This window comes from Spea bombifrons, chromosome 6 (genome assembly GCF_027358695.1).
Source record: "Spea bombifrons isolate aSpeBom1 chromosome 6, aSpeBom1.2.pri, whole genome shotgun sequence".
NCBI classification, from domain to species: Eukaryota; Metazoa; Chordata; class Amphibia; order Anura; family Pelobatidae; genus Spea; species Spea bombifrons.
The window spans coordinates 25,245,524-25,317,612 of NC_071092.1; the positions used below are offsets into that span (position 1 = coordinate 25,245,524).

Here is a 72,089-nt window from a genome sequence, read left to right on the forward strand (position 1 = left end):
GCATGCAACCAACATCATTATCAACAGATTTATAGTGGAGGAGTGGCATTTGTTTGCAGAAAAGTCCCCACTCTGGACAATTGGACACATCTACAGGAGGAAGAAGAGATTCCTCGGAGCTACTACAGAAACAGAAGACCCAAACCATAAGGACAATGCAATGGTTACTACCAGGTATAAAAGTTTAATGTTTATAGAAAAAATGGGGTTGTTAGAGAGATGTAATTGCCACTTTGCTAATGCAGATTCTTTCGGTTGTTTGAGAAAGGTTAATTCAAAGCATATGGCTGGCATGACAAATAAGACCAAAAACAAAAAAGGCACACAACTGAAATATCCATCCCGAATAAAAAGCATTCATACACATGACCCTCTTTATTTTTGTAAATATAGTCTTATATGAATATAGTCTACAGTATATTGTTATTCCTTCTGCTATCAATAATACATCAACAAAAAAATCCAGTTTGTATTATTGGAAATCCATATGCAACAAAAAACCACAGCAGACAAGGGGTTTCATTTAATGGACCTAACTAAATCTAGTCTAAGTCAGGAAATACAGAATTTACACAGTATGTACAGAGAAATTCAGTTCCCCTGACTAAAAACTATTTTCAGAAAAAATCCTGCGAAATCAGTAAGTAAAATACAAAATGATATTGGAGCGCGCAATTGACACAGCAAGTGCCAATTACAGCCAAATAGGATGGGGAACTTTTAACAATCTTTCCAAATAAGCTATATAAACACATGCAAAGCAGTGAATGAAAGTAGCTTGAGCTACAACACAGGGCTAAGAAGTGGAGGATATTTAGAGAGAGAAAGAGGCAGAGACAGTTGACACTGGAGGTATTTTACAGTGGGTATAGGAGGAGAGCAATGCAGTATAAATGCACAGTGTAAATCAAGCCTTTATATTTGTGGCAAAGCAAGGCAACCCCTTTGCATAACCTTGAATGCCTCTACAGCGCCTGGAGAAGAATCCTGTAGAAGTTGTTGCTCTTTACGTTCACTGTTTGGTCCCAGTTTCCTTTCTAACTTTTCTTGGCTTTCATGACTTCCTGGAAAAAAACAATAATCCCCTATCTGTCTCAACACGAGAGGCCTTTTGTCATCTGGGTTTATTACAATTAAATGTTCATCTACAGGAACCTGGATTTCAGAAGACTGAGGCACAGGGAAGTAAGTATTACACTTGTTACCTATCGTTTTCATAATCTTTGTTTGGGATAGCTGAGGAGGGACCTGTGCTCCCATGCCCATCACATAACCCGTTTGCTCCCTGGGATGCAGAGACTTGCTACATATAGTCACCTGCTCAGGAACACCAAATATCTCAGTTTGGAATCTGGGAAGACTAAAATACCCTGTGTTCTTTATGCTTCTTTTCCCCAAATTTAATAAAGATTGAACAGGAGAAGAGAGGAGGCATGGGTCATTGTAGCACTGGGCGTGCTGTTCAGCAGAAGCGGCTAGAGGTTCCCTAAGGTCAATATTTGTCTTAAAAGTTTCCGGCAGTGCTTCTCTGGAGTAGGGAATCTGCACATTCCTCTGTGTTGGAGGGACAGCTGCATACGGTCCAAGTAGGCAGTCACTTGATTTTGGTGCCTTCTCATCAACAGATTCTTCTATTTCTCCAGGTAATCGGTCCAAATGTGCACTAAATAAAAAAAGAGACAAAACAAAAAGCAAAATAAGGTATCCTTTTGTATTCATTTATATTTAAATCAAAGAAGTATGGAAATTTGTAATATTAGTATTAGCTGGGGATTTTCCTTTAGGGAATTGGAAAAAGATTCCTGGTGCAACATTTAATTTGTACATCTGTCCTTGTGTGCTTCCCTATATCCTTCACGTGTTATTTATTGGTCTTGTCAATATTCCCCAAGAATATTGCCATTGCCCCCCAAATTAAACCTTTATTGATGAATTTATCCCTCAGAGTAAGGAAGGTAACAGCAGCAGTATGGCATTGCGCAAGCACTAGCAGAAAGACAATTCCAGCCACATGGTATGTGATCATGTTGCGCTGCTGCATGCAGTTGGTGGTATTTCTGACTTTGAGCAAGAAGGCTTCTGCCTACTGACTTATTTGGTGGCTACAAAGATTATGCAATGGCAGAGCTGGCTCTACTGGACACGAATTCAACTGAAAGGCCACTTGGACACAAACCATATGTACAACCCCCTGCCTAACAACTATTAATAATTATTAACAGCACAAATGTAGTTTAAAATTAGCCTTTGCTGGAAGTGTATTACTGAAACACAACTCAGGTACGGTATTTGGAGAAATAGCTTATAATTTGAAAATGAAAATGTGCCCTAAAATAATAAATTATTAAATAGCCTCAACTTGGGAGATTGGTTGACAGCACTACAGTCAGGCTTACACTGAGTCTAAGTCTAAGACTGTCTGACAGTTGCCTATCTAACACTAACTGGCATTGAGGTGATCTAACTCTGATGTGTTTCTGGCTACTACTGAGTTAAAAAGGCACCTGCATGCTTAGATGACTGTGATTGGCCCTTGCCCATGTAAATGCACATTCACTAGTCTAAAATATGTAAAGGAAAAAAAAAACACAGGCTGTTGGAACCATCAATCACAGCTATAATCAACGATTGTTTTGGCTACTTCTATCTATCAATCACTTATTCTGTACCCTCCTAAACACAGTACCTACGTGAGATGGGTTATAATGGAGCCAAAATGGATAAACGAATAAACAAATTTATAACGGACATTCAGAGGTTTAAAATTTATTGCGGGTCCCTCCTCTTTTAGGATTTGTACGAGCGCAAGAATTGTTAAAATTGTTAAAACAAAGTTTGTTAAAATGTAGTTTGGAAAGATTTGAGTGCATAAGTTTATTGCATGTAACAATTGGGCCAATTTTGATACTATTTTAAAAGAAGGTCTTAATCACTGGCAGTGCAATTGCTTGTATTGTCTGATTTAGGGTCTGTATCAGTTCTGCTGTATTAACCCCTTAAGGACAATGGGCGGCCCCTAAACCCATTGAAAACAATGCATTTTGAGCCCGTACATGTACGGGCTTTGTCATTAAGGGGTTAAAATTATTCTGCTGCTTTTATGACTAGTAATAATAACATTCTTAATGATAATTTGGTGAAACAGTAATAAAGAGTAACAATAATTATGTGGTACAGGGTAAAGTCACCAACGGGCTCTGATGATCCTGGCAGCAGAGTAATGTTTTAATTGGTAATATGGTACTTAGAAACCTGTTTGCAATAATGATTTTACATAGTATTTACGCACCAGGTGCCTTGATTAAAATAACATTGCATTTGGTAATAAGGCACCCACCAGGCTGGTTATATTAATAACCTGTAACATGCTGTATGAAGTTTAGAGGTCTGCTTACAGTAATATCCTTAATAATGTAGTACACCGTAATACGGCATCATGGAGTTGCAATAACTTTAATACTCTGAGACAGGTTAATAAGGCAACCAGAAGCCTGGTTATAGTTAATAATCTCACACAAGCATGGGCGTAGGAACCCCTAAAAATCTGGGGGGGATAGCATTTTTTCTGGTACGGTATACCTGACCATTTCACCAACAGGGACTTTATGACATCACATTATAAATACATAGACATTAATATGAAGTTGGTCCCCCTTTGCCGCTATAACGGCTTTCACTCATCTGGGAACGATTTCCACAAGATTTTGGAGAGTTTCTGTGGGGAATTTTTGCAGCCATGCCTTTATGGACCTTGTTTTGTACACTGGGGCAGTCATGATGGAATAGAAAAGGACCTTCCCCAAAACCGTTCCCACAAAGTTAGAAGCATAGTGCTGTCCAAAAAGGTATATCACCTACAGCTCATAAAACGTTCTACTGGATGAATGGGAGAAAATTCCCACAGAAACAGAAAAATCTTACAACCACAGATGGACCCCACTGGACACGGCCACAGAGACTACTATGATGTATTGAAGGATCCATCTAAGACTCCTAACACGTCATGCACACAGGAACATATCCACACACTTAAACACTTGAATAACATACACACGCACACAATAATACACCCCAAAACATTCCCACCCTAATATACCTAGACACATGCCCACCATAACACACCTGGAAACATACTATCATACCCATAAAAACAGATGTGCACAATAACAAACCCACAAACATACGCTATCACACCCAGACACGCAAACACATCCTTCACTTACTCTGCCTACCCCTAGATTAACTCGTGGTGCTTTGTATTAGTGATGCCCTAGACCAAGTAGCACCCCGAAATATTCTCTTGTGTCCGAATGCTGTGACATACAGTGACACACATACTCATTTTAACCAGAAATAGGCCTGGATTTAACCCTAGGTGCCCCTGAGTTAAACATGTGTTACAGGGAATCATAATCTTCCCTTTAAGTACGACATGCCTGCTCATACACACATATACACTATCCAAAAACACACACATACACTGCAATTGCCTGCACATACACACTTGCCAGTACTCACACATATGCACTACCCTTATACACGCCTGCCCAAACATACATAAACTGCTCACACACACACACGCCTCCCCATAAATATACACTGCCTTTGCACATACTTACACAGACGTATACACTATAAGACAAATACACTCCTTATATACACACACATATACACTGCCCATACAGACGTACACATATACACTGCCCATACACACGTACACATATACACTGCCCATACACACGTACACATATACACTGCCCATACACACGTACACATATACACTGCCCATACACACACATACACATATACACTGCCCATACACACGTACACTGCCCATACACATATACACTGCCCACACACACGTACACATATACACTGCCCATACACATATACACTGCCCATACACATATACACTGCCCATACACACGTACACATATACACTGCCCATACACATATACACTGTCCACACACACGTACACATATACACTGCCCATACACATATACACTGTCCACACACACGTACACATATACACTGCCCATACACACGTACACATATACACTGCCCATACACATATACACTGCCCATACACACGTACACATATACACTGCCCATACACATATACACTGTCCACACACATATACACTGCCCATACACACGTACACATATACACTGCCCATACACATATACACTGTCCACACACACGTACACATATACACTGCCCATACACACGTACACACGTACACATATACACTGCCCATACACATATACACTGCCCATACACACGTACACATATACACTGCCCGTACACATATACACTGCCCGTACACATATACACTGCCCATACACATATACACTGCCCATACACATATACACTGCCCATACACACGTACACATATACACTGCCCATACACATATACACTGTTTTGCACATCAGACTGCCCCCTCGTTTTGCACATCAGACCCCCCCCTCGTTTTGCACATCAGACCCCCCCTCGTTTTGCACATCAGACCCCCCCTCGTTTTGCACATCAGACCCCCCCCTCGTTTTGCACATCAGACCCCCCCCTCGTTTTGCACATCAGACCCCCCCCCTCGTTTTGCACATCAGACCCCCCCCCCTCGTTTTGCACATCAGACCCCCCCCCCTCGTTTTGCACATCAGACCCCCCCCCCTCGTTTTGCACATCAGACCCCCCCCCTCGTTTTGCACATCAGACCCCCCCCCCTCGTTTTGCACATCTCTTACCTTTCTCTTCTTCTCTTCTGCTTTCTGCTTGCTCTTCCTCCTCCCCTTCTGGTGGTTTGCCGCTCTAGTGCAGTGCAGCTGCGCAGAGCTGTTTCTGCTGAGCGCCGGGGCTGGGATATAAACGTCATATCCCATCGCCCGGCACTCAGTGACAGACAGCACACCGGTAAGTGTTGGACTGGTTAGGGAAATCCCCAACCAGTCCTGCACGCTGCAGCTGCTGATCGGGCAGCTGTGCACCGAAGGCACTGGGGGGGATTGCTCTATTATCGGTCCCCCCCGCATGATTTCCTGGGGGGGATCTGTCCCCCCCGTCCCCCCCGGTTCCTACGCCCGTGCACACAAGTTAATAAAGGCACTCAAGAGACTCAATGAATTGCTTAACCTTTTCATTAAGATTCTTTTATCTGACATGCAGGTATTTCAGATTGCTAATATGAAAAAGAAAAGTACACTGATAAAAATCCATTAAACCTGCTTTTAACATATATTATAATTTTTAATATGAATTAAGTGTCGGGCAAAACTAAAAGCAATAGATTCTTCCTGTGCTAGCAAGAACCTCTGGGTTCAGGTGATGCTAATTAAGCTTTACAAGAAATAAGGCATTAAAGATGTAGATTACAGGTGTAATGCATTGACAGCATATAAAGCACTATAAAATCTAGTTCTTATAATTATGATGATTTTGTCCCCAGACCTTTAAAATGATAATCCAGAAATTGGGTGCCATCTATTTTACTACTACATGCACTGCAAATGTTTTTTTTTTGTAATACGTAGCACTGGGTGGTCTCTCAAGTACTCAAGTTTAGCTTTATGCCTATATTATGCATGTTTAAATTTCCTCACTGCATTAACCTTTACCACTTATGCTGGGAGGCTCTACTTATCTACCACTCTGTCAGTAAAGTAAAACATCCTTATATCACCTGTAAGCCTTTGATCTCTAGTTCAAACATCCAAACCCAAACAATACAATTTATGTATGAGTCTTCTATGAGGGACAGTGTCCAATGTCATACTCACCCCTCATGGATACAAACAGAAGATTGCATTTCCAATGCATGATTATTGCTTGTGTATGTGGGGATGATCCAACTCTGGTGTCCCTTTATAAACAGAATAAAATATCAGAAGATAAATGACGAATCAACATGCAGCACTGCATGGGAGCCGAGTGCTGTTCGGTAATTTATGAATTTTGCCAGCAATTTTAAGTGTGCTCCAAGTTAACCTCAAAAGAATCGAAAGATAAAAAGGTTTAGTGAATAAACCCACACATTTGTCTTTTAAAAAAAACTCACCAGGTTGCTTAGTAGCTTACTCTTACTAGGATTTGGTAAAGCGTTCTCCCAGCGCTTCTTGAGTCTAGTAAATAGAAAGATAGACTGTCAAGAAAATACAAAGGTGTGTAATGAAGGCTGTATAGCTGCGACTAGCTAAACATTTGCGTTAATACCTATGACTTTTAATCACATGTAGAGTTTTATGCCTTGAAGATTTTTCACAAGGATAGCCACATAAGAATACAAAGTGTAATGTGTATGTGTTGCCAGATAATAGAAGGGAAAGTATTACTCCTTTAAACAGTAAAGTATTCACATAACAAAAACCTGTTTATTATAATAGTGTCTGATCTCAGCCATGACTTTATACTATAGATTATTATTATTATCTTTTATTTATATGGCGCCAACGGTTTACGCACCGCTTAACTTTGATCACTTCCGTCAAATAAGGCTAAATATAAAATTGTAAAATAACCACCCTTCCCCCTACCTTTGGTTACTCTACATTGTGTTAATGGCAAGTACAATAATACTGAAATCTAGTGTGTTGGGATAAGGCAAGAATATCGCACAAAACCTTATATATGTGAGGAAAAAGTCCCTACATAGGAAGAACGCATATTAAAGTAAAATTTTAAAAAAATAAGTTACAAAATAAGTTTCCTAACGTAGAAGCTGTGTAGCTGCCCTCCTCCAGCATGGTCCAATAATTCAATGGGCGCTGACGGTAAGTATTTCACATGCAGGGAGATGTGTTTGGCCGAACAGATATCCCATGCAGAAACTAGCTAGGGGTAGGGATATGGGCAAATTCATTTAAGGGGATTAGAATCCCCTCATGCATTTGCAAAAGGGAGACCATGTAAATTTTAAGGGACCTCTCAGCTATCATCAGGGGCGTAACTAGAAACCACCGAGCCCTGATGTGAAAATCCACCCTGGGCCCCCAACTTCAACAGTTAGTCTGTGCCCTCTTTGCCCTTTGCCACACCTCCTTCCAACATAAAACATATGTAAACACACAAATTATACACACTTACTCATACTCACACACGCAAAGTACACATTCATGCTCACACACAATTACACATCCATGTTCACACACACTAACACAATTACATATCCATGCTCACACATACACACAATTACACTTCCATGCTCACACACTAACACAATTACACATTCATGCTCTCACACACAAGTACACATCTATTGTTAGGATCAACTGTGAGGATATCAGGATGCAGGAAATCACCAGCAATATGAATTAGTTACTTTATTGGCAAAAGCAAGTAGACAAACGTTCAGGAAAGTAGTCAGCAATGCAGGGGTTAATGAGGAGAAACAAAGACCAAAAATACTTTCAGCAGTGAGGATGTTAAAGAGGAAGTCTAAAGACCACTATTACTTGCCACTGAAATAGTCTTGATAAGGAAGGTAGTGATCAGGATCACAGAAACATCAGACTTCTGCGATTTCAACAAAATAACTGAGCACTGAGTAAAGTCCTGCTTGTCCCTTTTATACAGTGCTTGATTATTAATCCGCCTCCTTGTGTGTCTCTGCTGCAAACCCTGTAAAAGGGTGGAGTAAGTACATGCATGTCCCATAGTTCTGGTGATGATCCCAATCTGTTTGGTTTCGGGCCTAATGTTCCAGGGAACCACAGAGGTGCCTGCTGCAGACTGGGTTAGTGGGTACTCGGGGGATTAGCTCCGTGGATACCCCTGACATCTATGCTCACACAAACAAATACACATCCATGCTGGCACACACAAAAGTACACATCCATGCTGACACACACAAAAGTACACATCCATGCTGGCACACACAAAAGTACACATCCATGCTCACACACACAAGTACACATTCATGCTCACACACACACAAGTACACATTTATGCTCACACACACAAGTACACATTTATGCTCACATACACAAGTACACTTTTATGCTCACACACACAAGTACACATTTATGCTCACACACACAATTACACATCTATGTTCACACATACACACAATCACAGATCCATGCTCACACACACAAAGTAACACAATTACGCATCCCTGCTCACATACACAATTAGACATCCATGCTCACACACACACACACAAGTATACATTCATGCACACACACAATTACACACCCATGCTCATACACACACATAATTACACACCCATGCTCTCACACACGTACACACCCATGCTCTCACACACACACAATACACATACATGCTCTCACACACACAAGTACACATCAATGCTTATATGACGTCACATGACGTCAAAATTGTTTAGCAAGGGGCCTTCTGACCTGGATCGGTGCAATACATGTCAGAAGGGCCCTTTCTAAGCAATTTTTAATGGTACAAGGAGACAGGAAGAAGGGGTTGCATGGGTCCCTAGGCCCCCTAGAGGCACAAGCCCGGTCGCAACTGCGACCGCTGTGACCCCTATAGTTATGCCAGTGGCTATCATTAAGCATTAAAGTGCATATGATGCCCAGTGGTCCCAACTGCAATTGAGCCTGCCTCTCTAGGGGACTCAGGTGATCTCTGCAACCACTTGTTCCTGTCTCTCTCCATACTGTTTCAAGATTGTTCAGAAAGGGTCTTTCTGAGCTGGACCGCATCGTATATGCATGTCTGTGTGTAAGCGGTTTTTGCACCAGGGTCCTGTGGTTTCTAGTTATGCCCCTGGCGATAGCTGTACTGTTTCTTTAACATATAGCCACTCCTACTTGCCGGCCAAGGTGCCTGAAAAACCACCATGATATGATATTTACATGATATGTGTTTTTATGAACTTGAGGCCAAAACTGTACTCCGTATCCAATATATGGTTTACCAATACCAATGTAAACAAGCAATATTACATTCTTATACACATTCCCATTTGTAATAAAGGATAACAGCTTTCTTGTCTTTGCAGAAACTGCCTGGGATGCACTACTAGAAAGTGTAGTTGACAAGTACTGCCATTCCATTAACTATCATGCTTTTTTCCTAATGTTATTTTTTTTATGTTGAAATATTATGGCAATCTGCCAATTGTAGCTGATCATCCACATCATCCACATAAGAATACCGTCAAACCACATGTACTATTGCTGTTAATGTGTATTTTGTTTTAATTTACCTGCTGACAAACGTAGACAGGAACCGCACACAAATTAGGAGGACTATCACACTTACAGGTACAATTAGAAATACGATCTTGTCATTTGCTGCTGGGGGAGAAAAGAATAATATAAGTTAACCTGACTTTGTTATAGGTAGGCCAGGATTAAGGAAAACATAACTGTAGATTTATGAAAGTAAAAGTCTTTCTTAGAGCCATGTTGGATTAAAGAGGCAATCTTCTGCGAAGGACCTATGGGAAGATGGTGGACTCTTCTATGTTCAACAGCACTCATTACATGTCCTTGTATACTCAGTGGTTGCCTTGCTATTGTCCTTTTCTATACCCATCTTGAGCCTCAGCAGACTCCAAATAAGTTTTATTGAATCTCTTTAGATGCTTTTATAGGTGTCCAGGTTACAATTTAACCCAGACTAATAATAACAATAAAAATAAGAAGAAAAGTAAATCTGTATGATTTAGCCAGAATGCTGAGCCCCAGGGCTGCTGCTAGATATAGAGATTAGATTGTATGCTCACTGTTTATTCACAGTTTTAACGATAAAACAAAGTTGGGAAGGGGAAGTTGTCAGAGGCAATATAGAAAAGTGAGATTAAGTAAAAGAAAAAATAAATAAATACGTTCTGTTGAAGAAATTAGTGATAGGTGGCATGATGTTGAAATGTGTGTGTGTGTGTGTGTGTATGTGTATATATATATATATATATATATATATATATATATATGTATATAATATAGAAAATTAAAAATGGGATGTAATAGTAAGGTGGGCAGTACTACTCACTTTTTCTGGTTTTCCAGGATGCCCTATAGCTCCAGTCACTCCAAGGACCACTGAAGTATGGCTGACTGTGGTCAGGCCTTGTACGAACTTTTACTGCATAGTTACTAGATGCCTGGAGTGCAGAACTCAGTATATAATACTCAGGAATATTACCAGAGACATTAAACAGCAGGTGAGGAGGACATTCTGTGTCACCCTATAATGTATAACAAGAATTAGAAAAAAACACCATATTAAATGTTGGAGATTATGATTTCTAAAATGAAAACTGGTCTTTTTTTTAGCGGGGAAAGTGGGAAGGGACTGCAAAGGTTCATGTTCCTGTGAAGCACAAAATAAACAAGTAAGAAAATATCGACCTGCCAAGCCAGGGACTAAAAATATATGGACCTGCCAAGCCAGGGACTATGTATGCACATTGTGTCAGTTCTTGCAATACTGATTATGCCTATGTTGTGTTTCAATAACACACACTACTAACAAAGCCTCATATTTTGTAGAGCACAAAATAAGTAAATAAAAAATAGTTTACATATTAAGCAAGCCAGGGCAGCAGGACTGTTACTGAGTTGTGCATGAGTAGTAGACTTATATGTCGGGACACCCTGTACCCCGACGGGGTACTTCCGCCAAGCTGCGCTTCCTTCTGCTGGGACACTGCAGCTTTGCTGCTTTAGCTAGCCGTAGCTTAGAGTATTCAGCACATGTACTGTCCTGAAAAGGACAGTGAGTTATTACAGCAGCCCACCCTAAGCGTTAGACAGCACCAATGTTGAAGTGAAAACAGGACTGGAGTTTTATTGAAAACACACCAGTATTTAAACATTACACACAATAGTCATAGCAAAAACAGAACTAGGCTGGCCCCTATGCCCTTCCAGAATCCCAAGGCACAGAGGCTTCTGTGACAATTTACACAACCAGCAAAGCCTCTCATTATTGTTAAGCACAAAATAAATTAGTGTCATTAATACATATTACCGTAATATAGGTAGGCAGACTAAAGCAGTGGGTTGTGCATGTGCTACATGTCCAAGTGGTCCTTCAGTTGAACCCTTGTCTACAGCCATCAAAGAAGCAAGTTTTTGTACAGTTCTGTTTTTGTACAGAGTTGTGTTTTAGTAATACGCTTACACTACCAGCAAAGTTGTCCTTCACTTTTACTGTTGTGTCCAACAGATCCAGCTTTGAATAAAGCCACTTAATTAAACACTACTACTTTCCCTGGTCTATACCACCATACTAAAGTGTGAGATTGTTGTGAGAGGGTGGGAGATGGGCACACTGCAAGGTAGGTGCAGGTTGTGTCGAAAGGAAGTGAGCCATGGCAGCTGGACAGACTGTCCGCTTCGCCTCTGATCATATGGAGCGCAGTTAGCACACAGCACGCCTTTCTTTCTCTGAAAGCACACTGATGGCAGCCCAAATTGTTTGAGGAAGGTGCTACTGCAGCTGCTGTAGGCACATAGGTTGACAGGAGGGGCTATAGGTCTTTTCTACTATATGCAGAGGTTATGGGTGAGCAGCACACATCAGATCACGTTTTGGCAGCTCTTATAAAGATACCATGTGCAGTGGTAGAAACAGGACTGATGGTGACTGATGAGGCAGCAAACATGGTTAAAGCAATTAAAGACAGGGACTTTGTGGGTTTGCCTTGCATGGCACAAATACTACATTGCCTTCTTTTGGATCAGAAGCAGGAAGGATAAGAAGAAGGGTTGAACTTGATGGTCTCTTTTAAATCTAAATTACTACTTGTGTTGTTGTATGTTACTACTACTACTACTATTACTATCTTGTGGTAAGTGCAGCTATTCCACCTGAGGGCACCCAATTAAAGTTGCTGCAATATTTCAACGCAACATGAAGGCAAGCCAGATGAGCAATGAGCAGGAGAAGACGGGACTATACCAGCACCATCTACCTCAGAATATAGTACTTCACTGAAACTCCATCCTAGATATGATGGAGTAGATCCTAGAGCATCAGGACAGTTACTTCATGTCCTCTTAGCAGAAGATTGGGGTGTCCAGCCCATTAGGCAGAGGGGGATGGGCAATAATGGGGCAGGTAACAACCAGGAATGTAAATCAAAACACTGCCAGTTTGGGCCAGGTCATCACTATGTTTACCCACTTGATGCAAAAAAAGCACAAATTCCTGGAATACAATGAGGTCTGGAACACACACATATATGTCCAAACACTTACACATACATGGTTACACACACATTTAAAAATCCATGCTCACACACCAATATGCACATCCATGCTCACACACATACACATCCGTGCTCACACACATACACATCCGTGCTCACACACATACACATCCGTGCTCACACACACACATCCGTGCTCACACACACACACATCCGTGCTCATACACAAACACACATGCACATACATGCTTAGACACAAACATACATACATGCATGCTCACCAACACTTATGTACTTTCCCTCCTTCCCCACTTACCCTTTCCCTACTTCCCTCACTCACCCCTCCCCCACAGCTCAACAGTAGATTTTCTTCTCTGCTCGCAGAGTGTGTGAGCCGCCATCTATGATTTCAACAGCTGGTCCTTAGCCCTAATAGAGACTCTATTAGGTACAATAGAGGTATGTGTATCATACAAGGTATGCGCTGACAGACCCCTGGTTATTCTTATGTACCTGTTTCCAGTAACATAACTGGTAAGCCAGTTGGATGTTGTGCAAAGCCGGAACTGGAGGGTTCCAATGTACCATGTAACCATTGTCTGACCTCTCTTCTACTTTGATATTTGTAGGGGGCTGAGTCTGAACTAAGAGAAAAATTTAAAAATTACCAGCAAGCTAACAAACTTATGTGTTTTATATTAAAAAAAGAGTGTAACAAAAAATGTTAAGTATGACTGCCTAACTGAGGTCACACACACAATGGACAAAAGTAATTGAATGGCAATCTTGTACTGGCTAGAATCATTAAATGAGAAAATTATGTTACTTTTTATGTCATTTTTCATACTGCAATCTGTCCAAGGATTGCTATTCAGTTATTTGTAATAAATTTACCTCTACGTTCAAATCTATCCAAAGATTTAACACGCTATCTTGCCTTCCTTTTTAAGGACAACCTGTAAGCCCCTCTCTTAAACAAAATATAAAACAAATGGAGGAATAAGTATGTGGATAAAATTAAGGAGAATTTTGTTATAAGCCTCTGGTTACTGATGGAAAATGAACGGAAATTACTCTCTCAATATAGTGTTATTCATATTTCAAACATTTTGTCCTTAAGTCGCTGTACCCATAGATCTCATGATACTCCATGATACTGTATTTGCTTGAATATAAGACAAGTTTTTTTTAGAAAAATACCACTCATTTTAGATTCGAGGTTGTCTTATAATCTGACCTCAAATAGTTGTCTGGCAGCCAGCAGACAACCTCTGCTAAAGCCCGGCACTTCTGCCGGGGCTTCTATGACGGAGTGCCAGCATGACATGACCTTCCAATGCTCCATGTCCAATGCGGAAGTGCCAGGCAGAAGTGGAGGTTGAGCGCAGATGTTCACCAGCTGCCAGAGAGAAGGATCACCCGCAGCACTGCAGAGGACCTGGATCCTCCTCTCTGGCACCTGGTGAACGTCTGCGCGATGCCCACAGATAACCTCCGCCGCTAACCGGCACTTCTGCTGGGGCTTCTATAACTGAGCGCCGGCGTGACATGACTATCCGGTGCTCAGTCATAGAAGCCCCGGAGGAAATCCCCGGCAGCAGCAGAGGTTGTCTACGCGCACCGCGTTGCCCAAACTAGACACCAAGGAATCTAGTGCACAGGGGGACAAGTCTAGGGATGCATTGTTAAGGGCATATAGGGGTATAAGGCATATCTGGGGGGAAGAGTGGCATATAGGTGGGTATAAGGCATATCTGGGGGGGCAGAGTGGCATATAGGTAGGTATTAGGCATATCTGTAGGGCAGAGTGGCAAGCCTGGAGGCAGATTGGCAAATAAAAGGAAATAAAAACAAGAAACTTTTTTCTTATAGGGTAGCCAGGCTTATATTCAGGCTTTTTTATTTTTTCTTAAATTAACATTGAAATTTTGTTGGGTTGTCTTATAATCAGGGTCATCTTATAATCAAGCAAACACGGTATATTTTACAATATTAAATTACATATTGTCATTTGAACAGGGTATGGCTCAGCATCCTAAAGATCTGTGTTATCTCTGTGAAAAGGTTATACTGAGTAGACAGATGAAACGGATGGACTTTTGAAAAGTGTAAACGTGAAGCACTTACTGTTCTTACATGGTGTGAACGTCTTTACAGCCTCATGGGGTCTGACTTGGATGTTAAAGGAATTGTATGCCTGGTTTGGGGGTATCTCCAAAGTACAGCTATAGAGTACATAGGAGGTTCCAGCCACAGAAGTACTCTTTTGAGGGATGCATTTCTTCTCCCTTCAGGTTAAGATGTTGTTGGAATAGTTATATTAGCACATTGGGGTATATGTGTGAGAAGTCATTGAATATGCAAGTAGATATACAGTATGTCATTGCTATTATCTTACTAATAGACTTGTGCATTCGTCTTCGGGCGAACATGAAAACGAGCACGAAGAGGCCGTTTTTTTGTTCGTTCCGAAGGAACGTAGAACAGAATACAGTGCCGGCAAACCGTAGGCGAAGACGAAGACTCACAATCACGAAGAATCGAAGATTCTTCGTGATCGTCTTCGTTTTTGCCGCGCAACCGCCAAAATTTCAAACAGGAGTGAGCTGATCCTCGTCTGTCCAATCAGCTCACTCTTGTGACGTAACGCTAAGGGTCTCGTCCAATGCCTGTGCTGCTGTTTTTTGAATTCTGAAGGCGCCTTTATAAGACCAGAGCTTGCCTGAGAGATCCATTCATTTTTCGCTGTGACTGCTTTGGCAACACTGCTGTGCTGCATCCGAGCGTTACAGAGAGAGATTGTTCTGTTCTGTGTGAGACTGGTAAGCCTTAGCCTGCCATTTCTCACTGTGTACTTCATCCTCACTTCAGTGCTACTTAATTAATATATTTAATAATAATAATTTGATTAATTTAATTTTTTTAAAATTAATTTGTCATCAACTTTAGTGTAAGTGCTGTTGAGTTGACAGTGCACCCAGTGCCTCAGTGGCACTGGGGTGCCCTTGCCCTGGGCTGGCACTAGTGCCTATTGCCTGTCCTGCTTAAATAAATTAAATAGAATTTATAAATTACAATTTAATAGAATCTATAATTTAATAGTTCATTATAATATTATATATATATATATATTTGTCAGTCATATATATATATATACTATAGTATACTAGTGTAGAGTGTACTGTAGACATTCATCTACTAGTGTCTAATTTAAAATCAGTAATATTAATTAATATAATTAATAATTGAATTCATTATAAAATATATATATTTGTCAGTTATAGTTAGTAATAGTATACTAGTGTAGAGTGTACTGTAGACATTCAGAACATCTACTAGTGTCTAATCTAAAATCAGTAATATCAATAATTCTCTAATTCTTTCTTATCTTAATAGTTAATTAAATTAGCTATAAATAAAAGTAATAATATTAATTAATTACTACTAGCGTATAGTTCAGCTAATCTTATTAGTACTGGTGCTGCAGCTCTATAGTTTGTGCTTTGTTTTAGCAACAGTAAGAGACCAAGTCAATTTTTCTTAATTAATCTTTCATTTTATTTCATTTGTTTTGCTCACCTCAGTCCATCAGTGAAGTGAACTTGTTGGGCTAGTGAGTGCAGCCGCATAAGTGCTGTGTTTTTTTTTGATCAGCAAGCAGTGACGTTAACTGTTTTGCAAAGATTTTCTCATTTATTTTACATTTTATTTCAATTTTATTAAAAGTACCCTTAGTGTTTTGCTCACCTCAGTCCATCAGTGAAGTGAACTTGTTGGGCTAGTGAGTGCAGCAAGCAGTGAAGATAACTGTTTTGCTGTGACATTTTATTTTATTTCTAATTCTTTTCAAGAAAAATTGACTGTGACGAGCTGTACTAAGCAAAGCTTCAAGCTACTAGCTGTAGTACTAAAATAATTCTAATCTTCTTTAATCTTAATCTATAATATATTATAAATAATAATATTCTAATTCATAATCTATAATATAAGTAATTCTAATTCTAAATTCTAATTCATAATCTATATTCTTCTATCTATAATACATAATATATAAGTAAATTAGTTCTAATCTATTAATATTATATAACTTAATATTAATTAATAAATCATATACTGAATCTGATTTAACCTCACTTTAGCTTAGTGGGTTTGAGAGCGTCTGCCTAGAGGTAGACTTATAGTAAGGAAATATAGCTTTAGGCTAGCATAGTAGTAGGCTAAGCTCTTAGGCCCGTGTAAATTCAAATTAAAAATAAAATACTGCTAGTTATTAAATAGTTAATCTTGAGTTAATAATTTAAATAACTTTAGGATTTTGGCAGATTGCACACAGCACAGTGCAGTAGTGCATAGTTTTACTTTTTAAGCAGTAGCACTGAAGAGAACTTCCTCTAATTTTTTTGTCTTTAATTCGTTTTTCCTTTTTTTTATTTTTATTTTTTTATTTTTTTTTTATAGTTTTTTAAACACTACACTACACTACACTACACTACACTACACACACAACACAAAATTTGAAATGGATCCTCCTTTTGGGACTAAGGAGGGACAAGCTCCATCTACCACCACCACCACCACCACCAGCACCACCACCAGCACCACCACCAGTTCTAAGATGCAGCCTTTGCGTCAGTCTAGTCGGCCAAGTAGGCCAAGCTCTCGCTTATCATTTGGGGAAGCATTGCTTGAAGGATCATCAAGTAAAGGAAAGGCACCAAAAGCAGGCAGTAGTAGTGCGGCTAGGCCCACAAGCTCTATGGTTTTTTACGGAAAGCCTAAAGCACCAGAAGCACGTTCAAAGTTAAAGGGTAGCACAAGTAGTACCAGCCCAGTGACTAAAAAGAAGTGCCTTTTGCCCCAAGCAGCATCTTCCCCATCCACCAGCAGCATGCAAGGTACCAAGCAGAGCCAAATTAGCAGCAAGACTCAGAGGGGTCCCAAACCAAAGCGATCTCATTCCTTTGTAGGGAAAACCACCACCACCACCCCCACCTCTACCGCCTCTACCACCACTAGTGCTGCGCCTACTGTTCCCACTGGTACCGCCACGCCATGTCCTCCTAGTACCTCTAGCAAGCCACCAAGTCCTTACAAAATTTTTGTAAAGACAGTTAGAGAGAGGGCTACACATAGTGGAACTCCACCTAGCGAGGTAGCAGAGGAGCCTGAGACTGAGAGGCCAAGTGCAGAGTCTATTCTTCCTGCTCGCACTACTACTAGTCACGAGTCTCACGACGATATCAGTCTTAGCTCCAGCCTAGCAGGAATTCCATTCGATCTGGCTAATGAAGAGCTAGACTATGAGCCAGAGGAAGTAGAGGAGATGAGTGGTCAGGAATCAGATTCCTCAGGGAGCAGTGTCCAAATGACTAGTGCACAATTTTCCCCTGAGCCTCCACCTTCTCCGCTACGATCATCACCATCACCACCACCAGCAGCAGCAGCAAAACCTAGCAAATCTAAAGCAATTAGCAGTCCCACTATGGCCAGTACTGTTACCACCAGTCCCACCACCACTAGTTCTGCCTCTGTTCATCCACCCCGAGCAGTAAGAGCAGCACCCAAGGCACACTCCAAGGCTATGCGCGCCCCAATTTGGGAGCACTTTGAAAATGTTGAAGAAGGGCGCTATGGAAAGTGCAAACATTGTGGGAAGCTAATAAGCAGAGGGAAAGTGTCTGGCCATTTTACCAGTGCTAGCATGAAGCATCACCTCAGCACTCAACACAACGCTGTGCTATTGGGGAAAGATGCAGAGGTAAAACTTAGTGCAGGCAGCATAGCTGGTGGCCGTGGAAAAACCCCAACAGCTTCTTCTTCTGAGCCAATAGCAGCAGCAGCAGCAGCAGCAGCAGCAACTAGTGCTGGCAGCCAGAGACCAAGGCAGGTTGGAGCACTGCATGCCCAGCCCACCCTGGAAGAATTTGGGGCATTCCACTCCAAGAGAACGATGCCCAAACAGCAGGCCAATAAAGTAACGCGACTTATTGGTCAGTTCATTGCTGTTGGAGGGGCATCCTTCTCCATGATTGAAGGGGAGCCTTTCAAACAATTGATGGCGGCTGTGGCTCCACAATACACAGTTCCGTCACGTTCCACTTTCAGCAGGAACATTGTCCCCTCGCTGTATCGGTCCTGTGTTGCAGCAGTGAAAGAGGAGCTTTCCAAGGCTGCTGGTCAGTGTGTTCATTTCACTACAGATTTGTGGAGTGCACCTAGCGCCCAGCATGCCTTTCTTTCTTTGACAGCACACTGGTGGCAGCCCGGTGTGTCTAAGGAAGTTGCTGCAGCAGGCTACCGATCATTCCTTCTCCATGCAGAAGTGATGGATGAAAAGCACACTTCCCAAAATATTCTGCATGCGATTAGGAAAATGTTTAGCCTTTGGGTGGGAGCAGAGGCGGGCACCAATGTTGAAGTTGGTTTTGTGGTAACTGACGGAGGTGCCAATATGGTGAAAGCGCTGCGAGATGGTCATATTGTTGGTGTGCGCTGTGCAGCCCACATCATCCATCTTGTAGTGAAGGCAGCAATGTCAGAAGGAACTAATGTGGCAGCAGTAGTTCTGTCCCGCTGCAGAAAGATCGCTGGGCACTTTCACCATAGTGTTAAGGCTAGCCAACTTTTGAGGGAAGAGCAAGAGAGGTCAGGTCTTCCCGTACACTGCCTACGTCAGGATGTCAGTACACGGTGGAACTCCACGTTAGACATGCTAGAGAGGATTTTGGAGCAGCAGAGGGCAATCCATAATCTTGCCTCAGAGCACAATATAGGGATTACCTCTCCATTGAATAGGGAGGATTGGACAGTGATCGCCCAGCTAGTGGCAGTCCTTAAACCATTCAGGGATGCCACAGAAAATTTAAGCTCAAACACTGCCAGTCTGGCCCAGGTAATCCCAGTGTTCTCCCATCTAGGCAGCAAGATGGATGTGTTCCTTGGAAACCGTGAGGCTGTTCAAGGTGGCACTCTACATCCTGACGTAGCAGCCATAGTCAGGAAGCTGAAGGATCTGCTAAAAGTACACCTTCGCAAGCGAATGGAAGAGAGTCCCGAAATGATGCTAGCGTGCCTTTGTGATCCAAGAATTAAGGGAAAGCTAGCTTTGAAATTCAATGTTCTCAGTAGCTACCGGGAGCAATTGGTCAACAAGGTGCGTGACTGGCAGCGTAAAATGGGAATGCTGTCCGAGGAGGGTGAGGTGCAGGAGGAGGAAGAGATGATGTGGTCTGCTACCCCTAGCAGCAGCATCAGCAGCAGTGCCACAAGCAGCACAACACAGCTGAGTGGAGCAGCTGCGTTTTGGGAAGAGGCACTTGGCAGTATAGTTGGACCATCTGACAGAGCTAGCAGCAGAAAGGAGAGTAGTGCTGCTGAAATGGTCAAACTTTACCTCTGTGAAGTTCCTTCTGCTCCTAATGTTGATCCTCTTAGCTACTGGGATGAAAAGAAGAGTGTGTGGCCTGCACTCTCATGGGTTGCGCAGCAGCTTCTATCATGTCCGCCAACCACTGTTCAAAGTGAGCGCGTGTTTTCTATGACTGGAAACATACTGAGTCCACAGCGCTCACGCATGGCACCTCATCTCATGGAGCAGATTGCCTTTCTTAAATTCAATCTGCCCAAATTGGGTTACCCAGCTCTTAGCTTGGAAAGTTAAATTTTTTCTCTCTAATGTTTAAGGTAGTTTCTCCCCCTGGTTGCACTTGCTGCGGTGTGGCAATGCCTGCTACCTCCGCTGGTGTAGCCAATTTACGCTAGGGCCTAGTGTCTGAGCTCTGTAAGTCCGCTCCCAAACGCCTAGGACTGACAGTCTTTGGATGCTTTGCCCTGGGGTGAAACAGGTGAGTGGGTCGTCAATTGCCCACTCATTCACCTTTTTCCGTTTCCAACGCTGCTGCTGGTGGTGGTGCCAGTATCTTTTGCCAGTTCGCTTCCTGGCTGAAATCATGCCTCAGATGTCCCTAATGGAAAGGGTAGTTTCTCCCCCCTGGTTGCACTTGCTGCGGTGTGGCAACGCCTGCTACCTCCGCCGGTGTAGCTAGCTTATGCTAGGGCCTTGTGTCTGAGTTCTGTAGGTCTGCTCCCAAACGCCAAGGACTGACAGTGCTTGGATGCTTTGCCCTGGGGTGAAACAGGTGAGCGGGTCGTCAATTGCCCACTCATTCGCCTTTCCCAATTCTGCTGCTGCTGGTGGTGGTGCCAGTGTCTCTCTTCAATGCCAGTTCGCTTCCTGGCTAGTGTCATGCCTCGAATGTCCCTGATGGTGAGGGTAGTTTCTCCCCCCTGGTTGCACTTGCTGCGGTGTGGCAACGCCTGCTACCTCCGCCAATGTAGCCAGCTTACGCTAGGGCCTTGTGTCTGAGCTCTGGAAGTCCGCTCCCAAATGCCAAGGACTGACAGTGTTTGGATGCTTTGCCCTGGGGTGAAACAGGTGAGCGGGTCGTCAATTGCCCACTCATTCGCCTTTCCCAATTCTGCTGCTGCTGGTGGTGGTGCCAGTGTCTCTCTTCAATGCCAGTTCGCTTCCTGGCTAGTGTCATGCCTCGAATGTCCCTGATGGTGAGGGTAGTTTCTCCCCCCTGGTTGCACTTGCTGCGGTGTGGCAACGCCTGCTACCTCCGCCGGTGTAGCCAGCTTACGCTAGGGCCTTGTGTCTGAGTTCTGGAAGTCCGCTCCCAAACGCCAAGGACTGACAGTCTTTGGATGCTTTGCCCTGGGGTGAAACAGGTGAGCGGGTCGTCAATTGCCCACTCATTCGCCTTTTCCAATTCTGCTGCTGCTGCTGCTGCTGGTGGTGGTGCCAGTGTCTCTTCGATGCCAGTTCGCTTCCTGGCTAGTGTCATGCCTCAAATGTCCCTTATGGTAAGGGCAGTTTCTCCCCCCTGGTTGCACTTGCTGCGGTGTGGCAACGCCTGCTACCTCCGCCAATGTAGCCAGCTTACGCTAGGGCCTTGTGTCTGAGTTCTGGAAGTCCGCTCCCAAACGCCAAGGACTGACAGTGTTTGGATGCTTTGCCCTGGGGTGAAACAGGTGAGCGGGTCGTCAATTGCCCACTCATTCGCCTTTTCCAATGCTGCTGCTGGTGGTGGTGCCAGTGTCTCTTCTCTGCCAGTTCGCTTCCTGGCTAGTGTCATGCCTCAAATGTCCCTTATGGTAAGGGCAGTTTCTCCCCCCTGGTTGCACTTGCTGCGGTGTGGCAACGCCTGCTACCTCCGCCAATGTAGCCAGCTTACGCTAGGGCCTTGTGTCTGAGCTCTGGAAGTCCGCTCCCAAACGCCAAGGACTGACAGTCTTTGGATGCTTTGCCCTGGGGTGAAACAGGTGAGCGGGTTGTCAATTGCCCACTCATTTGCCTTTTCCAATGCTGCTGCTGCTGCTGCTGCTGCTGCTGCTGGTGGTGCCAGCATCTCTTCTCTGCCAGTTCGCTTCCTGGCTAGTGTCATGCCTTAATTGTCCCTTATGGTAAGGGCAGTTTCTCCCCCCTGGCTGCCTCTGTTTGCGGTGTGGCAACGCCTGCTACCTCCGCCGGAGTGGCCAGCTTACGCTAGGGCCTTGTGTCTGAGCTCTGGAAGTCCGCTCCCAAACGCCAAGGACTGACAGTGTTTGGATGCTTTGCCCTGGGGTGAAACAGGTGAGTGGGTCGCCAATTGCCCACTCATTCGCCTTTTCAATGCTGCTGCTGGTGGTGGTGCCAGCATCTCTTCTCTGCCAGTTCGCTTCCTGGCTAGAGTCATGCCCAAAATGTCCCTAGTGGTAAGGGCAGTTTCTCCCCTCTGGCTGCGTCTGTCTGCGGTGTGGCAACGCCTGCTACCTCCGCCGGAGTGGCCAGCTTACGCTAGGGCCTAGTGTCTGAGCTCTGGAAGTCTGCTGCCAAACGTCTAAGACTGACAGTGTTTGGGTGCTTTGCCCTGGGGTGAAACAGGTGAGTGGGTCGCCAATTGCCCACTCATTCGCCTTTCCCAATTCTGCTGCTGCTGCTGCTGCTGGTGGTGCCAGTGTCTCTTCGATGCCAGTTCGCTTCCTGGCTAGTGTCATGAATCAAATGTCCCTAATGGTAAGGGCAGTTTCTCCCCCCTGGCTGCCTCTGTCTGCGGTGTGGCAACGCCTGCTACCTCCGCCGGAGTGGCCAGCTTACGCTAGGGCCTAGTGTCTGAGCTCTGGAAGTCTGCTGCCAAACGTCTAAGACTGACAGTGTTTGGGTGCTTTGCCCTGGGGTGAAACAGGTGAGTGGGTCGCCAATTGCCCACTCATTCGCCTTTCCCAATTCTGCTGCTGCTGCTGCTGCTGGTGGTGCCAGTGTCTCTTCGATGCCAGTTCGCTTCCTGGCTAGTGTCATGAATCAAATGTCCCTAATGGTAAGGGCAGTTTCTCCCCCCTGGCTGCCTCTGTCTGCGGTGTGGCAACGCCTGCTACCTCCGCCGGAGTGGCCAGCTTACGCTAGGGCCTAGTGTCTGAGCTCTGGAAGTCTGCTGCCAAACGTCTAAGACTGACAGTGTTTGGGTGCTTTGCCCTGGGGTGAAACAGGTGAGTGGGTCGCCAATTGCCCACTCATTCGCCTTTCCCAATTCTGCTGCTGCTGCTGCTGCTGGTGGTGGTGCCAGTGTCTCTTCGATGCCAGTTCGCTTCCTGGCTAGTGTCATGAATCAAATGTCCCTAATGGTAAGGGCAGTTTCTCCCCCCTGGCTGCCTCTGTCTGCGGTGTGGCAACGCCTGCTACCTCCGCCGGAGTGGCCAGCTTACGCTAGGGCCTAGTGTCTGAGCTCTGGAAGTCTGCTGCCAAACGTCTAAGACTGACAGTGTTTGGGTGCTTTGCCCTGGGGTGAAACAGGTGAGTGGGTCGCCAATTGCCCACTCATTCGCCTTTCCCAATTCTGCTGCTGCTGCTGCTGCTGGTGGTGGTGCCAGTGTCTCTTCTCTGCCAGTTCGCTTCCTGGCTAGTGTCATGAATCAAATGTCCCTAATGGTAAGGGCAGTTTCTCCCCCCTGGCTGCCTCTGTCTGCGGTGTGGCAACGCCTGCTACCTCCGCCGGAGTGGCCAGCTTACGCTAGGGCCTTGTGTCTGAGCTCTGGAAGTCTGCTGCCAAACGTTTAAGACTGACAGTGTTTGGGTGCTTTGCCCTGGGGTGAAACAGGTGAGTGGGTCGCCAATTGCCCACTCATTCGCCTTTCCCAATTCTGCTGCTGCTGCTGCTGCTGGTGGTGGTGCCAGTGTCTCTTCGATGCCAGTTCGCTTCCTGGCTAGTGTCATGAATCAAATGTCCCTAATGGTAAGGGCAGTTTCTCCCCCCTGGCTGCCTCTGTCTGCGGTGTGGCAACGCCTGCTACCTCCGCCGGAGTGGCCAGCTTACGCTAGGGCCTAGTGTCTGAGCTCTGGAAGTCTGCTGCCAAACGTCTAAGACTGACAGTGTTTGGGTGCTTTGCCCTGGGGTGAAACAGGTGAGTGGGTCGCCAATTGCCCACTCATTCGCCTTTCCAATTTTTCAATGCTGCTGGTGGTGGTGGTGGTGGTGGTGGTGCCAGCATCTCTTCTCTGCCAGTTCGCTTCCTGGCTAGAGTCATGCCCAAAATGTCCCTAATTGTAAGGGCAGTTTCTCCCCCCTGGCTGCCTCTGTCTGCGGTGTGGCAACGCCTGCTACCTCCGCCGGAGTGGCCAGCTTACGCTAGGGCCTTGTGTCTGAGCTCTGGAAGTCTGCTGCCAAACGTCTAAGACTGACAGTGTTTGGGTGCTTTGCCCTGGGGTGAAACAGGTGAGTGGGTCGCCAATTGCCCACTCATTCGCCTTTCCCAATTCTGCTGCTGCTGCTGGTGGTGGTGCCAGTGTCTCTTCTCTGCCAGTTCGCTTCCTGGCTAGTGTCATGAATCAAATGTCCCTAATGGTAAGGGCAGTTTCTCCCCCCTGGCTGCCTCTGTCTGCGGTGTGGCAACGCCTGCTACCTCCGCCGGAGTGGCCAGCTTACGCTAGGGCCTTGTGTCTGAGCTCTGGAAGTCTGCTGCCAAACGTTTAAGACTGACAGTGTTTGGGTGCTTTGCCCTGGGGTGAAACAGGTGAGTGGGTCGCCAATTGCCCACTCATTCGCCTTTCCCAATTCTGCTGCTGCTGCTGCTGCTGGTGGTGGTGCCAGTGTCTCTTCGATGCCAGTTCGCTTCCTGGCTAGTGTCATGAATCAAATGTCCCTAATGGTAAGGGCAGTTTCTCCCCCCTGGCTGCCTCTGTCTGCGGTGTGGCAACGCCTGCTACCTCCGCCGGAGTGGCCAGCTTACGCTAGGGCCTTGTGTCTGAGCTCTGGAAGTCTGCTGCCAAACGTTTAAGACTGACAGTGTTTGGGTGCTTTGCCCTGGGGTGAAACAGGTGAGTGGGTCGCCAATTGCCCACTCATTCGCCTTTTCAGTTTTCAATGCTGCTGCTGGTGGTGGTGCCAGCATCTCTTCTCTGCCAGTTCGCTTCCTGGCTAGAGTCATGCCCAAAATGTCCCTAATGGTAAGGGCAGTTTCTCCCCCCTGGCTGCCTCTGTTTGCGGTGTGGCAACGCCTGCTACCTCCGCCGGAGTGGCCAGCTTACGCTAGGGCCTTGTGTCTGAGCTCTGGAAGTCTGCTGCCAAACGTCTAAGACTGACAGTGTTTGGGTGCTTTGCCCTGGGGTGAAACAGGTGAGTGGGTCGCCAATTGCCCACTCATTCGCCTTTCCCATTTTTCAATGCTGCTGCTGGTGGTGGTGCCAGCATCTCTTCTCTGCCAGTTCGCTTCCTGGCTAGAGTCATGCCCAAAATGTCCCTAATGGTAAGGGCAGTTTCTCCCCCCTGGCTGCCTCTGTTTGCGGTGTGGCAACGCCTGCTACCTCCGCCGGAGTGGCCAGCTTACGCTAGGGCCTTGTGTCTGAGCTCTGGAAGTCTGCTGCCAAACGTCTAAGACTGACAGTGTTTGGGTGCTTTGCCCTGGGGTGAAACAGGTGAGCGGGTCGCCAATTGCCCACTCATTTGCCTTTCCCATTTCCTTTTCCATTTCATTATTTTCCTTCTGATACACAACCAACCAAACATAACACACACAATAACACATATAACACATATAACACACAGTGACATCACACATAACACACATACACACACACTTACAATGCACAAAACACAAGGACCTTTTCCTTGTTATTTGCCCTGGCCTTCACTCACTAATAGCATTACATTAACACTATAACTCACACTTCACCCTATAACATTTTTCCATCCACATACCTGCCAACAGACCCAACTTTTTCAGGGACAGTCCTGCTTTTTTCCAGTCCTGTCCCATCTAATTTAGCTAAACTAGGTATGCAAAATGCAAATACACATAGGTAGGTATAGCTCGGTAGGTAACGCTACTATAAACATTTAATAAATATAATCAAGTACTAAATAATAAATCTAACTTTAAAATACATTTAAATAAACCCCTATTTTTTTTTTAAAAAAAACATTAAAATTAAATTATTATTATTTAGACATAATCCATCTTTAACCAAACCAGTGCACTGCTACTAATCTTAAACATAACCGTACATTAACCCTAAGCTATTTTTTAGTTCTTGTCCAACATTTTTCCATCAGCATACCTGCCAACACACCCAAGATTTTGGTGGACAGTCCTGCTATTTTCCAGTCCTGTCCAATAAGTAAGTTGGGTTGTTGCAAAGTATGCCATTGTAAATAGGTAGCAAATGTTAGGCATGTAAAGTGGTCCAAAATCAATTTAAAAATGTAAAATATTCCCTATTCTTTTATTAAACATCTATGGACAGTACACCTCGGTATGTGTGTGCAACTCTATTGGTCGTTTCGGCAGGGGGCTCGCCTGCCATCAACGAATGAAGTGCATTCTGCAGTTCTGCAATTCACTCGTTGATGCCAGACCAGCCCCCTGCCGAAACGACCAATAGAGCTGCACACACGTACCTTCACGGCAGCTGCTGCTGCTGTGATGTGTTATTAACCCCGTATTAACCCCTGCTAGGCAACCAGGAAGAAAACGAAGATTAAACGAGCACGAAGAATGTCCGCGAATATTCGCCCGAAGAGAAGACAGGAACGGGCGAATATTCGCGGAATACGAAGATTTTTTTTTCCCCGAAGACGAGCACGAAGACGAACACGAAGAGCCCCCTGGTGCCCAAGTCTACTTACTAATATTTGGGCAGGTATTAAGACTTGGAGTATAAACTGCATGTACGCATTTGCAATATCATATGTTTATAAGATATGTTTTACAGGATACATAACAAATATGAATTTTAAAAAAAAATCATTAGCTCTGCCCTGTTAATAGTGTATTTTGCTTCAATGGATCAGTGAATTCTTTCACCACTGCCATGGAAAACTGCTTGACACCTCTAAGTCAATTATAGGTTTCCATTGAGGTTGAAAGGTTAACATGGGTAGTCGTATATAACAACCATAATCCAAAATAATTCATATCAGGTAGTCCAATAATATTGCAGTCCAAAAACAATGGGTCTACATAGACTATCCTACCTACATTTCAGGCACAAGAGAATAACTTTTTAATGTTTCTGAATAAATCAAATACCTGTAGAGTCACTGGTTATTGTGTAGTTTTTGTACTTGATTGAGGCTAATTTCTCAAAACTGTGTTAGCAGTTGTGCATATGCCACCACCAACCTAACTCTTTTTGACAGACTTATGAAATAACTCACCTTGCAGAGTAGGTGGTGTTAAGGAGTCCAGCGGTCTTACTGTCAGCCTCCTTGGGGTATTCAATATAATAGAGGGCATAAGACACAGATTGTGTGACCTCTTCCATTACCTCCCAACTGCATCTCATCTCAGTCACGCCATTGTACTCACAAAGCAAGTTTTGGGGGCCTGCCTTGTCGCCTGTGAAAAAATAAGTATTGCAATATCTCCAGTACTCTCTCAAGAAACATTTTGCACATTCTATAAATTGTATTTTAGGTCATCCTATACCCCTAAATACATATTCTGTTTACATAGTACCTTTAGGAATGTCCCAGGTCAGCTCTCTGCTCCACATGCTCCATAAGCCCTTGTGGTGTTGCCCATCATGATATATAGCCCGTACTCGAAATATGTAGGAACTTCCAGGAACTAACAGCTGGGGCTCTAAACTGACTTCCACCTCGTCTACAACATAAAGTGAAGCTGCATCCTTGAACATAAAATGAGAAGAGACTCAACATGTGGACCAGAATGTAATGTTAATTTACCTCTAAACACCCCCTATAGGAAGTTGCTGAGTAATTTTATAATTTTGGAGTCACCAGACCCCTGTACTCCCACCAGTGTTCCTGTGGGAAGGCCTCAAGAAAGCAATTTAGTCATGCATTTAGTCACAGTGAGAAAGTGCTGAAAAATCCTTTCAAATTAGAACATTTTATTGTTTGCGCCTGGATTCCTTAATGTTTTTAAGGGTCCACATGCAAAACAGAGGCTTTAGCCTGTCTTATATCAGGCTACAGGCAACGAGAGAAAACACAGAGCCTACGCATTTGAATTAAAAGAATACTTTGAGTTAACAGCAGTGTATGCAAAGCTAATGTTGGTAATTATTGAATGGTTGGGTGTGAAACATCTGGTTGATTGTCATGTATCCTTAAAAATTCCAGGGGCTTTGTTTCCAACAGCAATGTAGTTCACTTATCCAAAGTGAAATTATTACTAATGGACAGGTAGATTTTCACTGGAGTTAAAGTGGTAAAAAATTACAGGAAACTGCGATACCATCTGACGTCTCTTAAATATGCTTAATTGTCCTAAATAGCTCTAAATTTCTGTCAGCATTACAGAGACATAGCAGTGGCATGGCCTTTATTATTATTATTTTTGTTATTATTATTTTAATATAACTTGTATACTCCTCTCATTGTAATAGCGCTATAGAGTGTACTGGTACTTTATAAATGTAATATGAAATGTAATCTCTACTCCTGCCTATGATTAATTTCATATTTTCAAGTATCTCGTGGTCAGGTTATTGCTCTTTGCCATCATTATTCCTCCACAAATGTCTGGATTAATTGAAGACAGTATTTATGATGTCCTATTTTGTTATTTATTAGTAACTGTACCTCCCACTTTTCCCAGCCATGTCTATAGTATGATATCTGGTAAAGCAGAGACCAAGGAGTGTGCAGGTGAACTGGACTCTTCCAACCCAGAGTGACAGACCCATTATTAGATAGATGGAGCTTCAGTCCTTCCGGTGGTAAAGTCCTCACTGCAGAAATTACATTAGAGTATGCCAAATTAACAACATTATAAATGAGTGCCAAAAAACGAAATAAGTATTTAGAATATCTGCTTAGCTGTTAACAGGTTTCCATATTGCAGACTTTTGGGTCTTTTACCAACTTTAATAAATCATCAGATGTTTACAGTCACATTTTAACATAAAGTAATCTATTTATATCATGTTATGGTCTAATGTATTAGTGGTTTATATAATGAACTTTGCAGTCAAAGCTTGCTTAGCCCTTACTCGTTTCTTTAAATGTATTACTATTATTTAAAATGGTAAACTAGTGGTGGTATCACATTTACTAGTTACCAGGGTTGAACATACCGTATTTGCTCGATTATAAGACGACCCCGATTATAAGACGACCCCCCAAAATCAAAATATTAATTTAGGAAAAAAACAAAAAGCCTGAATATAAGACGACCCTATAGGAAAAAAGTTTTACCAGTAAATATTAATTCATGTAAATTATTTTTTCATGTTTAATAAAAGCTATGATTGAGAAAAATATATTTTTTAAATTTCCTTTTATTTGCCAACCTGCCCCCCCCAGTTATGCCACTCTGCCCCCAGAAATGCTTTATACCCCCCTATTTGCCACTCTGCCCCATGATATGCCTTATACCCCTATATGCCACTCTGGCATATAGGGGGTTAAAAGGCATATCATGGGGCTGAGTGGCATATAGGGGGTTAAAATGCATTTCTGGAGGTATATAGGCATATCATGGGGCTGAGTGGCATATAGGGGGTTAAAATGCATTTCTGGAGGTCCAGAAATGCATTTTAACCCCCTATATGCCACTCAGCCCCATGATATGCCTTTTAACCCAGCATGTACTGGCTGCCTTGGCTTGATAGGAGTGTGATTGCTGTTAGCAGTTTGATATATATATCAAGCTCCTATCAAGCCAAGGCAGCCAGTACATGCTGGAACCTGGGGATGATAGTAGTGGGATTACAGCCTCCCTATGCCATGCTACAACCCCCACCCCCCTTACACATCCATGCTATCACACACAAACACATTTAAATACTCATTCATTCCATTAATCACACATACTTCACACATTAAACACACATTAATCACACATACTTACCCAAAAACCCTCCCCCACCCCCTTACCTGAACTGCAGATCTCTCACTCGAAGACTTCTGCAGGGGACCGGCTGTAGAGCAACTTCTCTGGCCCCGCCCCCAGAGGAGGGAGGGGGAGATAGAGCTCTGTGAGGACGCTGCAAGCTTCCTGTCCTCCTGCTTCTAACAGAAGAGACGCTGCTCGCGACCGGTAAGCAGCATGGCCCCAGCAGACATTTTTTGGGGGGTCTGAGAAGACGACCCCGATTATAAGACGAGGGGTATTTTTCAGAGCATTTGCTCTGGAAAAAACCTCGTCTTATAATCGAGCAAATACGGTATGTTCGTTATCAGAAATCACATTAGGCCTGCAAAGTTTTTGCACTTAAGGCAGATGACCTCACAACATATAGAGCTTTCAGATAAATACCGTACTTACCTGCGTATTACACTCAGCGGCGTATAACACGCACCCTCGCCGGAACCGGAAGTGCGGGAGACGCGGCTGCAGATCGTGCAGCACAGAAAGTTATCGGCGTATAACACGCAGGTAGGGTTTAAACTTATTTTTTTAGATATAAAAGTGCGTGTTATACGCCGATAAATACGGTACACCTTTTGTAGAAATTGTGTTTGTCACATACATTTTCTGTAATTTAATGAGAATAAAATATCATATACTTAGTAGCAAAAAGCTTGATGGATTTCATTTCTATATGTGATGCTTTGATACCTTTTCAATTTCTGAATATGTTATGTCTTACCTTACATTGTACAATGGTGCTAACTTGACCTCCCTGACCACTCACCCGTGTTGGCAGGAATGATGTTGGCTTCTGTCTGTATGACTCTTTCTGGTAGGAAGGAGAAACTGTCTGTCATGTGGATGGAGAACGTTGTATTCAACCGGCAACTCCGTCTCAGGTTAGGGCCCCCATCGTGTTTGGTATACAAGATGTCACATTTCGTAACATTTCTACTGGTACAGAGGACCTTGGATCAATTGCTAATATACATTGTTTAAAGCTCTTATTTTCTCTTACTATCTATCTATTGGAGTGAGTAATGTCTGAGTGGGTTAAGTGTGGGTATTAGGTGGCTGGACAACCAGAGAAAATCTTCCTATAAATAAAGTTTCATGTTCTGAAATCCTGGATTGTCATTTCATTTGAGACTTCTTATCATACACCAGAGATATTATTCAAATCTGGGCTGCCTGGTGTTCTGTTTTACATTTATGCATAATGGCAACTCCTCATTTATGGTGTTGTTACTCTTCAACTTCTGTTTTAAGATTCTGTTTACCTCTTGTTCAGTCCCTGAAGACCTGTGTACATGCATACCTTTTCACACTGCTCCAGTGGTAAAGGCTCATGGGAAATATGGTGTGAGCAGCTGAGCTTTCATTCCACTGACAGCTCCAATGTGTTCTGAAGTCATTGACACAGTCAAGAGAGTCCAGCAAGGCAGAGCCTGTGGAAGCAGAGTAATAAATTAAGAAATAATCCAGTATAACACTTGAGAATTCTATCCTAGCAATATTTCATTTCTTATACCATTTAATATGTATCTCCAACTTGTAATACTAAATTTCCACTGTCATAACATTTTATTTTTGTTTGTTTTTTTTTAGAGCCTGTCAATGGGTGCAGGCCTTTCTCACTGAAAACAATAAATAAGACTTACTGCAACATTACATTGAGTGTGTTATCAGATTCTCCTATAGTCTTGGCACTAATTGGACACGCTACCATCATACATTATACATGCTTATGAAAAGGATGGCAGACAGAAACCAAAAGTTGCATGACATTGTATTTATACTACCATGCACCAGTGCATTGTATCCCAGGTTGACTATAGTTATTATTTTTTTATTAATATAAGGCTGTCATACTCTGCAGCACTGCACAATTCATAGAGAGCCGGGAGCTCTTCACAAATGGGATTAGCTTTAATCTAGCCATATAGGAGCATGAACTGTCACCACAAATTGGGAAATTTTGCTCATCATTTTGTATTCAAACCAATGACATTTGGTAACTTTCATATTTTAAATATATCAATGCTGAAGACAGCAATTCAACCCCTTATCGGGAAGTTTTAAGTGGTATGAGTCTAGAGACTAATTCCTACCCATACACAACGAGTGTTGGTTGGTTGCACACTTTACCTGGTTGGGTGGTGTAATTGTACCATTACATATGCCATCTGCCTTCATTGCACACACAAATCTGTATATGGCAATGTTTTTAGCAATACCAGACATAGACATGACAGGGGGTAAGATTGTCATGTCTAAGCTTGTAACACAGGGAAGTCACCTTGACTTGGATAACAAACTGGATGCCTTCCCCATACACATAATACATCATACACCCATTGCCTTACCGCAGTGAAAAAAAAATCCACCGGGTGGCCACATGACACTCTGACCCTATAAACATGTTCTAAAGCCGTCCATACTATATAGGGTTACCTATATGTGTAATGGGGCTAACCCCATGGTCCTGAGAGCAATTAGCCAATAACAAACCACATTTTATGGCAATGCTCCATTATTTTCAACTTGCCATTCCAGACATGGGCCTTCCTTACAATACCCTAACATCATTTGGAAGTATGTGCATTGTCTCTAAATCCACCATTAACACCTTTCAGATAATTTACACAGGTTTTGTAAGAGGGAACACCACTCACACCACAACAGACGCCAAAATACTTTGAGGAGTAGAAAATCCAATCATACAAGAAATGGACACATATGTTCAAAACATAACTAGGCACCCCCTCCCATTCAACCTGCTACTTCATGCTGATTACCAAACACAAGCATCATACACAGTGCATAGTAAACGTGGAGTAAGTCAGGGGGACAGAGCCGCGGATGAATTTGAAATGTACTTTTCTATGTAGCTATTTTGCTTGGACTGAACTATAAAAATAACAGACTGATCCCTACCCAACAAATTGGACTTACAGGCATCTGATATCCAGGGTTAAAGTCCTATAGATACCCATTTGGTAATATATATAGCTGCTCAAAAACCTTGGTATCTGAGTCCCATTAAAGCATGAAAAAGCACACTGAGCTAAACTGGAATACTTGTATATTTGCCTAACCAAAGTATTGCTGTCGAGACACTGTACCCAGTGTGCTATATTGCACTAAAACCTGCTGTACTATCCTATGTGAATTCTTGCTAATATACTGTACTTGTTAGTACTTTTATTCTGTAAGATATAGTAAGATTGGTATCTCTCTCTGTCAGATTAGGTTTTAATAAACCCTTATTACAGCAATGTATGAACAGAATTGGTTACTTTAGGTGTGAAAATGTTAAGTACACAAATTACAGAAGATATATATTTTTTAATACTGTAATTCTTATTGAAAAATGATAGTAAGGCTTACAGATAGCCTTTTTTGGCTAAATATATTCTGATTGAATTGGCAAGACAAATGGATAAAGACAGACGGAGAAAAAACAACTATAGGATAATGAAAGAAGGTCGTAATCTAGCAGTATTAAGAATCTCTAGATGACTGCCCGGGAGGCCATTATACACTTGGGAGAAGGTCCAAGACAGTTCCAGAACAATGAGAAAGAATGAGAGAAGTCAAGAACAAAAGGTACAATAGAGAGCTGAATAAATTGTGGACAGATCATATCTTAGGACTGAGTTTCACATGGGGCAGCGAAACCATTTCACATTTATGTAGGGGTGCAACAAGTGGCTAGTATCTCATATGTTTCCGTACATGCTTCTTCCTTCTCAACTATATCCTACACAAAAAACATTTAGTTGTCTTCAGCTTCAATACATTTGAAAGTTATGTAATTGGTGACAGTCCTTTATTTCTGACATCATGTGGCATGGTACCAAAGCCATAATGAACACCAGCTAGGTGGCTGGGTTATAGGCTACATGTGTATTATGTGTCCCATCTGCGCCAAGTTTTTTTCATCAAAAATATACCCCCTCCCCCGACAAGTAATTCTAGCAGAATTGATACACACACTGATAAGCAGATTAGTGTTTCATTTTGTCTGCTGGATGGCAAAGCTTACTGATGTTTTACCATGCATTCTCATCCGTATAAATAAAAAAAGACTTTTCAAATCCATTAATGCAAAAGAGAAAAATAAAATATTGCATTGGAGATCACTTGATACAGAGCCTGTACCTAATTAATACGCCGATTTTGTTATCTTTCTAATGGTCTTGTTTTCTTAAAACAATAGTGAGAAAGTTCAAGAGCTTCATGAAACCCATTTTCCTAATACATTATCAGGGCACTGGGTTTGGCTTATCTTTTCATAAATAGGGACAATCACTGAATCACAATGAAAGTGTTCAAAGTAGATGCTCCCTTTTATTGAAATTATGTTAAATTGGTTCAGCAGTGGCAAGTTGCATGTTTGCAGCAGCCCAGGAATTTGTTATATGCATACTACTTTCTAGTTGTGTTTTTGCAGGGGTAAATTGACATACTAGTGGTATAAAGAGGTTTTTATGGCACTAGCTCATGGTATCATGTATACCGTACTTGGAATTGTCGACTCAAAGGGTGAGGAACCATCGTCAAAGATCACATAAGGCACCAAGCAGGCTTTATCATTGTTGTGTTTTATCTGGAACATTAGTAGAGCTGTCTGTTTGCCTAGTAAGCCACTTGCTTAGATGTTTAGATGTAAGAAAAAAAGTATACAGACCTTGAATATCTTCCATAAACATCAGTGTAGAGAGTAGGACATATAGCCCCTCAGTCATTTTGCTGCTCCCCATATGATTCACTGATCTAGGTAAGTGAGGAAGAGATACATATTACCCTAAATAAAAGTCCAAGTACCTTTACACACATTACTCCTTCCACTTTATCAGTCTGCTCTATCTATCAGTCCAGATCTATAATTTACAACGTATAAAATACTTACATATTTTTTAGATTTGTTCCTCAATATCTTCTCTCTGAAGACCTTTGTTTTTAAGCCAGTCCATAGCAATAATGGGAAATGTATCTACTCATATTGAAACAAATGTCACTTGCACAATACTGTTCACAACTTCTCTATTCCTACGGTTATCCTCTATAGAAGGCACTACTGTAGAAAACCACAACTCAAAATATATCCATATTTTCCACCTTGTCCACTATATACAAATGAAACAAGCCATTATCTTGGTGGATGAGAAAAATGCAGGTCATTGTTAAATGAAGTTTGTCATTAGAAACTCTTCAGATCAGTACATTTATCCAAACCATCTGTCTAAAATTTATCTGTCTAAGTTTTATATACTTATCTTTGAACGTTTGTTAGTGCCTTCAATTACTAGTCATTCTGAATAGTCGGCATTTATTCCCCAATGATCCCTGCCATGTTTCATATCCAAAGAATTGAAACTGTGAATGCATTGAGTGTGTATAATTGTTTGGGTCTACTATGTGCTGAATTGAGTCACACATATTTTCCTGTAAGTGTTGCAATAGGTTCTAAGAATAGGGAAGTCCAGTGGCTGAAGCTGTGTATGGGAACACAGTAAAAAAAATGCATGAAGACATTACAGGGACTTCTGCTTGTTAAAGTCCCATCTGATTCCTTAAATTACTATGATTTTCTACAAATTGCCTTTATTTTTGTTTGCAAAAATCTTTGCATTTTCCATCATTTGGGTGCTTATTAACATAAACGTTTTCATACTCCACAAGTAGAACAGTGCACGTGATTGGGTTTGGGAGATCTCCGTTACGAAGACTAAAAAAAGTTGCATCTGTATACGCCAGAAAAAGAGTACATTATGTATCTTCCTTCACAAACAATAAATACAGCTCATATACAAAAAAGCTCAATCTGCCACCTAAACACATCACATAAGAGTGCAGACCCAGGATAAAGGTCATAATCAAATGTGTTGTCTGGATATTGTCTTATTTGATTATGGCACTCACAATAATGTGATTAAGGGACATGGCTATCTATATAGCACCATATATATATATTACAATAGAGAATATTAGCTTGGAATGAGTTATAATAATTATTTGGCTTGATATTAGAGGTCCCCTAGAGGCACAGGCCCTGTGGCAGCTGTGACCTTTGCAACCCCTGTAGTTACGCTAGTGCACAGATCACTGATTTTGTCTACTGTTTTTCCACTGCCTTTTGATTGGTATTAACAGGAGTATATTTTACCTATATAGGAGAAGGTTGGTTAAAAGTGTAAAGATTTCACTCTCAACAAGCCTTATTGCTAAAATCCATTACTAATTTTAACTGAACTCTGAAGCTCTTGTAGTCACTCAGTATCTCTTTGGTTTCTGAGGAAATCGCTCATGGATGGAGGGGATCTTTGCAGGAGCATGCACATCTGAAGTGAGAACCTATGAACTTTCCTCAGGACCATATCCTTTCCATCGAATAAAATATTGCAAACACCATTCCTCTTCCTTGAATCTAGAATAATTTGTATATCATATTCTTCTCCATCTTGAGCCATTTTAGTATCAGGAGCTTGTATGGCAGAGGAGTATTGATATATATATAGTGACTTGGGGAGTAGGCGGAAATAGGTGACATCATTGATCTGTTCTTTGATTTTATAAAGCCCTACATATTTAGGCCCTTAGGTTCTAGTTCTATGTGCAGATGTTTGGTCAAAAGCCATACATCAAAATTAGACTCTCTAGACTTGTATGTATTTATCTGCCACCTTCTTTTGTTTCATTTTAGCCTGTTTAAATTTTACAGAGATGGTTGTCAAGTGGTCTTCTTGCATCTAAAGTTGAGTTTCAGCAACTAGAACTCCAGTTACAGCCATAAAGAAGGTTCATAACCATGGACAGCTTTAAATGGAGACATTTTGAAGGACCTGTGGTATGAATTCAACCTTTCAGTCTGGCCATGCGATTGTGGATGATGGGATGATAGTAAATGTAGTAAAATCCCTAAAAGTTTTGGCCCTCCAAAAACTGATGCACCCTGTCAGATACAATAGTGCGTGGAACCTCATGAATACATATTATTTCTTTAATAAAGATTTCAGCTAGGGCACACGCAGAAGGTAGTTTAAAGAGGGCAATAAAATGCGCCTGTTGGCTGGATAAATCCACTACTTCAAAAACGGAAAAATAAGTCCCATAAGTGACACATGATACAGACTTGTACAAAGTCCTAAATGTCCCTAACCATGGAAGGCCAACAATAGTATCGTTGCAGCAGAAATTTCACATTTTGTTTATATCTATAACCAGCTAAAGGGCATGCATGGTCCCATGGTAACACAGCTTTTCGAAAACGGGGCTGGATGAACAGTCTTCTTGGAGGAGGCAAACAACCCTTAGGTATCCCTGCCTGAGGGCTTTCCTGCTGTGAGTCCAGCCTGTAGGATATCCTGCTGTGTGTTCAGCGCCCTGCCTGAGGTTTATTCACCTTGCTTGACCCTGCAAGGTGTGCCCGGTCCATGGGCTATACAGTCGTGTGCCCAGTCTGTTGGCTATTCAGCCACAGCATGCTGCCCGAGGACTTTTCAAGCCGTGTGTCCCTAGTTTATATCCTGACTCTTTCCAGTTTTCTTATAGATGGCTCCTAATCGAAAAAAATAAGGCCTTTAGCGGGCAGCAGTCCTGAATCGGATACATCACCATCTGTCTGCCTTTAGCCATGCTCTGGGCCTGATCCTGCTCTGCATTGTGACTCCAATCTGATCCGGCACCCATTGCCATTACACGTATTCCTTTAATATCAGAAGGTTGTCATTCGTTGATTGCAGATAGTTAGTCAACATCCATCTCCAATCTGCCTGCTGATATGACATACCCCAAGAACTTAACTAAATCACATTCAAATTCACATTTCTCTACTTTGGCATACAGAGAATGTTCTTTTCAATACTTATTTGCAATGTTCTTTCAGATTCTTATAGTATATCAATACGCCGTCAACAAAGACCATCAGATGGGATAATAAGATATCACAGAAAACTTTCAGGAAGTAAGTGGAAGGGGATACTTGTACTTTTATTTAACCCTATGTAATTCAAAGTTGAACTGAGCTTTCTTTTTTTCTGCCAGAGAGGCTGAAGGTCAGATGAATGTCTTCTTTAAACTTTTGTAGTATGTACAATGCTAAGGCTTGATTCTCTGGCTGTGATAATGGGTGAGTATGCCTGTAGGAGGAGTTGTTCCAGTTATAATATAGCACAGTCATATACTTGATGTGGAAGCAACTTCTCAGTTTTTGTTTGGAAAATACATCCAAAAAGTCCCAGTACTAAGAGGGCACCAATTTACATGGGTCTTCAGCTGGTAATTCCTAAACAAGATTTAGTGTAGTACTAGTCTAGTACTTAAGGTCATAATACAACAGGTATTATTATGACTTAAGTCTCTACTCTATGCTGTGATTTGTTCTTATTTCCAATCAATGATAGGATTATGTTGTACCAAACATTTCATACCAAGAATAACTGTAAGGTGTGTGGTAGACAAGATGCCAAACTGTATTTTTTCTTTTTAGGGGAGTATTCCAACCACTACCCATATTGTCTTGGTCTGTAGGGAGACAATTCCTGTCCCCAAAGATGTTTCATCCAAGGCCGCAATAGACCTCTTTTGAGTTTTGTACACTATAGGAATTTCTTGAGCCATAGCCTATGATTCATCTATAACGTTCCTAACAGCACCAGAGTCTTGAGTGGCCACTTGGTGGCCAGTTCACTGAAGCTTGATGGGAACAGTCTCTGAGAGTTAGGAGGTGTGGTAATGGTAACACTTAGCTTCACTAAGCCTGGGCGTTTCCAGACATCCTAGGGCAAGCCTTGGCCATATTTCCTGTCATGGCCACCCCCAATGCGTTTATTGGACGTCCATAGGGGACTTAAGGGGTTAAGCGTATCATGTAGTCCCCTGCGAAATGCAGCCCTTAAAACACTGGTATTCCAATGTGTCTCATATGCCATGGTACTAAATTGAATGGCATATTGGGCTGCCGTTCTCTACTTGTTGAATTTCCATTAAACACAAACTGAAAGGCTTAAATATGCCTCCATGGTCTAGCAATTCCCACTGATGCAATCAGGAGGCTGGGTAAATATTACTTAAAGGCTCTGCAACTGGGCTCATGGACATCCATCACGACGCGCACCCAGCTCTGTGAGAATGTGCACCTCTGTTCAATGAGGTTTAGGTAGTTAGGTGTGCTCTCACCGTCCTCGTGCTCTGTCCCGTGCTGTTACTGCTTGCTGTAGCATTTGCGAGCAGGGACAGCAGGGGACTGAGTGCGAGGACTGCCCCCTGCCTTGGAAGCCATGCTATAGGTAATAGGCCAAGATTCTAATTACCAAACATGCAATCAAATGTATTGCTCCTGAATAACTATTTTGCTTTATGGCTAGTTTTTGACTATATGTAAGGGCATAATAAGCCACTACCTGGGAACCCAAGTCTTTAGCTCAGCAGCGTACAAACATAAAGTAAAAAAGTACCTCAGCTCCACCTAGTGTTACCTAATAAATATAACTGTCAAGTGAGCTAGAAAAGATAGTAGGCTAAACATAGTGTTTTGTCATCCCTAGTAGCAAGAATAAAAGCATGCACCAATGATGCATGATATGCCTCAAGTCTCGTCATCATCCTTTTATTCTTCAAAATGGTCTCTCACATATTTTACAATTTTACTTTAATTTTGTGTGTGCTCCCCTCCCACTGCAATTTTATAACGTATAATAAAAGGACTTCACAAACTCAAGATCAATCCATCATAATCTTATTGGTTAGTTCTAAACAGGTTTACAAATAATATTTATTTAAAGGAGTGTATTTAAATATCGAAAAGTAACATAGGTTAGAATTGGTTGTAATTTTAACCAATACATTATGTTGGCTGTGCCCTGTATCAACATCCTCTATCTCTATGATATACTAGATGTATACGATGTGTTATGGGAAATGTGGTCCAGATCACAAAAGAGGTTCATTTCCAAGCCCATAGCCCCGAGATGAAACAGACAAATTCAATTACAGGCAATAGAAGGGCAGGTGCAGCTCTTTCTAAAATGATGCCACAGGCATTGGTGTATATAAGCAGTGTTCAAACACTGAATTAGGTCACAGGTACAGAACAATTGTATTCAAGGTCACAGCAAAAGGTCAAAGCAGGCAGTTATATCAGTCACAAAGCAATATCATAACTGTGACCAGAGAATTGCTAATATACTAGGGTAGGAACACCACCAGCCCACACATGTAAACGCTATGGGGTGGGTGGGCTGCATAAGAATTATAACTGCAGTAAAGACACCTTATGTAGATTTGCCTGCTTTTTCTGTAGCCACCATCTTTTATTACTCTATCATATCTATAAGTGAGTTATTCTGTTTATCCCAGATCAATGGTGTAAATGGAAACATTTACACTATGGAGACTGTGCCGAGCAGCACAGCCTTTTTAGATTGCTTCAGAAGGTGCTGTACACCTATAAGACAGAATGCCTGGATGGGATCCCTGTGTTCTATGTTTTAAAGGCACAGTGTAGAGGACTGCATTGGGAGGCGGGTCCCGCCAAAAAACTTGCGGGCGCGGGTGGTCTTGCTGGGGCTGCGGGCGGGAGCGGGTGGTCAGGCACTGTACCTGCAGGTCCCGGTAATCCCGCGCAGTCCCGCAAGGCTGCTCCTATCTTTCTCCGCCATGTGACATCACTTCCTGTGACTCCGCCTTGTTCCTGGGCGGAGCAAGAGAAGAGACGCTGTGAGGGAACAACGTGAGGGAACAACTCGAGGGCAGCCTTGCGGGACTGCGCGGGAAATCAGGTAAGGAGTCGGGTGTGATTGGCCACAAATGTGGCGGGAGCGGAACACACACATTGCGGGAGCGAGCGGGATTAAAAACAGCGGGAGCGGGATTAAAAAAGCAGTCCCACGCAGGGCTCTAGCACAGTGCACTTTTTAATGAGGTGCTGATGCCAACTGAGGTTGGGCCTAGGGCAGAAAGGAAAATTTGTCGTTGCTCAGGGGAAGGTCTTATTACTTGGTACTAATGGGTTACTTGTTATTCGCATATATTATTTTATTATATTAGTAAATTTAAAAAGGCCTTAATGGTAAGATATGTCTTTTTGCAGATGATACAAAGGTCTGGAACAGGGTAGATCTTCTGGGTGGAACAAGCCTAATGACAAAAGTGTGACAGCTCCAGTTTAATGTTGATAAATGTGAAATAATGCACTTGAAACATGAAAATCCTAGAATATAGCATGGGGGTTGCTGTTCTGTTAGTGACAACATAGGGGAGTGGTAGAAGCTAATACATTGAGTGAATTTAAGCATGCATGGTATGGGCAAGATAAGAGTAAGGACTGGTAAAGATCTTTACATCTGTCAGGAACCACTTTTTTGCTGCCTTTGTACTGAAGTCTATGGACCTTCCTGCTGTGGCTCTGCACCTGTACTGTTCCTGGTTCCCTGCTTTGTGTCCTTCCAAGTGGACTCCCTGCTTTTGTGTCCTTCCAAGTGGACTCCCTGCTTTTGTGTCCTTCCAAGTGGACTCCCTGCTTTTGTGTCCTTCCAAGTGGACTCCCTGCTTTTGTGTCCTTCCAAGTGGACTCCCTGCTTTTGTGTCCTTCCAAGTGGACTCCCTGCTTTTGTGTCCTTCCAAGTGGACTCCCTGCTTTTGTGTCCTTCCAAGTGGACTCCCTGCTATTGTGTCCTTCCAAGTGGACTCCCTGCTATTGTGTCCTTCCAAGTGGACTCCCTGCTATTGTGTCCTTCCAAGTGGACTCCTTGCTATTGTGTCCTTCCAAGTGGACTCCCTGCTATTGTGTCCTTCCAAGTGGACTCCCTGCTATTGTGTCCTTCCAAGTGGACTCCCTGCTATTGTGTCCTTCCAAGTGGACTCCCTGCTATTGTGTCCTTCCAAGTGGACTCCCTGCTATTGTGTCCTTCCAAGTGGACTCCCTGCTATTGTACCCTTCCAAGCGGGCTGTGTGCCTTTTGTACCCTTCCAAGCGGGCTGTGTGACTTTTGTACCCTTCCAAGCGGGCTGTGTGCCTTTTGTACCCTTCCAAGCGGGCTGTGTGCCTTTCGTGCCCTTCCAAGCGGGCTCCCTGCCAAAAGACTTATTACCTGTATTTTATTTTGCCATACGTCCGGTTACTTGCTTAGACTATTACCCTTATTTGCTGGTCCTGTTATATACATAAAATACACTGCATTACCTGGATTTCTGTTTGTGGTGTCTTTGTTTGCATAATCATGCACCGTGGGTTACAGACTGAACCCCAAGTATCCCCTGCGCATGGACTCCTACCCGACCTGATCACCCCAGTCCTGACAACATCATGAAAAACAGTCACACTAGATGGACTGAATGGTTAGTTCTAAACGGCTGTCAAATTCACCCCATAAATTAAACAGAGAACCAAATGCTTAGATGACTGGTTACCTTGCTTCTGAGTGTTTTGCACTCTTGTACACCTTTTAACAGAACAATTTCACTACTGGCACTGATTATTTTGTCTTGCTATGATTTATGTACCCTTTTTTGTAGAAAGTCTTGCGTTGTACTTAATTCTCAGCGTTAATCTCTGATCATGAAGAGACCTCTAGGGCATTGTATTAGTCGTCGGTACTTCTTTTGACCTCCACTTTTGTTTTTTATAGCACCACCATATACCACAACATTGTACAATGGGTAAAGAACCCAAGTAGTGGGTCCCATAACCTGATCCAATAATAGTAGCTGGAAACACATTGCTAAGGTATCATCTCCAGTTAAGTAGATGCCATATGTAAAAAGAGAATGTTTCACTTGGCTACTGACTGTTGAAGACCACAAAAACTGACCCAGAATATACTTTTTGTAGGAACCATAAACTATACATTCCTTCAATAATAAGAGGCAAAAGCCAATTTTATTATAGATTTATATACAAAATTATTACCTTACAATAAAGTATTAAACCAGATTCTGTTCTTTATTAAGTAATAAATTGAATTATGTATCTCGCTCCAGTACTGCAGATGGGAGGCATCTCACTTATGAATTACTTTATGCTTCTTGACGTTGAGGATTTTCAGTTGGTTGCAGTGCTTAAACGCTACACAGACTTTTAGAGCCTCCTTAAAATTTCAGCACTTTCCACCAAAAAAAAACGTATCAGTGCATTTGTAGGACATACATTTAATGATGGTGTATAACAGTATATGCCAGTCTCCTGGATGCTAGGCATTTTCAGTCAGAGTAATGAAAAGGATTGTTCGTGAGACTGTTAAGTTGGTCAATGAGTTGAGATGATAGTAACATTTTAAAGAGCTTGTCAAGACACACCTTGTACCCCGACTGGGTACGCCCGTCGGTTCTGCGATGCTTCCTGCCGGAATCGTAATGGTTAACCACTTCGAGCGCTAGCCGATACTAGCGGAACAGGGCTCACGACCTGGTACGGTGACTCTAGCTTCCCGGCACCGCAGCCCGCCGAGGCGTAGCTGAGTACAGTGCTGTAATTGTCCTGACAAGGACAATTAGTGATCCAGCGGGCCCCTGAAGCATTCGACGAAACTAATGTTCCAGGGATGTAACGGGCTTTATTGGGGAAACACACAGGCTTATATACAGGTTAGGTGATAAAAAGGTCATAAATCAGGAACACATCTTCCCACCCTGCCCAGACAGTCCGATGCCACACTAAGGTTACCCGAGTGCCCCCGTGACGGACTGCGGGAAAGCCGGCGTGGGTCCGATAGCTCCAGCGACCAGGAATCTCTAGTCTCTGCGGGGTGCCTGGGCTACGAGAGCCGAAGTTCGTGAGTATAGATAATACACAGCACGCATATATATAGAAGGGAATACATCATTCAACGGTACTTGATCAGGTACGGCATTATTTAACCCCGGATAGTCATAATAGCTGTTATGGACGGCACTTATTAACCCTGGACCGTCACGGAGCTTGAAAACTAAAGAATACTATCTGCTGTGAAAATCACAGTTTGTGTTTTTTGCTTGCTCTTTGTTATTCATTGCCTTCTTAAGTGTGTTATCTCAGTTGTCTGTTACATCCACAGAAATATTTTATCTGATCAGATGTGGTAGACTTTACATGAATACTTAAACCCCAGTGCTGTAAACGTCCAGGTCACCATTGCGTGTTACATGTAGCTCCCAGGGAAAGAAGTTGTTTGCATGTGATTTTCGCTTGTCCTGTTTGGCGAGAAGCGGCATATCACTGTCATCCAGTAAGCGAATTAGTTCCCCCTCAGCGTCCTGCATGTTTAGAACTACATCCACCCCAGGGAATTGGTTCCTATATAACAAGTAAGAGTTAATGTCAGCTGACCAAACACCAGGCAGCCAAAACCGCACTTCTCTCAACCTTTTCTTTTCTACCACTCACATTTAAACTTCCTATATTTAGGTATAGAGTTGTACCATGTTAGAAAGAGAGAGAGCAAACGGCCTAGTTCTAGACTATACGTAGGTGAAACAGGCCAGACTCTAAGAAGGCGAATACATCACATAGACATAATGTGAACAGAAAAAGGACAGACACACCTCTAGGAGACCACTTTTGCCAAAATGGACGCAGCATGAAAGATCTGAGGGTCACCACGTTAATGGGGAATTTTGGGACACAGAGAGAAGGGAGGTATGGAAATACAAGCTCATGCTTAATTCAGGCCTAAATCATGATAAAGAATTTATGTCACACAATCAATCTGACTCATAGTCTGTGTCAGTCTACAACACCAAAAGAAACTACTTGTGCCAACTTCTACATTTCACACTAACAATACATTTACATTTCCTTTCAACATCACCACACAAATGTAATCTCTATTCACAATCTTTGTATCTTGCTGTGCTTGTTGCGTGTTACAGTATGAAATGTATGAGCAATTTCTGCTTGAAATTTAAAATATGCCGGAAGAAGAGACCTTGAAACGCTTGCAATCCATTATACTCCAGTTGGCCTCATCATCTTTATCCAATTTGTTCTCTAGGATTACTACATTATTAGTTTACAGGAACTTTTGATATTCATCTCTTCTGCTGGTATCTCAACCTCACCTTATTAAATCTAGAAGCTCATTATAAAGTGGAATTCTTTTAACATCTTCTTCTATAGAAATTTCCCTGTAAAATACAAAAATCATCAGTTCCTTCTCCAGTTTTTGTTGGTAATACAGATATAAGTTGTGTTTGTTCATTTTGTTTTTATTTATATATACCTCTGATAACGGGGAGAGTCCATTACTGCTGACAACCCCAAAAAATATAAAAATATGCCACCACTACAATGGAAAATTATTGATATAATAACACCTTTCTTGATTTTAGAGAAGTTTTACACAATGTTAAGTATAATGTTGCACATTTATACACATGAATATTGTGTATACAAATGACTTACATGTATTAATGCAAAACAGTCTACCATTTGTAACTAATCTAATGCATTATTACTTTCTTTGTTAGGTCAAAGACTTAAGCCACAACCAAGCGAGTAGGGAATCATAGTAACATAAGTTGCTGCCTATAACAGTCCTGATATTCAACTTAAATAGACTGGGCCTTATGTTCGCTTATTTCAGCAGTCATGGGGTTAATTCTTCATCCCAGAAAACTATTTTTGTGTGTTTGTTGAATTGGCCCTCTATTTCAGAGATCCTTGCACAGAGGATTTTACACTAACGCTTAACAGCAAACATTTGGGTTTAGAAGTGTATGTAATATACAACCATATTGTAACCTTATTCATTCAAATGGTTAACATAACCCTACCTATATAAGCAATTATGTCTAATTTATTTCTTAATATATTTTCTCCTTAATAGACAGAGGCACACTGGGAGATTTGTGGAGCGTACATTCTATCATGCCATTACCTGATCTGGCACATGCCATCGTCATGAAAATAACAGCGCAGCAAGCTAACTGGATACTGCTCCTCTGGGAGATCCTTGATTATCCTCACAAATGAATGTGGAAAAATACCTGTCCGATCACCAACTGTTCCCTAGCAACCAGATAAGAATTCAGGAGAGTTGTAACAACCAATAAACAACCCTGTAATAGCCCCGACCTGCATTTGCCTTTGGAATACCGATACCATTCCCCATAGTACAACCTATCCATTCCATTGTAGAATGATGAGTATTGAGCAAAAAGGTTAATATATTATCTGTCCAATGTGTACCATTCCCCAACAGGTGACAGGTAGGGAAAGACAGAAGAAGTCTATAGATATGATTTCTGAGCTATAGAACAGTCATGTTGATAGGGCAAACTCTGAATGTATCATAATTTAACCCTATATACTCTTACATAAATTGCACTGTGTAGGGGAGCCAAATTCGGCCAGTAAGAAATGGCAGGGCTGCACATAATTGAAGGTCTCTAGGCAGTATGTTAAGACGGCTTTTGATTAATGTCTATAAATTAAGGGGCGTCCTATGAAATTGAGTAGTTTCAAGATCTGCTGTGACTTACCTCCAACCAGTCTCTGTTAACCCGACTTAGAAGATAAATCACATCACCACTCTTAAAAGACAACTCCATTGCAGTTGTTCCTTTGAAATCAAACATAGCCTAAAACAAAGAGATTAGGGAACGAGTATATTTGAGCAAAGTGGTAGAGGAAGTAAAAAAGAAGAGACACTAAATCATCCAAAGGTCTGGATACTTACACACTTGCTCCAGAGCCAGACATATGGAAATATACCTACATCATATCTGTCACCTCCACCATATAGTAAATAGACACTTACCTCTGCCCTTGGTTTATCCACATCTGAAACATGCTGGGAATTCCTCTTACTGACAGAAAATAAAGGCAATATATTACAAAAATCTAAGGAGGTGAGGATTTCACCTTAACAGCAGTAGCACTGGATGTGAACAGCTATAGAGTTGGTTTTGTAGAAGTGCATTAATAATATTTGTTTTATTATATATGGAGGGGCTGTGGAATAACAATGGATAATATTCAATTTATGGTGATATTACTATGTTGACAGTGACTCAGATTTTTTTTTTTTTTTTTTTAGAAAGAGTGAGTTGGGATCAAGCAATAGAAGAAACAAGAATTCTTACATCTTCCTTGTTTGGGGACGCAGTCTGCGTAAGGCACGAGGAATCCTTTCACTGTCAAGTTTGGTTTGGTAAAAAAATATCCTAAGATCTTCATCCAACAGGAGCCAAACAGGAGAGTTCAGTAGGACCTGAGAGGCAGAGATAAAGAGAAAGAAAGGTAAGTACCATAACAGCAAATGCAGTGCAAGGGGACATAGAATAGAATCAAGATAATGGCAAATAATTTTGAATTTGGTCTTTAATAAATTTGGTTTCATATCCCGGAGCACTTCTGTGAAAGAGCAGAGCCCCTGGGGCACACCCTTTTCCCTATTAGTGCCCTTTTGCAGAAGTACTACGAGACACCAGGATAATGCAGAGAGATTTGCGGATAAAAAGAGGTGCAGAAATGCTTGTGAATCAATCTTAATTGTTCTGGCCCCTTTGAGTACTTCCACAAAAGAGTGGAGTTACATGGATAGCATGTCTCTCCCTTGCCTTTTGCAAAAGGACGCCGTGAGGGTTGGTTCACGGAGAAGTGGACAAAGAAACAAGACATGGGGAGAAGCGTAAAAAAACAGACAGAAGACAGAAGAACAAGAAGATGCAAGAGAAAAAGCAGCGCTGTGGGAAATGAGTCAGGGACATGGAAGTAGATGATGGAGAAGGTAGGGAGACATTGAGAGAGAGCGAGAGAGGGAAACTGTTGACAGTGAGAGTGAATGAGTAAAATATAGGCTCTGCCCTAAGTACGCTCCTGGATCATGCAAAGTTTAAAAAGTGGTCTTATCACCATAGCAATACATGAAAGACCAGTATTGTGTACAGATTAATTATAATTTGGGAGTTTGATGGATTGATTAAACATTAGCTAGTAAACAGGTAAATTGAGAATTTGGTGGATTAAATGGGTACTAGCTAGTAAAAAGTAGACTTGTGCATTCGTCTTCGGGCGAACATGGAAACGAACACGAAGAGTGCGTTTTCGTGTTCGTTCCGAAGACACGCCGAAGAGAAGACGGCGGCGGTAAAACGTAGGCAAAGACGAAGACACACACCACGAAGATCTTCGTGATTGTCTTCGTCTTCGTCTACCATTCTCCCCCCCCTCTTCTAACTTACCTTGTCTTTGCGGCATCGCGGCAGTTCCCGGAAGTTCGCCGTCACGGGTTACAGGGCAGTGCGAATGAGCCTATTGGTCGCCTACAGGGACCAATAGGCTCACTCGCACGGTCTTTGTAACCCCTGACAGCGAACCTATGGATTTCCACTCCCGTTAACCCCTTCAATGCTGCGTTATCTAACACAGCATCGAAGGAGTTAACGGGAGCGGAAATCCATAGGTTAAAGGGCCGTGCAAGCGACCAATAGGCTCACTTGCACGGCCCCTTAACCCTTTAAAAATCAAAGTTAACCCCTAACTAATTGAACAGGGAGGGAGACCAGTGGGATCTGCCGGATAAGTTGCAGCATTGAGGTTTTAAAACCCCAATGCTGCAACTTACCCTGCCGATGCCACTGATCTCCCTCCCTGTTCAATTAGTTAAATGTCCGTACGAGCGACTTTATTGGTCGCTCGTACAGACATTTAACCCGGCGCATACTAACTAATTGAACAGGGAGGGAGGCCAGTGGGATCTGCCGGGTAAGTTGCAGCATTGAGGTTTTAAAACCCCAATGCTGCAACTTACCCTGCCGATGCCACTGATCTCCCTCCCTGTTCAATTAGTTAAATGTCCGTACGAGCGACTTTATTGTTCGCTCGTACGGACATTTAATTAATTGAACAGGGAGGGAGACCAGTGGGATGTGCCGGTTAAGTTGCAGCATTGGGGTTTTAAAACCATTTTCCGGCTCCCTTGAGTGATTTTAAGCCGGTTCTCCCTTGAACCCGGCTTAAAATCACTCAAGGGAGCCGGAGGTCTGTTAAAGACCTCCGATACCGCTCCCTTGTGATCCGCGCGGCAACAGCTGTTGTGCGCCGGGGTTTGCTGTCAGATCCCGGTGCACAACACTGAAGCCGCGCCCACCGCTGTCCGTGCCCTCTGACCCGGAAGAAGACAGAAGAACTGAAGAAGAGGAGCGAAGAGCAGGAAAAGGAGCTGTAAGGAGAAAAGAGGAAAGGTAGGAAAGCATACAGTGAGAGTGGATTGGTGTATGTGTGTGGATTGGTGTATGTGTGGATTGGTGTATGTGTGGATTGGTATGTGTGTGTGGATTGGTATGTGTGTGTGGACTGGTATGTGTGTGTGGATTGGTATGTGTGTGTGGATTGGTATGTGTGTGGATTGGTGTATGTGTGTGGATTGGTGTATATGTGTGGATTGGTATGTGTGTGTGGATTGGTGTATGTGTGTGGATTGGTGTATGAGTGTGGATTGGTGTATGTGTGTGGATTGGTATGTGTGTGGATTAGTATATGTGTGGATTGGTATGTGTGTGTGGATTGGTATGTGTGGATTGGTATGTGTGTGGATTAGTATATGTGTGTGGATTGGTATGTGTGTGGATTGGTATGTGTGTGGATTAGTATATGTGTGTGGATTGGTATGTGTGTGGATTGGTATATGTGTGGATTGGTGTATGTGTGTGGATTGGTGTGTGTGTGTGGATTGGTGTATGTGTGTGGATTGGTATGTGTGTGGATTGGTATGTGTGTGGATTGGTATGTGTATGGATTTGGTATGTGTGTGTGGATTGGTATGTGTGTGTGGATTGGTGTATGTGTGTGGATTGGTGTATGTGTGTGGATTGGTATGTGTGTGGATTGGTATGTGTGTGGATTGGTATGTGTGTGGATTGGTATGTATGTGTGGATTGGTATGTGTGTGGATTAGTATATGTGTGTGGATTGGCATGTGTGTGGATTATTATGTGTGTGGATTGGTATGTGTTTGTGGATTGGTATGCGTGTGGATTGGTATGCGTGTGGATTGGTAAGTGTCTGAGAGTGATGGGTGTTATGCTGTACCATTTCCAATGTATTTTTCATTATATAATTATGCTCTAAAGTACATCATAACTCCCATCACTCTATACTGTTCCATACAGTGGCAGAGCTGGGAGACAGAGGCCTTGCACCCCCACCGCAGGACTCCTGAAAGGTAAGTGAACTTCAAAGAGGGAGAGGGTAGATAGTTAGGAGGGGTAGATAGGGAGAAGGGAGTGAGAAGGGGTAGATAGGGCAGAAGAGAGCGAGAAGGGGTAGATAGGGCAATCATACTCCTATTATGCCAAGTCTGCGAGTGCCTCCTGGAATCTGGGTATGCCTGGGCATGATAAGAATGTGATTGCTGTTAACAATTATATATATATATATATATATATATATATTGTTATTTAATTGTTTTGTCCTATTTTGGTGTGTTACTTACTTTAAATAAAAGTGTTAGATTTTTTATGGTGTGTGTGGGGGGGTCATATTCAGTTTCGGCCAGGTAGTTTTAAAGTGTGTGTGTGGGGGGGGGGTGCCACATACAGGATCCGCCCCGGGTGCCAAATACTCTAGGTACGCCCCTGAGTAAGGTATAATTGCATATATACCTTCATATATGCATTGAGAAGGGGGATGCGGGTCTCTGCAATTTCTTTCTTGTTCCCAACAAAAACCTTTGCTGTAAAAAAAAAAAACCATGGTTAGGCATATAATATATATTACACATTTCCTATGGGACAGAGCAAAATAAAACATATTTGTTTAGATATAAGAATAATCTAGGAGATTATACACAGTAACCGGTGAGGCTCCCAGGATAAGGAAAGGCTTAACAAAAATATACTGACCATAATTCGATTGAAAATTGTGCAGGGAACTTAACATAACAAAATAATCAAAGCTTCCCATAGACAAACATTGAGAGGATTTGAGATGTGAACTTACGTGGTATGGTGGGTAGAGTGCAGATGTAAGGTGGAGTACCAGTCTCAGGACCATAATTAACTTCCAGCTTGGCATGCAATGTGAAGAACTGACTGTATCTTCGGTATATAAAATACTTGCTCCCTCCCTTACTTTTCACCTCAATAACAAATGACTGCAAAAACAAAAGGCCATTTGGAGCAATTGCAAAGGTTATAAACAAGGATTTTCAGACTGCTTGAGTTAAAAGAGAAAGAATACCTGTATTGATCTACATGCGGTAAAATACACTGGAGTCCATGTAAAATGGACTCCAATATGCATTTAACATGAAAATATGGTTAGAGTGCTTCTTATCTAAGGTAGTAGTGGGTAACGACGTCCCTTCCTTCAAAAAAACACAAAGCCAAATAAATTCCTGTCTTGTCCTTAAAGAAGCCCCGAATGATGAATGGATTTTATAAATGTTTTACTATGAGTCATCTGAACCTAAAGTGGTGAATATGATCAACAACTCACCCCAACCCATGAAAACATCGAAATGATGAATAAAAGCAATTTGAGGGCTCACATAATAGACATTAAATCCTCTTCTTTCCTCCACATCTGCTATGTGAGCAGACACAGGAACATCCTCCGGCAGCTGTTCAAAATCACTAAGAGGAAAAGCAATAAGTGAGTAGCTCAATTGTAGCTTGGGAGAGATTGGAATTATTATGTGGCTCCAATTGTAACAACATGACTAATTGTTTAAGATAGAAAACCTTGGGTTTAGAATTTTTTGTCAGTGTTTGGCTCGAAAACCTTGGGTTTAGAATTTTTTGTCAGTGTTTGGCTAGGAATGCATAGTCTTAAAGGGGGGCTGGCAATCATATGCACCTTTAAACTTTGGTCCCTCTGCAAATGCATGGAAATGACACTAGAGCTGCAGCTTCAGTGATTGATTTGATTATATTTTTGTTTACAGGTTGGACAAAGCATACACAGTGCTTTTAATACACACTCTTAGTTGGCAGGACTGGAGTGTCCCTCTAACTAATCAAGGACGTGTGGCTAGTGTTAAATAAACAAATTTGTGATTATGCAGCTATAACACAGCATTACTGATCATGTTACAGCTAACAACACATGGATAATCAGCTTGAGTATATTGATGCCTAGCTCAGGTCATTATGCACGGGCTAGTGACATGGATCATTTACCTTTCGTCTCTCAGCTGGCGTGGGAGGGACATTTTTGGCTCAAGAAAAATCAAGATCGGAATTCTCGTAATTGGTGTCAGAAAGCTGCTGTTATCACAAGCACTCCAACCTGCCAAAAAGACATCTTGTTATTATCAGTTCTAGCTACACCTGTCACAAAGACGATTGAAGATCAAATGGAAAATGTTGTACATTTTATTACTTTATATTATATTGCTTTTTCTGTGAAGACAACATGACTAGGGAATGACAGAACAGGGGGAAAAACATATTGATTTATTACTAATCAAGGTATCTGTCCTGTAAAACTGGATTTTGTTTTTTATTGGCAATCAAACTAGTAGTATTCTGACGGAATATGAATACTTGAAAATGAAAATAATTGGTACTTCTCTCATTTTCATAGCCAGTAACAAAAGATCTATTAAACCCTAAAGAACCATCAATCATTAGTGCTTACTGCTCTGCACCACCAAAATCATTTTGAAGGTGCGGGAGATGGCTAGAATACCTAAGAAGCGAATGACTATTGGGTAATGAAATTGTGCAGCAATAATGGGCTAGCTGGTTGTTTAAATTGAAAGAGCCAAGCCAGGTCTATGCCAGAACACAAATCCGGCTCTCTCTGCCCCATCATAAGCCAAGCTAATCCACCCACCAAACTCATTTCCATCCAAGTGGAAGTGAGGACCCAATATGAAAGTTAAAGAAGTACCTTAGTTGCTTCTACTTTGGGTCTGCCTCACACTTCTCCTGTAGTACTGACATGCTGCATCAAGACAAGTATTATGTTGAAGTCAACATCGCCCCGGTTTAAAATATGAGGTTTCAGCTATTATATTTATGTTATGAACATAGGAGATGAAAACTACAATTATGGCTGCTAACGAGCTGCAAATATATAGCACAGTTTATCTCTATATTTGTAAAAGGCATGTACTGAACAAAGTTAGATAAATGCCTAAAGAAAAATGGTGTATTTAAAGTGGACCCTGCCATCCACACAGGGTAGTCAATAATAAAAACAGAAACTTCCTTGTGGCTTTCCTCGCCCCTATAGCCAAATCCTGCATGCTGCCAAAAGTGGTGACCTACAGCGATTCCTGCTTTGTGCAATGTGCTGACATTGTGCTTGCACAAATGTAAAAAAATACAATGTGGTTATTGAGGAACTCCAAGGGACAACTGCATTAGGACAGCCTTGCATCCTCATTTTTGTAGATGACAGGTCTTCTTAGAAGCATACGTTTTTATGAACAACATTTTCACAATCTTCTCATGTGAACTACCGGTAAATCAGCATTCGTCATTTATCACATATCATTTATGGCATTTATAATGCAATCTTGGGGGTCCTAAGAACGGACTTTGAGAATATAAGGAATTTTTAACACTATACGACTAATTTAGGAATTAATTCCTGTAACCTCACTTTTCCTAGCATGATTTTATATACCCATACATAACTATGTGAAACAATTTGGGATTCACATTCACTAGTAACATTTGATCTGTCACAAATCATATTTGCCATTAACTATTTGGCATTCTTTTGTAGCCCTTTAACTTGTCACTGAAACAGACTGCCTGTGTGCTAGAATTCTAACCTGTGACAGAGGGAGACAGTCTGTCATCACAGTCTAACATGTACCAGGGCCATCTAGCAATCAACAAACTTTTCACAGTCTGGCAGTAAGCAATCAATCCAGACTGTCTCAGAGACAACCACACATTCATCCTGTAATACTTTATCATCACCAACACTAACCTATGTAATTTTATACCACTGGGACGCCAATTTGTCATAAACTCTGCTACTATAAACACTGTAATCGGCTCCAGTAAAGTCTATTTTGCCCTCTGTAGTCTATCCTCATTCTCTCCAGACCTCTCTCCCTAGTCTTCTATCCTGCCGGGCATACTGGATATCCACGACCCTGTAATCAATGACTGCTGCTTTTTTGATTCCTCACCTCTCCAACTCTTGTCGTTCTCCTGGTCACAATATTGTTCAGTCTTAGCAGAAAGGGGAAGTGTGAACAATATAATGTTTCTAAAATGCAGAAGGAGAGAAGCAGGAAGTGGCGACATAATGAGATTTAACCCTCCTCCCACTCAGGTTGCAGGTTTCTGACAGGTGATGTTCTGTTTGTGCCCTGTGGTGGTAAAGATTTCAGGCTGAGGTATTACAGCCTGAGTGCAGTTTATTGTGTAGCTACTACATATGTGTCGGATTATTACACAATCCTATTACATGAACCACAGTGACCATGATTTTTTTCCAGGGCACTCATACATTTCACAGAAGGCATCCATCTTGCAGCTGAGCACCATGAGGTGACTCTTCAGGTAAATTGAGCGGGGAGACATGCCTCCAGTACCACTCTCTTCCAGAACTAGCCTTGCCTCTCCCTGCCTCTTGCCACACCCTCTAAGTCTAACACATGTGTCCCTACTTGACATGTTGGGGGATATGCATATGTATGTTACATAACTACATGTGTCTGTGGCACAGAGCATGTTGTGGGCAACAGCCATCCTTAGTAAAAGACACATTTTATGTTACAGTACTGGTTTCCAATACCTACAATAAAGCAGGATAGAAGCTGTATCAGCTATTCTGGCCTTACTATATTTTGGATCACTAAAGATTCCGGCAGCAGGAGTGTGCCCAGGCTCTGAGCGTCTTACATCATTCCAGGACCCATTTGTATAATGAAATTAGCTCCATTGCAATACAGGTATTAGCATGGTAAAAAAGAAGAACAAATGAACCTACAGCATAAAAAGCATATTTTTTTCATTTACTGGTTAAGCTTATGTATTTTAAGGAGCAAGATTGTTTCTGGAATCAACATGCAGGATATTACAACGGTTCCTCCTAGTATAGTGTTTCTCAACTTGTTTCTGACATTTGCCAACGGTTACCCGATTCTTAACCTTGCTTCCCAAACTGCAGGTATTGCAGAATCCTTGCTCTTTCAGATGTGCCCCGTGCAACTACAAGGAAGACACTTTCCACTCAAGTGCTTCTTGCATTACGTTTATATGAAATATAAAATATGAAATATAAAGTGGAAGACCGTTTTTTTTTTTTTAATTAGTGTATGACAACAAATGTACAGCCGTGTGTTGTTACAGCCTATGATGTGCCAAGCAACATGAAAAGAAAGACAAAAGGCAAAGTAATTATCTCACACTTTCATAATAAAGGGCAATGGTCATTGTTGGTCTTTGGCTTTAGGGTCCAAAAGAGCGATAAATAGGTGTATTACCCCCTGATTGTAGTTAATACAACAGCAAAACGACCTGCGGTGGAGGCCAAGTGTAAGATGTAAAGCAGTATTGGCATCCTTTCTCAGGTACCACAATATAGTTACAGGAAACATAGAATTGGTATAACATTTGTCAGCATCCGAGAGGTTCAGTGCACAAGTAAAGTCATTGGAGCTCATACAATTCAACCAGTAGAACCTGGTTGCCATGTAGATCTCAAAGCAATCGGAAGAAGACATATGTTATTCAGTCTTGCAAATGTTTTCTACACGCCCAACTCAATCCCTACTGGAGAGGGGGGCTTTTTTGTATATGGGAGGAGATCAGGGACTTGGCCAACTGAGTCACTAATGATCGTTTATGTGCTGATACTTAGTGGGTAATGTGATGGAATAAGTAGAATGCTGGAGGAGCTGGGTACTCCCACTATATGTGTAGCAATGTACCCCTATGTTATGAACCTCTCTAGCAGGTATGAACAGAGAGTATTTGCATATCACAGCTCCAATTGAGCTTTACCCCTGAACTTTTTGGAACCTAGCAACAACCCTTGTCCTGTGCAATAGCTGGTAACAACACAGATGGCCAACAGGATTCTTCTGCATCCTTGGCATAACACATTGACTATTACATTCTATAATATTTGTGGCTGCAGGGCAAACAGATGATAATCTGCCTCTGTAACTTGTCAGGAAAACATATGCTGCTGTTTTTAGTAGAGTCATTTTACTCCATTACATGCCTAGCGTTGATGGAGCAATTTAATAGGAAGGGCTTTCCCACCACGAAAATTCTCTTCTGAATGAGTCATGTATATAAATAGCTACCGAGAAATCAAAGCTGCTGAGTATGGGGATATAACTTAGGTTCATATTTATAAAACAAATCTTAACCAATCCTGTTGCAAAACAAATACATTTAACTAATAACTTGTCATAATGGCTTTTAACCTCAGAAATCCCTTCTAGAAGGAAGATGCTCCCTGTGATCATAGTGTGACAACAGACAACATACCGTATTTGCTCGATTATAAGACGACCCTGATTATAAGATGACCCCCCAAAATTTGAATATTAAGTTAGGGAAAAAAAGAAAAAAGCCTAAATATAAGACTACCCTATAAGAAAAAAGTTTTACTAGTAAATATGAATTCATATAAAACCTATTTTTTCATATTTAATAAAAACTATGATTGAGAAAAATGTATTTTTTGTTTTTATTTCCTTTTATTTGCCAACCTGCCCTCAGTTATGCCTTATACCCCCCTATATGCCACTCTCCCTCCCTGATATTCCTTTTAACCCCTATATGCCACTCCCCTGCTGCTGCCGACAATTCCGCCAGGGCTTCTATGAATGAGCACCGGAAGGTCATGTGACGCCGGCGCTCCGTCATAGAAGCCCCGGCAAAAGTGCCGGCAGCAGCGGAGGTTGTCTGCACGCATCACACAGACCTCCACGGCTGCTGGAGAGGAGGATTCAGGTCCCCTGCAGCGCTGCGGGGCATCTGGATCTTGGTCTTGTAGTCAGACTTCTATTTGAGGTCTGATTAGAAGATGACCTCAAATATAAGACGATGGTTATTTTTCAGACCATTTTCTCTGAAAAAAACCCTCGTTTTCTCTGAAAAAAAAATATTTTTAAAGAAAAAATACACAGTGGAATGGTAAAACAGTATTTTGTCTAATGAACAGGAATACATGTATTTTAACATTTTAGGTATCTATCATGGTATATGGTTTGTCAGCATATGTTATATACAGACAGAAAACCAACAGGCATTTTAAGGTCCCCCCCTTAATTCATAATGCACCTTATATATAGATATGCCACTCTGCTCCCCAGATATGCCACTCTGCCCCCAGATATGCTTTATAACCCCTGATATACCTGCCTCAGATATGCCACTCTGCCCCTGATTTGCTTTATGCCCCCAGATATGCCACTCTGATCCCCAGATAGGCTTAATGCCCCCTAGAAATGCCCACCTGCCCCCCAGATATGCATTATGCCTACTAGAAATGGCCACCTGCCCCCCCCAGATATGCTGTATGCCCACTAGAAATGGCCACCTGCCCCCTAGATATGCTTTATGCCACCTAGAAGTGCCACTCTGCCCCCCTGATATCCCACTCTGCTTCGTAGAAGTGCCAGCCTATCAGTAAATGAACGATTGAGGAGACAAATAAGATATTGAGACCAAGCTGGATTTTAAAGGCTGCAGTGTTTTGAACCAAACACTGTGACATGTTTACTTTTTAAGCATTAAGTTCACACCCCTTTAGTACTGGGTTTTTATCCATACCCTAAATGCAGGAGCTATTTTGCCATTTGACATTATTCCCCTTTTCTTTGAATAGTGTACCCATTGTTTGTTTTGTTTTTTCAACGATATAAAGCCTTCTTTTGATACAATATACAAGCTTAGTCATCATTTGCAACATTTAGTATGATTAATGTTTTCAAAAAACACATTTGCCATATATTTTCTTAGGTAAATCCTCACTAAATTAGCTAAATGGACAGAAACTACTCCCCAAACTAAACAATTCAGGTCTCCTGAAGTATAGTACTTGAGTTATATAGAATTTGCATACATTTCCAGCAGTTATAGGGCACATATTATAAGGTGTACATCACAGTTGCAAAACTGTTGTTTTGAAATGATCAAGCAATAACAAAGGTAATATATAGGATAGGTGAGACACGATAGAAGTGAGAGTACTGGTGCCTAGTGTAGCCATATATATGGGAGCAATAAGTATAGTCACTAGTTTCGACAAGGAGCACTATGCTACATTGGTGTTACACTGGAGCTACAAGGAAGTTAAATGCTACAAGAAACAGATCTTATCCAGGAAGCAGAGAACATTCCGATTGGAAAATTCTGCAGTTAACCGCCATGTTATAGTTCTATTAATAAAAAGTTATTGAAGTGTACTTCCATGAGTTTGTACCTTTGTACATGTAGAGCTTCTATGTTGAAACACCCAGCAATGTTGAACCAGGCTGCCTGTGCTGATTCCCATTGAATAACATGAAGGAGGCTGGTGCTTCTCCAGTTGGTCACCATCCCCTATAGGATAACCCCACTAAATTGTTAATCATTGTTTAGTCATCTCCCTATTGTTCTGGTTTGTATAATAGACATGGTTTTATTCCTAAATAAAGGTGTGTAAGAAATAACTTTCATGCTTTTATTCTTTCCTATACATATACACACTTTAGGCTTAAATGCAACCTGAGTGCCAAGAACATGTGTCATCACGTGACATAATTGTTAGAGGGTCTTCTTTGGAATGCCAGTATATTATATGAATGGCCAAATGGGATTCCAAAAATTCAAAAAAACATATTGCACATATATAGTAAGAACTTATACCCTAACTGTTAATGTAAAGGGGTATAAAAGCTCATGCTTAGAAGGGCAAGGTCTCTTTCTCCTTCATCTTTTCAAGAATACAGAGCCTACAGTACCTACAACCAACATCTGTCTTTAATTAGTGCTGTATGTATACTACTTTGTTCTCACAAATAAACCTATTCAAGATGAATTGGAAGCGGTGGTCTTTGATCATGGAAAAGTTTTGATATTTAACAAACAAATATCTAACAAGGTGTGCGTGTTCCTGCGAATCTGCCTGGCGTGTTTTACTACTTGGAGTTCTTGGAGAGTCCTCTTTGACTCCTATCCTCTGCAGTACTACTGACTTGGACTCACACAAGAACCCCCTGTAGCCGGCTAACAGACAGAGAAACCCGGCAACAATGGCCAGAGGTTAATCGTGTCTCCTGGTTCCCTTTACAGGGGTATTTCAGGGACCAACATATTCAGGGCTCCCTAAAAAGGTTAGGCACAAATGTGGGTTCCATACTCATTTTATGACATGGAGCCTGGGCATCTGTGTCATCTAATATGACATGTCAGATATTTGCTCAAGAGAGGCTTTGTCAGGTGAGACATCTTATTTTTATTTTCCTCCCTCCCTAAGATACACTGCCCCCAATTCCACCAAACTATACTAAACACAGAGGAAAAGACAAAAAATATATATTTTTTTAAATTGTATTTTATGTTTTCCCTCCCTAAAACCCTCTACCCTAACCTAAATTCTCTAATGGTCTCTCACACTCTCACTCATGCTTCCTCACACTCTCAAACACACTGTCTCATACTTTGTGGAGAAGGAGAGGCACAGAAATGCCTCTTTTCTTTCTCCATGAATCTAACCCGAAAGAACATGCCTTGGCAGTTGGGCAGGTGGTGGCCTAATTTTGACACCCATCAATTTACTATTTATTTGCTTTTTACCTCCTTCTGACAAGGTCGTGGTCTTCTTCAGCCTATAATGTTCCAGGGGACACTCTTTGTTTATGGGGACTAAAAATGTAAAACTTAAATATCCATCTCAAAAATGAGCTTGGATAAGGCTACGTGAATATTTCAGGTCAATCATATGTCTCTGCAGTAATGCTGTCCTGGCAGCACTTTGTTTAAAGCATACTGAAACTGAGTAGGCTAAGTAATGCTAAGTATTTTTATGATTCGTTTCCAGTTTCTCTTTCTGTCATCTGTCATGCTTTTATTTTTTTTCCTCTACTTGGCTCCATCACCCTACTGAGGCAAGGTTTTACGCCAACTTCCCTGCAGGTGTCGCAGTTCTATGTCTGTATAGCAGGTGGTAGCAGTCAGGTGCTTCTTGTGCTAGCCGTGTTAAAACTGCTGAAATGGAGAAATTGGATCAGACCTCACACAACCCCATCACAGGCTGATCCAGCCACAGTATTCCTAACATAGCCAGCTATAGACGTGATGTCATTAATATATATATATATATATATATATATATATATATATATACACAACATGCACACAGACAGCAATGACTCATGACAAATCAGGTTCACATGTGTCTACTGTTCCCATGTACGAAACAGAAACACTTTTTTAATGGGACAGATGGTTCAGTTAAGCAATTGCCCCTAAAACAGGAATATCTGCTGAGGAGGTAGATACTAGACATCAGATAGGTACTGGGTCCCTGCCACTACAGCTTGCTGGATGTTCTTGTTCCTCTCCGTTGAGGTTAAATATGCTGCACAGTAATACACATGAACACAGTGTCTGTCTATTAATAAAAGGTTAAAATAGAGCTTATGCCACCATTGCCTCCTATGTATTAAATGCTATAAAAGTAATTTAGTGAAAAAATACCTTCCTAGGTCACATCAAAATTCTATTAGTCTCCAGAGCTGCTTACCTCTACCCTTTTAGACACAAAGACACGGACAGTTACGGGCAGTGTTATTAGTCTTGAAAGCTTTGGGCACGTGCATATTACTACATCGTGCTACTGTCTGCCAGGAGCTAGATGGTAGTTGCTTGTACAGTGAACAAACAGTACTTGTAAGATGAAGAACTGCTTGTCACCTTTCCTTGTCAAAAAGTAGGCAAGCAGGGAAGGACATAAAAATAGGGAAGCAGTAGGACCGAGGTATAGATAGAGTATGAAACGACATAAGAATGTGTGTGCATGTATTAAGGCATATATTGTAAATTAGGCCTTAATGAGTGTATAGTGTTCATGCAGTGTGAAATATCTATGTATTGCGTTAGTGATTTATATGAAAATGTATCTCTTAATTAAAACAGTGTTTTGCATTTTCAGTGATTATCCATACATCTCTTCATTATGCTGTGCATGTATATACACACACGCACTCATACACTGTATATATACTGTGCTCTCACAATGATTTATGTTGAATACATTTCATTATCCTGGTGTTATGATAGCATCTCGGGATGATGTATAACCACCAGGTCATCCTGTTTTCTGCAGCTTTGGTTTCAAATCCTGCTTCGTTGAACGTTTTTGAGTGCCTGTAAGAAGCATTCTTTGAATTATGTAAGATATTCTTGTCTTCAATTATAAGTGTTCCACAGCACTATGTTGAAAGCCTGCCACAAACCTTCTGGCTTACTAACAGTTGGCAAAGAAAAAAGCAAAAAAATTGCAGATTTGTAAAAAAAACAACAACAATGGAGACCAAAGTGTGATCGATGTGTGGGTGTGTGACTATTGGAGATTTGGCTAATTTGCCCATTTATTATACTTTCCTTATACATTCTTAATCTCATTAAAAACATTAGACCATATCTACAAAATAACAGAAAAACGATCAAAGGACAGTCATGTTAAAAGCTACATTTTTACGTTTTTACACTGGGCAAATGCCACACAGCTTACATTTTAAATAGGATACTAAAAATGTATTCACAAAGTTGCTCAAAGCTAAGAGGTTTAGCTAAGAGGGTCCGCAGTGTCCGTTGGTGGGGCTTGGATTGGCTCAGAAACGTGTAGAGATCCGTACTATTTTCAGCTGTATTCAGGGTATCCCAATGAAACTTGCCATAACTTCGGAAGGGTCCCAACTGCACAGTGATTTGCCTGATAAGCATTTTAACATATTCTGACAAAATGTTTTCAGATTTCTTGGCTTTAACCATCCTTTTGATTGTATTTAACATCACCTATTGATATTCAATATGATATAAATTATTTAAGTGATGTCTCTGTTGCCAACTAAATATATTTATTCATAATTGTGCTTCATATAGTATGGATACATTTTCCAAGGATTTTTTTTTAATACACACACTTCTATACTTTTTTCTTCCTGAATTCTACATAAATTTGAAAAGGAAAAAAGTTACAAGCAGTTTCCTGAATACCTTAGCAATGTTGATTTTCACTAAACATAACTACAGAATGTGAAGTAGGAATGTATAGCGGCACGTAAGCACCACATTACTCAACAAATGTGAAAAGCTAGACACTTCACCAGGTATAATATTGCAGCAAAATCTGTTCATCACCCCGAAGAATTATCACTGCACTAACTGCTTCTTCGCTGTGTACTGCCACTCAGCATCACCTTTCAGGGCAAGTTAGGATACTTTGCTTGCCAGTTTCTCTCCCGCCCTAAGACTCCTTTTAAGGGCCTCTCCTGTCTTTTGGGCTCCTTAATCCCCCACTAAATTTATCAGCGTTCGATACATAGCCAAGAACAAGGCTAAATTAAAACTTGGAGCCATTGGCAGCTAGGATCAGGTATAACTGTATGTCTAGTGGCCAGAGAGCTACCCTGACCGAGCGTAGGAGTGAAGCAAGCAAGGCCTGCTGCCACAGATCTGCCAACTTACTCTCAGCCTCCCTTATATATAATATATTAGTATTAACAGCCATTTTGGAACTGAGGGTATAAAAGGCCCGACGAAAAGGACAGAACAGTGATTCAATATCACTATATATAACCTGATATATGTACACCTGATAATGTAGACCTACTCATATGAATACACATGTAGAGTACACCGAGACATAGCATAATTAGTCCACACAAACACATACAGAGCTCACTGTCTCCTATATTACATAACACCTAATACCCTAACCATGGTTTACTATACCATCAAAAGCATAATGTGTATACATTGATACAAATGATACAGAAGTGAGCATATACTGTACATTATATATACAGTATATATGTACATGTGTAATATATATATATATATATATATATATATATATCTTATCTGGAATCTTAAAACTCTAGGCATTTATTTTGCAGACATATAGGACATGCTATCAAACGGCATAGCAAAAACTGCTGCTCTACTCTCAAGTTGTGTTGAGGGATCCCTTCTATGTGGATGTTTCTTGTTTCACATATAAATGCCTGTGCCTCCAAAAGGTCATGCATGTGTAATTAGTACTTATGTTCTAAAATATTATGCAAAGTGACATTTTTTCATAAACTTTGTCCTACTAGGCTGTAAGCTCATAGCATGGGTTTGAAGAATGGCTCCCTTCTCCTTCCATACTGGTATGCCTTAAGTTATTAGAAGCCATTGTTCCCCTGGCGCTCCTGTGTGCATGTAAACTTCTAAATAAAGAATGATATAGAGGGGCAACTACCGTGGTGGCTAGTCCCCATCAAAAAATGAGATGCTTATCCTAAATCTGCAAACCTACTGATCTTTGTACAGGCTGGTATTTTGGACCTTCTGTATAAATCTGAGATGGTTAAAAAGATTAGACAGAGGGAAAAAAAGAATAAAATAATTAAATGTGAAAGAAAACATACGGAAAACACTACCATTGGACATGTTCCCTGTTGCCCTCAATGATAGAGAATATATGGTATTTTGGACTGGGTATGTGCTTTCTACCTAGGGATTTGGGCCCATGTTTGATGATAACTGTAATTAAATGAATGGTAAATTATTTGCCAAGTATTCACTGTTGTCAGGGTGTTTAGCATGTCACAATTAAGGACCTGTTATTAAATCTTGTGCACCAAAGTATATTTTCACCACCATCTACAATAGATTAGACATCATTTTGACTTTCCCTTTTTCTCCATGATACTGCACAGTCAAAACATATTTCTATTTTAAGCATTGGATCAGATTTTAATAAAAGGTTGGCAAAGTGCCTTCAGTGATAATAGTAGCTGTATCGCAGATCTTTTTATGTAATGTTCCTACATTAACTTTATTATTTTAAAAGGCAATTTAAAAAAATAATAAAAGTTGCGAATGTGAGTTGGACCTTATTTCCAATTTGCAAATTTCACCTTACATGCTCAAGGGGATGCAAAGTGACATAAAAAAATGAATCCTGCATTAAGATGAAGAAACAGCTAGTGATGGGAACCAGGGTGGCAAGGGTTAAACCTATGGAAACTCCACTGCTATCTATATACAGTCCATATATACATCAAAATATGTTGATGTATGCTTTGACTTAGTTTTGTATGCTTTGACTTAGTTACTGCATAACCTCTCTCTGACTGGCCTACCGGGATATCGGAATATTTCCCGATAGGCCTCCCCTGGGGCCAGTTTTAGGGCCGGCCATCTAATTATGCGTGTGCCAGTAGCCATGGCTGCCAAGCTGCAAATAAACACACATATAATTAGTTTTAGTGCATATATATGCAAGTCAGCACCATATCCGGTGCAACACTAACTGGCAGACATGCAAAGCAAGAACAGACTAGCAGACCGCTACGGTTGAGGTAAGGGGTACCAAGAGAGGGTATGTATGTATGAATAAGAATATATGCATACATGTGTGTTAAAATGAATGTGTTAAGTGTATGTGAGTATAATTGTGTATGTGGACGTGTGCAGGTGTCCAATGTGAGCATTGATGTGTAAGTGTTTTTGTGTTGGTATGGATGTTTACGTATTTAGAGAGCAAAGATGGCACAGGCAGGCTGTTTGGGGGTACTAACATGATATCTGAGGACACAGGACGGCACAAACAAGCAGTTTGGGGCACTGATAAGCTATTTTGGGGCAAAGATGGCACAGACATGGTGCTTGGGGCTAATATTACAGAGGCAGCCTGTTTGGTTGCAAAGATGGTGCTTGTCACGGAAGCCTCCCTGCCATGGGCTCCTGGAGGGGCCTGAGGGCCAGCCTCTTTCCTATGGACTATGGGCCCTGGCCTTGAAAGGGGTTCTGTTTTTAGGGAGGTGGGTACAGGGGGTCCATTGGGACTATTTCTAACCCCTGGTACAGAGTGCCATGTTCCCCAAGTACCAGAGACTCTGAAGACTGTGGAGCTCAAACACAGATTTGGGGCGCTTGTATTTTGGGAGGAGGTTTATGTGTGGTGTTTTACTCTCCATCAGGTCAGGACTTACAGGACAGAGAGCTCCATGGCCAGTATTTGCACCAGGATCTGATATCCAGCAGGTACCTCAGCAGGAGTACAGGGCATCCCATCACAGCACTGGCAAGCTGTTTGGAGGCACAGACACAATGTTTGGGGCAAAGATGGCACAGACAAACTGTTTGGGGACAAATATAGCACAGGCAAGCTGTCTGGGGCAAAAGTGACCCTCACAACTGTTTAGGGACAAAGGTGGCACTGTGCCTGTAAAGTCAGCATTCATCTTACATTCATAGCTCCATTTTTTTAGGTGAGCGACAGGTTTATTTGCAATGTTTATTACCTACTGTAAAAGTATTTTCTCTGTGTTTTTCAAATATATAGCTTGTCCCTATTCTAAACACAAAATATTGGGGCCAGAACCTCTGCATGTGCAGTATGCCCCAAAAGTGGTACCCTGAAATATGGGGCTGGTATTCAATTATTCCCAGGGCTAGTTTTAATTCCCAGTTTGGCCCTGGACTTAGGCAGCTAATGTTCCCTCCATTTCTGATTCTGCTCCAGTTCAGCCCTTGGATGCTTTAGACCCCACGAAACAAAAAAACCCAGACATAGGTCGTACGTTGCATTATGTTACCGTGCAGTAGTAGAGCCGCAGGTTGCACAAAAGCTGCAAGCTGCACTGAAAAGAAGGTGGGGGGGAGCTGTGGGAAAGATGTGAGAGGGGAAGAGAAAGAGAGAATGCGTGTGTGCATATGTGTAAGCGTATGGTGTTAAAGTGGGTGTTAGCGTAGGGTGTTAGTGTGTGTGGTTAGCGTATAGTGTTAGAGTTTGTATGTGTGAACATGTAGTGTTAAAATTCCAGGTGTAAGGCTAGGGTAGTGACCCATGTGAGAGGGAAGACAAAATTATAAATTTGTGTATATATACATGGTGATAAAGTGAGTATGTACTATATGTGTATGGTGTTAGAGTGAGTTTGCGTTCTTGTATGTTTGTATGTGTGTAAGTTATGGGTGGGTGAAGAAATACTGCACCCAGGCACTTACCCCTGATGAATATTATGTTGTCTGGACCTGAGGAGCTTTTCATGGGTTCCAGTTGAGGACATTCATCCTCCTTCTAAAGTCAGAGCTTTCCATCGCACCTTTCGTGATAAACCTTGTTCTCACCCCCTCGAGGTGAGTAGTGTCAAAGCCATTCCTTTCAGCACTGGGTCTTTCTCTTCAGGGCAGCATAGTACGGTAATCGCTCATGCCTTGGCACATCTTTTGCCTCTCCAGTGTGGCTCCTGCACGTCTTTTTCCCATTTGCAGGCCGCCACATCTGGTGTCTTTCTTGTATGTGGCTGGTACCAGATTTCATACTGCAATGTTCTATAGTCATGTATGGCATTTCATGTCTTGGCGTCTGTTAAATTTTGGGTGGATTAATTATGATATTGGCTCTGTGTTAATTGACCTCAGCAAGTTCTTTGGTGTTGTATGTACTCGGTCTGCCCCCACCCTTTGTTTTGTCTTTTGACAGAGACTAGGTTTGTTCCTAGGCTTTTTTAAAAAAAATTTTAGGCAGAAGCAACTAAGTCTTGGCATTCACAGTACTTGCGGGCCCAAACAAAGGGTATCTCTTATAGGTGTTCCCTAGTCATCTTTGATGAAGGGAGTAACACCTACATGGGTCATTACAACAGACAAGGGGAACATCACTGTTATAGACACAATACCTTCTTCACATTTTATCCTTTCGGCAAGTTCAAAGTGTGCACACTGGAAGAGAATGTATTATTATTTGAATATTATATGACCTCCTCTGTCCAATTATGTCCCACCATCAAAGAATGTATATTGCAAGTGCTCTGTGAGTTTAGCCATGGGATAGGCATAAATGTATCCTGATATCACGCATCAGGAGAATCCAGCATCAGACGCCCAGGAGCATGTGGCCATCACTTCCTTCTCATGGTTCTTATCTGTCAAATTCTATGTTTCCATTCAATCCCTCTACGCCGTAAACATAGAAACTTAATTTTTAAGAACGGCAAATAACCATTCTGCCCATCTAGTCTGCCCATTTCTTCTGATTTAGAGACCGAGACCTTAATTAGTCCTTGGCCTCATCTTAGATTCAGGATAGAGTTATGCCTATGAAATGCATGTTTAAATTCCCTCTCTTTATTAGCCTCTACTACACCTTCTGCCCATACTAAGGCCACAGGGCATTTATCGTTGGTAACTCTATACAAACCAGAAACACCACTAAGTTTTTTCTCGTTCCCCATACAATTAATCTCCCAGACCTGATGCTTTTTGCAATTTATCCAGAGAGGAAACTCAGAGAGGAAATCAAGGGTGCCCATAGAAGACATTTGATTGCATGATCTCTCTATTCATACCAATTTAAGATGAACTTAGGGAACTTAGTGTTCATGTACCTAAGAATTTGGCAAGTTATGCATATTTTACAATGTAACACATTATTGGCTATTCACATTTTTTCTATTTATACTAAACATTGCCTCACTATCCACTAAACTTTAGTTTTTCTTTTCAAGAATATTTTTATATGAAGTTTTAGTGTTCCACAAGCTACATTTGTTTTTGGATTTTGCAATTTAGAGTGTTAATTTAAGATGCACACAGGTAAAATACTAGAATTATACTGGTATATATCTACCGCTATGCGGGAAGCTTTTGATTACTTTATCAAGACTGACTTAAAGCAAAAGTTGCAATGAGGACATATATTACACACGGCAAAGCTAAATCGGTATGTAATTGACCATGCACCATCTCATTTCACAGTGTATTACTAGCCCTTCTGGCACTATATGAAATTCAAATAAATAATACATTGAGGCAAATGAAGCAAATACAAATATATTTTGAATTATATTATATTCAAATAATATTGAATATATATTTATGTACTGTATAGTATATAAAAATGATGTATTATTTAAGGTAAAAAAAAAACATATATACACACACATAAATAAGATCTAAATGATCACAAAATCCATGGCTGAACTTGGCTGTAAAAGTTTTTATTTGGGTGAAATTTGGTAATTAATAGCAGGCAAAGTGGCCAAATAAGGGCATCGGCAAAAAGGCTTGTGCAGGAGAAATGTCCCCCCAAATCCTCTTAATGTCTTCTAGTGATATTGATCTTCATTTGAGAACTTTTTCAAATATGTCTTTATTAAAGAATGAATGTTCATCCTCCAAGTGTGGTTATATATAAATTCACCAGAAAAAATTGGGTTATAGTCAGACCTGGGAACACCACACCTATAGCCACCCATATTCTGCCTAATCCCAGGTTGCTTCCAGTCCAGCTCACCAAAGCCTGCCAGGGGAGCAGCCCTACATGAACCCACCACCAGAAAAGGGAGAGCTAATGGTAGCCTATCCTGGGAAGTCCCCAGGTATAGTTATAGTTTTTTCTACAGTATATCTATGGAAAAATTATATTCTCAGCTATAACCTCTGAAAATAAAGTAAATAAGCGTTACATGCAAATTTCCCTTTCCAATAAAGGTTGATTTATTGCTGCATGTGTTTTCTTGATAAATCTGTTGTGTTGATTTCACTTGAGTTTTGCAGTGAGGAAACGCATTTTATAATTATCTAAGCCATTCTGCAATGCAGTGAGCCAGTTGTTACCATTTCTACAGATTAAAACATACCGTAATTTAAAAACAGAAGCCAAACGTTTTAGAACAACCGCAGTGATTTTAATGAGTGATCAGCCACCAGGTGGAAAACAAGTTTCAGATTGAACATGAAACATTCTAAGCAATTATTTTTGTTTCCAAAGTTTAGTTAGTGTTGTTCCATTTCCAATGTTGCATGGTTATTTTCACAGTGGACAATTAAGTAAATAGAGACTGTTCTACACTACATGATATTTAATCATTTGCAGTGTTAGTGTTATTTCCAATTATTTAGTTTATAGTTGAAAAAATACTTTGCACTTTGCAAATATGGCTCTCTCAGGATTAACGGAGACTCTGAGTTTTAAAACCACACTATAATCATCAATGTTTTGGGTGCCAGAGTGGCTTCCCAGGCATTGGTATAAAAGAATACAGGATATTTTAAAAGCAAAAAAAATGACATACCTTCTTCATAACGCATATCTGAAGGAATAAAGCAAGGCATTATGAAATTAGAAATATAAAGCATATATTTAAAGTATTGTAGTGAATTTTATTGGGGGGGGGTATGAGATCATACATCTCTGTAGTTATTAATGAGTGACCAGTTGCTATTTGTATGTCAGCGATAAGTAATCTCTGAGTCCATGCATACAAAAGAGCTCACAACATGCTGATGAAGCTTGGCTGTGTATTTCATACCTGCAACTACAACAAGTTATGTGTGTGTCCAAGTTTACTCATTCAGGAGTCCTGGCAGATGGCAAAGAACAGGCGGGGACAGAATGATTTGTAGTTAATCAACTGCATTTTCATTCCAAGAGGTAATGGCAATCCTGGGCAGTGTTTCCCATCACACTAGGATGCTACAATTGCATGGTTCCAGTTGGCGGTTGAGATAATCATTTGTTTATTTATAAAGCGCAAACATACTACACAGTGCTGTAATGTGTGGCTCTGCCCACATCCTAGAGCTTATTTCTGGAACATAATAAAATAAAGCCACTGCTGGAGAGCTAGGGATACATTAGACACTTGCTTGTGTTGACGGCGTTCCAGGAAATAAGAGATAAAATTATACAATCCATGAGCTTTCTTCTCCAGTATATGTGGCTTTACAACAGTTTCCATCCATAAATTACTTTACATTATAGATGCACTCAGGAGGCAAAGAAATCTAATGATTTATTTCTGGTCCAGTCGAAAATATGGTGTTATTGCATTTATTTTAGATAAAAAAAAAGAAATCCACATCATTTAGCATTCACTTCCATTATGTCAGACTGCGCTCCATCTGTCCAATTAACTCTAGTAGATAACTTCATGTAGATGAAAGCCTTCCATCAGGTATTGAACTATTAATCCAATTGTTTCATCCATTATTTCTTGACTGCACAATCCACAATTCCTTTCTTCTAAGATATCATCAAGGCCCAAAGTTTCCCCCCCAAGTGATTTAGCTCTTTGGGCTTATGACCTTTTTCCTGGCACATTTGCTACATATTCCTTGGATTGAAGCCCTTAACTTTTGGAATATTGCAACACCTTGAAGAATCGGTCCGTGTTGTCCATGCACCAACAGAGTTTGAACTCCTGGCTTTGCTTTGTGGGTCCAAGCAAACATCCAAGAATCCCCCTGCCCCCACCTAATAATTTTGGGGAAGATTGTTGTTTAATCAGTCCTTCTTCCTCCTATGGCCTCTGATGCCCAAGTCCAGGAGCTGAGCATCTGCCAGGCGTATTAATAGAGTTCCTTGATGAGTTACTTGTCAATAAACATGATATCTCTCCTGCTGCCTCAGGGTATCTGATACCAAGAAACCAGGATAAAGAGGAGGGGAGGATGAATCTTCCCAAAATAGAACAGTTGGAAAAAAGTATTTAAGAGGGTGTCCCTCCTATGGGACACCTAACCATTGCCTTTTGACCATCTTCTTGTGTCATCCCTTCCCACGGATTTTGATCCATCCATCAGTGAGTACTAAGGAAAGGGAATCATGGAAAACCTATTGGGATGATTGTAGTGAATGAGAAAATAATTATGTGACTATTTAAGTGGTGGTTTGTTGGGTAAAGGTGGAAACTCAGGGCAGAAAAGTTAGGGGAAACAAGGTAAAAGACAAGTCATGGAAGGCTGAATATCGATCATGCATGATTGCTCAAGATAGCTGTGCTTGTCTTCCAAAACAATATAGTGTAATACGATAATTTAGATATTGTTCAGCAATGATATGCAGGTACAGAATATATGAAGATGAAAACTAAAGAACAATGACCAGCAAACAGATGTGTAGTAGCCATATGTATATATACATGTACACATACAATTACATGTACAACTATATAAAATAATATCATTAGGACCACTAATCTTTTCATGCACACTACTGATGACATAAGTCCTCTTATCCTAACTTATTATGTCTGCAAAGTATGGGTATGGATGGAATGCATTGCATGACAAAAAGTTGAGGATATATCTGCCTTTTCTTTATACATCACTGTATAGGAAATGGAACTTGTTTCATGTTTTGTTTTTGCTTTGAACCCTCCATCTGTTCCCATAAAGGCATCAATTCTATTTTAAGTAGGTATGCAGGTACATCAAGACAAATCTGTGCATCATGCTCTTTAGGAGATACAAGTTTGAAAAATTAGTTAATTATGCAATTATTAGTGTAAATTATTGAATGACTTGAATTAACAGCTATATAGTACTACACTCTATTGCATGTGAATCTATTTATAATTTTATTATGGTGAATGGAGAAATTAGATAAATTGAAGAATAAAAAGAACACAGAATATATTATAATTATATATATATATATATATATATATATATATATATATAATATAGAACAATATATATATAG

The 72,089-nt window shown here is 41.5% G+C and overlaps 3 protein-coding genes across 4 annotated transcripts in view; 1 reads left to right on the forward strand and 2 right to left on the reverse strand.

Moving 5' to 3' along the window:
* Positions 1-772: 772 nt before the first annotated feature.
* On the reverse strand, positions 773-35,770 carry CSF2RB (colony stimulating factor 2 receptor subunit beta). The gene is made up of 14 exons (XM_053470288.1): positions 35,403-35,770; positions 35,181-35,266; positions 31,806-31,935; positions 31,272-31,438; positions 29,215-29,363; positions 28,124-28,295; positions 27,823-28,003; positions 15,260-15,420; positions 13,646-13,776; positions 10,969-11,164; positions 10,181-10,271; positions 7,055-7,118; positions 6,777-6,859; positions 773-1,663 (listed from the first exon to the last, which is right to left on the reverse strand). Exons 2-14 carry the CDS (start codon positions 35,251-35,253, stop codon positions 916-918), a joined length of 2,346 nt encoding a protein of 781 aa, XP_053326263.1. The 5' UTR covers positions 35,254-35,266; positions 35,403-35,770; the 3' UTR covers positions 773-915.
* Positions 35,771-43,990: 8,220 nt separating this feature from the next.
* Positions 43,991-54,660, reverse strand: NCF4 (neutrophil cytosolic factor 4). 2 transcript variants are annotated; one of them, XM_053468674.1, is made up of 11 exons: positions 54,565-54,660; positions 52,592-52,700; positions 51,961-52,045; positions 51,411-51,564; positions 51,074-51,144; positions 47,552-47,679; positions 47,227-47,275; positions 46,949-47,047; positions 46,345-46,475; positions 45,527-45,592; positions 43,991-44,762 (listed from the first exon to the last, which is right to left on the reverse strand). In XM_053468674.1, exons 2-11 carry the CDS (start codon positions 52,621-52,623, stop codon positions 44,567-44,569), a joined length of 1,011 nt encoding a protein of 336 aa, XP_053324649.1. In that variant the 5' UTR covers positions 52,624-52,700; positions 54,565-54,660; the 3' UTR covers positions 43,991-44,566. The 2 variants fall into 2 exon arrangements, with proteins under 2 accessions (XP_053324649.1, XP_053324650.1); XM_053468675.1 differs by lacking the exon at positions 54,565-54,660 and having other exon boundaries at positions 51,909-52,045.
* Positions 54,661-71,104: 16,444 nt separating this feature from the next.
* The window catches only part of PVALB (parvalbumin), a 9,008-nt gene continuing 8,023 nt past the window's right edge, over positions 71,105-72,089 (forward strand). Inside the window, exon 1 of the mRNA XM_053468687.1 lies at positions 71,105-71,187. The gene's annotated coding sequence lies outside the window, so the exon portion shown is untranslated. The remainder of the gene's footprint in view (positions 71,188-72,089) is intronic.

What these genes read in the sequence shown, in the direction of transcription:
- CSF2RB (XM_053470288.1), bottom strand. Translation starts at nt 35,253, where the DNA reads ATGGGGAGCAGCAAAATGACTGAGGGGCTATATGTCCTACTCTCTACA. An exon ending in ATGGCTGGGAAAAGTGGGAG is followed by an intron (nt 28,296 to 29,214) that starts GTACAGTTACTA and finishes TTTATGTTCAAG; the next exon opens with GATGCAGCTTCACTTTATGT. An exon ending in AGTTATGTTACTGGAAACAG is followed by an intron (nt 11,165 to 13,645) that starts GTACATAAGAAT and finishes TATACATTATAG; the next exon opens with GGTGACACAGAATGTCCTCC.
- NCF4 (XM_053468674.1), bottom strand. Translation starts at nt 52,623, where the DNA reads ATGTCCCTCCCACGCCAGCTGAGAGACGAAAG. An exon ending in CACTCTACCCACCATACCAC is followed by an intron (nt 51,145 to 51,410) that starts GTAAGTTCACAT and finishes TTTTTTTTACAG; the next exon opens with CAAAGGTTTTTGTTGGGAAC. An exon ending in TTCTCAATGCATATATGAAG is followed by an intron (nt 47,680 to 51,073) that starts GTATATATGCAA and finishes TCTGCCTCTCAG; the next exon opens with GTCCTACTGAACTCTCCTGT.